This window comes from Zea mays, chromosome 3 (assembly GCF_902167145.1).
Source record: "Zea mays cultivar B73 chromosome 3, Zm-B73-REFERENCE-NAM-5.0, whole genome shotgun sequence".
NCBI lineage: Eukaryota > Viridiplantae > Streptophyta > Magnoliopsida > Poales > Poaceae > Zea > Zea mays.
This window is the reverse complement of record NC_050098.1, coordinates 129,190,601-129,262,508: the sequence shown is the minus strand read 5'-3', so window position 1 is coordinate 129,262,508 and position 71,908 is coordinate 129,190,601. Positions and strand designations below refer to the sequence as shown.

The 71,908-nt window shown below is 46.0% G+C and overlaps 2 protein-coding genes across 3 annotated transcripts; one reads left to right on the top strand and one right to left on the bottom strand.

Moving 5' to 3' along the window:
• Positions 1-23,960: 23,960 nt before the first annotated feature.
• Positions 23,961-26,869, bottom strand: LOC103650541 (uncharacterized). 2 transcript variants are annotated; one of them, XM_035966305.1, is made up of 4 exons: positions 25,732-26,869; positions 25,577-25,649; positions 24,963-25,503; positions 23,961-24,227 (listed from the first exon to the last, which is right to left on the bottom strand). In XM_035966305.1, the coding sequence occupies exons 1-4, from the start codon at positions 25,864-25,866 to the stop codon at positions 24,203-24,205; spliced, it is 774 nt and encodes a 257-aa protein (XP_035822198.1). In that variant the 5' UTR covers positions 25,867-26,869; the 3' UTR covers positions 23,961-24,202. The 2 variants fall into 2 exon arrangements, with proteins under 2 accessions (XP_035822198.1, XP_020406714.1); XM_020551125.3 differs by having other exon boundaries at positions 23,961-24,889; positions 25,732-26,867.
• A 2,531-nt stretch (positions 26,870-29,400) lies between these two features.
• LOC103650540 (nuclear export mediator factor NEMF) lies at positions 29,401-41,894 on the top strand. The gene is made up of 14 exons (XM_008676116.4): positions 29,401-29,791; positions 30,466-30,578; positions 30,679-30,775; positions 30,883-31,007; positions 31,179-31,773; positions 32,131-32,316; positions 32,467-32,760; positions 33,751-33,903; positions 34,523-34,677; positions 39,130-39,235; positions 39,318-40,367; positions 40,460-40,541; positions 40,840-41,196; positions 41,266-41,894. Exons 1-14 carry the CDS (start codon positions 29,687-29,689, stop codon positions 41,457-41,459), a joined length of 3,612 nt encoding a protein of 1,203 aa, XP_008674338.1. The 5' UTR covers positions 29,401-29,686; the 3' UTR covers positions 41,460-41,894.
• Positions 41,895-71,908: the final 30,014 nt, after the last annotated feature.

The following is a 71,908-nucleotide window of genomic DNA, read 5'->3' as shown; positions in this document are numbered from 1 at the left end:
GGCAGCCCCAGTGCTATTTGTGGAGAAGAAAGATGGTACAAAGAGGATGTGCATTGACTATAGATCCTTGAATGAAGTCACTGTCAAGAATAAGTACCCCCTACACAGAATTGAAGACCTGTTCGATCAGTTGAGAGGAGCCAGTGTGTTCTCAAAGATAGATCCGATGTCAGGTTACCATCAGCTTAGGATCTGACCTTCGGATATACCGTAGACAGCATTCATCACCAAGTATGGACTATATGAGTTCACAGTCATGTCATTCGGTTTGACGAATGCGCCAGCTTACTTCATGTACCTGATGAACAGTGTGTTCATGGACTACCTCGACCAGTTCGTAGTGGTGTTCATTGATGATATCCTTGTATATTCCCAGAATGAGCAGAACATGAAGAGCATTTGAGGAAAGTACTGCAGAGGCTACGAGATTGTCAGTTGTATGCCAAGCTTAGCAAGTGCGAGTTCTGGATCAGCGAAGTCTTGTTCTTGGGTCATATCATAAATTGAGATGGACTAGCGGTGGATCCAAAGAAAGTAGCAGCGATTTTGGACTAAAAAGCACCGAAAGACGTCCGAGGAATCAAGAGTTTCATTGGAATGGTCAGTTACTATCGGTGTTTCATTGAAGGTTTCTCTAAGATTGTCAGGCCAATGATAGCCTTGTTGGTAAATAAAGTTAAGTTCAAGTGGACCCCAGCGTGTCCTTTGAGACATTGAAGAAGAAGTTGACAACAGCGCTGGTATTGATTCTGCCAGATGTTCACAAGCCATTCTCAGTATATTGTGATGCTTCGTACACCGGACTGGGATGTGTGTTGATGCAGGAAGGGAAAGTAGTGGCATACTCATCCCGTCAGCTAAAGATTCATGAGAAGAATTATCCCACTCATGATCTGGAGTTAGCAGCAGTGGTTCATGCACTGAAGACCTGGAGGCACTATTTGTATGGGCAGAAGTGTGATATATACATGGACCACAAGAGTCTCAAGTACATATTCACTTAGTTAGAATTGAACATGAGGCATCGAAGATGGCTAGAGCTAATCAAATACTATAAGCTGGAAATACATTATCACCCAGGCAAAACAAACGTGGTTGCACATGCTCTGAGCAGAAAGAGTCAAGTCAATATGTTGGCCGCTCACCCGATGTCGTATGAGCTAGCAAATGAATTCGACAGGCTAAGTCTTAGATTTCTGAACAACACTCAAGGAGTGATAATCGAGCTGGAACCCACCCTAGAGCAAGATATTAGGAAGGGCCAGAAAGATGATGAGAAGATCAATGAGATCCAGCAGCTGATCATAGATGGAAAAGGCAAGGATTTCCATGAAGACGCAGAAGGAGTGGTATGGTTCAAGGATAGACTGTGTGTTCCTGACATCAAATCGATCCGGGAACTAATTCTCAAGGAAGCTCATGAAACAACGTATTCTATACACCCTGGTAGTGAGAAGATGTACCAAGACCTAAAGAAAAGATTCTGGTAGCATGGAATGAAAAAGGGGATAGCAGAGTATGTGGCTGTATGCGACAGTTATCAGAGAATCAAGGCAGAGCATCAGAGGCTCGCTGGTTTGTTGCAGCCATTGCAGATTCCTCAGTGGAAATGGGATGAGATTGGGATGGACTTTATAGTTGGTCTGCCCTGCACTCGTGCTGGTTATGACTCCATCTGTGTAGTAGTGGACCGTTTGACAAAGGCAGTCCATTCATACCAGTCAAGACCACCTACAATAGTGCAGTGTTGGCAGAGCTATATATGTCTCGGATTGTGTGCTTGCATGGCGTCCCAAAGAAGATAGTATCAGACATAGGCACCTAGTTCACTTCTCATTTTTTGCAGCAACTGCATGAAGCTTTGGGCACACACTTGAAGTTCAGTTCAGCTTACCACCTATAGACTGATGGTCAGACAGAGAGAACCAACCAGATTCTTGAAGACATATTGAGGGCTTGTGCTTTGCAAAACAAGTTAGGTTAGGACAAGAGGCTACCATATGCAAAATTCTCCTACAACAACAGCTATCAGGCTAGTCTGAAGATGTCACCATTCCAAACACTCTATGAGAGGAATTGCATAACTCCGTTGCATTGGGACCAACCCGACGAAAGGCAGTTGTTCGTTCTAGATATTCTGCTTGAAGCTGAAGAGAACATCAGAATGGTTTGAGAAAATCTGAAGACAACACAGTCCAGACAGCAAAGCTATGCTGACACCCGAAGAAGAGAACTGAGTTTTGAAGTGGGAGATTATGTCTACTTGAAGGTGTCACCGATCAGAGGAATCAAAAGGTTCGGAGTCAAAGGCAAGCTAGCGCCTCGATACATCAGACCGTACCAGATTCAAGCAAGACATGGAGAAGTGGCATATCAACTCAGCCTACCAGAAAGTCTGTCAGTTGTGCACGATGTGTTCCATGTGTCTCAGCTAAAGAAATGCTTGAGAGAGCCAGAAGAGCAGTTGCCAACAGAGGACCTTAAAGTTCAAGAAGATCTGACATATATTGAGAAGCCAACTCAGATTTTGGAGACAACAGATCGGGTTACTCGGAGAAGCGCCATCAGGATGATCAAAGTCAAATGGGGTCATCACTCAGAAGAAGAAGCAACCTGGGAAAGAGAAGATGATTTGAAAGCCAAGTACCCTGAACTCTTTGCTAGCCAACCCTGAATCTCGAGGGCGAGATTCTTTTTAAGGAGGATAGGTCTGTAACACCCTAAATTTGGAGGTATAAATTTTTTTTCTAATTATCTATCAAATCCAGGTGTTACTCTTGTCTCTCTCTAGTCTCTCTCTCTTTCTTTTAGCTAGAATTGAGTTAATTAGGTGATAGATTAATTATTTATTTCATCAAAACAATATGAGTCATGAAATGTTGCATCATGCTGAGCATAAATATTCTTTGAATTGTTGCACATGTTTGAATCAGTTTGAATTTGAAACTTGGTTTGAATTTGAATTAAAAACCCTAGAGAAAATAAAATAGAAAAGGCATTAGAAATTCCCTGAAAAGGGATAATCCCATTTTGGCCCAAGCTAGCCCATCAGGCCCAGCCCCCCGCGCGCCTGTCGCCCCTGACAGGTGGACCCCACCTATCGGCGCCAGCCCGTCCGCGCGCTCTCCTCTCTCTCTCGCCCGTTGTCAAGTGGGGCCGACTTGTCGGCGCCGACCTCACCCGCGCTCGTGCAACTTCTCTCGCTGTCCCGTGGGTCCCGCTTGCCAGCCCGGCCCCTCGTTCACTCGTTCGGCCTTGCTGACCGGTGGGTCCCGTCTGTCAGACCCTTCCCCTCCGAACCGCCAGCGCACGACCTGCGCGTCGCCGTGGACTCCACGCCCACGACGCACGTTGGGGCCACGCTCGTCCCCACCCCGGCCTTTTTCTAGCTGTCTAGCACTCGCTCGCCCTCCTCTTCCCTCATTCGCGCACTCGCAGCTCTCAGCACTCGCCTCGACACGCACGCATGCCCAGGGAGTTCCGCCACCATTCGTCGTGTCCACGCGCCCGTTCCGCCGCCACTGTTGGGTGCTCGCCGCGCCTGTTGCCTCGGTAAGCTCCGCCTTGTCACCCGCTGCTCGGGACACCCTTCAGTTCGCCCTCTCCCCCTCTGGGTCGCCTGGTCCACGCTTACCGATTCACTGTCACAGCTCCGCAGCCGTCGACCCGTGTCCTCATCGTGCCCCGAACGTCGTTCGTGTTTTCCCGAGACTTCCCTCAAGGTAACCATCCTAGCACCGCCCTTTTTTCCCATGTCTTGCATTTACTCGCCCGCGATTGCTCGCCGGAGTGTTCCCTAGTCCGCCGAGGACTAGCCTCCGTCGTCCAGTCCTCGACATAGTGCTCGCCAAGTTCTCCCCAACCACTCCAGCTATCCAAACCGACCTCTCGCACCCCAGGAGCCCCGGTCTGCCTCGCCTCCGGCGACGGCGCCGCCGTATCCGCGGGGAGCGCCGCCCCTGGCTACCCGGTGAAGGTAAAGTCCCCTGGCGCGCATCCTGTCCATTGACTCTAATCAGACGGTCCGATTTCAATTAAGCCGGACCTAATCCCAGCCGCCCGACCCGGTTCTGACCACTCGGATCCACTCCCTCACCCGCGCCCGGCAGCTGGGCTCGGCCGGTCAGGCCGCCTCGCCTCTCGAGTCGCTGACACTCCAAACCCACATGTCAGCGCTCGCCCGTCCGCGCACGCGCGAGATCGTCGACGGATCTGATCTCAGCCGTTGATTTTAGATCTAATGATTGAGCAGACCTGATACCCCTTCGCATGTAAATTTGTTAAAGAAACCCTCAACTTTGTTGTAATTAACCCGTCGCCTTGAAAACTCGCGCGCAGGCCCCTGAGTTTTTATAAACAGACCCCTGTCCTTTTAAATAATCACAGAATCAGACCCAGTTTTATATTTCAAACTTCAAAACTTGTTTATTTCATATCTTTTTCATATAAACTCCAAATTGAGTGATTCAAGTTGCAAAATGTTCATAGGAATATTTTTTGTTCAAAAAAATTATGTTCATCCACAGTCTGTGCACTCTAATTTTGTGTCTAAACTATAGGTTAGTGTATGTGTTGATTTATTCACTTAATAAAATAAATAAAAAGGAAATGATAGTGGTAAATAGATGTTTAATATTGTGAAGATAAGAATATGTGATATATGAACTTATCCCTGGTTTAAATTTGATGTCTCATTAAAATAAGTGAAATTAGATTATGTAATCATGAAGGTAGACAACACTTAAAGAATAATCAACCACTAGATAAGATTAGTTCACCCTATAATTTAAACTCCCTTTTGAGTTTATACTTCTCCTTTTGAGATATGTTCCATTGTTTATACATGATTGATGTGTTGTTCATTTATCATCTACCAAATGTATTGAATGTATGATCGCTTTATTTAGACAACGAGCAACCTGTGGTTCCTAAGTGTGTTGTCGAAGATCTTCCTGAGCAACAACCTGGTGAATGCAAGTGTCCTCTGACCTATTATGTCCTACATACTTTATAATTCACTGTCCCGCATTACATTATTGAAACCTAAGGATTGACTAGTCTGTATTTACCTTATCCTTGTTTACCTTTTGGGTTAATCATGGTTAGCTTTATGTTATTGCTTCAACTTAATCAACGAACATGATGTGAACATTTATGATACGATGATGTTATCCCGATGATGATCTTGTGATACTTTAGGGGACTCAGGCTATTTTCCTGAGTACCTCTCCGTAAGGACCTGTTCGTTGAGTGACCACCCGGGATAACAATGCAACCATGAGGGTGGAATGGGACACCCTTAGTTGATTAATTAGATGAACCTAGGGTGTAGATGGCTTTGCCTGAGGGTCGTCAATGGGGGTCGGGGCGTAGTGCTCGCTCTGCTATGGGGGGTGCAGAGGTTCATTCGATTTGGTTTTGTTAGTCACCCACCTTGGGGATGTGTACTGCGTTTGTACGACTAGCGAAACCTAATGAGCAACTATGCACCAGGGGAGTCTTTGTAAAGGCTACGTAGTGTATACCTGGCCATTCACCTCGATAGTGAAGATCGGGTCTGTACAACCCAGGCTGGAAAGGGATCACGACTCGTGGGTAAAGTGTGCAACCTCTGCAGAGTGTTAGAAACTGGTATATCAGCCGAGCTCACAGTTAAGAGAGGCCTTGGGATCCTCTTTGAGTAGAAGAACTTTGGTTACTTTTTATGATGATGGTTAATAATGGTTATAATTTTGATCTCTGGTATCCCCTCTTGGAGGGAGTACATTTGGGTAATAACTGGGCTTATTACTAAAACTTGGCTCTACTAATAGTAATAAATACTTGACCAACTAAAAAGCAACTTCTTAACCTTAACTCCACATACAGCTAGTTCACTTTAGCCAAACGAGAGATTTGCTGAGTATGTTGATGTGTACTCACCCTTACTTTACAAACCACTCCCACCCCAGGTTGTCCCCACTGTATTCAGTGCTCAGGAGGAGATGCTGGCAACATGGAGGACTTTGAGGAGTTTCAGGACTATGATGAGTTCTAGTTTTTCTTAGTGGCAAACCCCCAGTCAGCTGCCTGTGTAGGCCTTATCTACCATGTTTCGTATTTCCGCATTTTGATGATATTAATGACTATGCTATGTATTAGACTCTGTGGATGTCTTGAACATCTTATTGTAATAAAAGTACCTTTCCACTATTTACTTTGAGCAATGTGTGATGATGTCCAATTATGTAATCGTTGTATACGTAAGTTTCTGATCCTGGCACATACGTGGTTCGCATCTTGTTTACCTTCCAAAACCGAGTGTGACATTGCTCCCATGGAAGAACACAATAATAGCCAGCTCAATGATGCATAAGTTCGAGTATTGGTTGTACTAATAAATGAATCATTTACTTGAAACTATTCGTCAATATTGATTATGTAGTTTGCAATTAAACAATAACTGAATAGTGATAAGCAAATAATATAAGCATGTTCATCCCTTGAATAAACATGACCGAAGCAAATTGTAGCAAGAATCATTACTACCAACAACTGAAATACTTCGACTTCATGTAAGTAGCAGCATATCACAACTATCCATGTGCATAATAATTCAGTTGCACTCCTCCATAATATGAAGATGCATATGGAGCAAAATGATGCCATTAAGGATAACCAAAAATACCTTGGGACGACATATATGGCATAACTGAAAAATATGGACGATGCAATGACCAATAGCTTTGTTGAGCTGGGGCAAACCTTTCACCCAAATGTCTTATACTTGCTTTCTTCCTTCTGTTTGCCTTTACTCCACTTCTTCCAAAAGCATCATTCTTACCTGGTTCTTGAGAACTCCCATTAGGGGTCCATGTCATGCCTCTCTCCTTCAGCTCTTCTGCACCGAGTTTTTATAGCCTCTTGTGCCATATTGATAATCCGAGTGGGCTTCTCGGTTGTTTGGGCACATTAGGCTTCTTAAGTTCAGATTTAGTACCTGGACTATCGCTAGCTAATTTCTTAATTGTTTGGGTACTGCTAGCCGAAGTATCTAACACTTCCTCCGGCTTTGTAATGCAAGAATTCAGATTTGAACTTTTGGCTTTTCTTTTATCCTTCTTCACTATATAAACTTGCTTGATCATTCGATTCTTATTTTGAGCTCTAGACTGATTCTTAGAAATAAAATGATCTTTGTCATATGATCGTTTCTCAAAATCAGAATCGAATTGAGTTGAATATTCTATGTTATGTGGTCTCAAATATGAAGAAGAATAAGCATTTGAATCATACCAGCCCCAAGATAGATAAAGATGAAAGTACGAAGGAGCTGAACCATATTGCATTGGTATTGGCGGCTCAAAAGGAGGATATGTTGCTGATGCACGAAACTCTTCTCCTCGCCAATCCTGATTTCTAGATTTATGCTTCGGAGGTGATTTTGATGGCTTCAAAGGTGCTCTAGATGGCTTAGCAATGCCAGTTTGATCAACATCCTTTGCCTTAATTTGCTTATGATATTTAGCCAAAAGTTGCTCAAAAGTAACCTTCGGCCTTTTACCCTTTTGTTTATCGCAACCTTTACCTCCAAAACATTTACATTTGGGCATACCTGGTAGACCATGCCCCCTGCCGCCTCCGGTCTTATTAGCCTTTCTTTTGCCCAGAGCCTTCCGAGTAATTACCCCATGTGTTAGATTTGGTGCATGAGGGTCACCAATGATAATATTTTTTCCTTTGCCTTTATCGGCCGAATATGGCTGAACCAAGACTTTTTTGTCCACTGGTCCTAATGTGTCGACAGGGACAAATTGTCTGTCAATCTTCATTTTTTGAAATCTCAATCGGCCTTCACCTACAGCCGATTGTATTTGTCGACGGAAGATATTACAATCATTGGTGTTATGAAGAAAGGAACCATGCCATTTACAATATACACACTTTTTCAATTCCTCTATCGGAGGAATTGTGTGTGACAATTTAATGTTGCCATTCTTAAGTAGTTCATCAAATATTTTATCACACTTAACAACATTAGATGTGAACTTATCTTTCCCTTTTTGTGCCGAATGCAAGGGAGAGCGAGCAGCAGATTTGGCCTTAGCATGCCAAACAAGCTTAGCGACATGTATTTTTTCGGCTTTGCACGGGCCAAAAGGCATTCGGCCTCATGCGCGGGTGATGGCATGTTGTGACTATGGTGCACTGCAGGTGTGGTGGGGCATGAAGATCGTGTCTGATGCAAAGTGTCCTGGTCTGCGTATGCACACCCGGACAGTCCGATCTTGGTGATCGGGTGGTCCACAGAGGGACCGGACGGTCTGGTATTGTATCCGGACCGTTCGGTGGTGCAGGGCTTTGCCTGAGAAACTTGTGACAGGCTCGGTGCGACTCCGGACTATCCGACGTAAGGTGTCGGACGATCCGTTGGAGGGCTGGACGGTTTGTGATCGTGCACGGACTATCCGGCCGTGCCTAGAGCTGATCTACTATGCAGTGAGGATGGTGACAACATTTTCCCCGGACATGAGTTAATCGACATACAATAATATGGTTGGGACTGAGAAGCCCCATTTGTCGCCGATGTTTTTGACGCAGTTATTTTAGTGCCGAATTTATGTGACAAAATCAGGTATATGAGTATTTTCTAATACATGCGTCATATTCTCTATATCCTCCATTATAATTTTAATCCGATTATCAAAAGAAATTTTAACAGATTGAATATCAGCTAATGGTGTGGTGTTACTTACAATGGGGAGCTGATGCAGCAAGACTGATAGTGAATCATACTTTACTTCCCTCTTCTTGACGACCTTCTGGTGGTGATCTACCTTGAAGTACGAGAGATATCACTTTTCCGCCACCTTGCTTATATTAGCCTGTTGTCGTTGGAATTCCTCGTCCAGCCTTTTCATGTGGGCTTCTAATTTCTCATCCTCATCGGCCGGCGAGTTAGTCAGCCCTGTGTTAATGTCTAGGACAACGTTGTTGTGATCTTTGGGATTGGTCATTGCAACTGATCTGATAGGTCTAATTTAATAGATCAGATCTAATGGATCGAAATTGATAGATCCGATTTTTCGTCCCCTACGGAGTCGCCAAAAAGTGTGTTGACGTCTTTTTGGTCACCAAACACTATAATGAACCGACTGTCGGTACTTGTCACCATTAGATGATGTAGGGTCGAATAACGTGGTTATCCTGAAGGTGGGGCAACACCTCTATGATGGTCACCACCTATTTGGGACCAAACAACAACGAACCCTAGGGCCTTCTCGTGATGAGAAATACCTTGGGTTTGGCTCCGCGAGGTGAACAATGGCGGCGGTCTGTGATGGGTCCCCGGGTCGCCTAGCGATGCTCGCTGCGAGGGTGCGGACTGACCGCGGCTCTGGGCCGGACGGTCCACGACTTGGCGGCAGAAGCGACGCCTTTCTTGCGTGTTGTCCGGACAGTCCGTGATGGCGTAGGGTCGTTTTCTTCTCCTTGTAGGATCTATATCTCGCCCCTGACCTTAGGGTGCTCTGGGTCGGCAGGTCACCCGGGGTGTCTCCAGACAACGTAGAGTCGCCTAGAAATTAAGAGATCAATTCGAGAAAGAGATCTTGATTGAAGTAGACGAAGTAGATCTTGCCCCTCAAGAGGGGTAAAGATCATAGGGTCGTCCTGGGGTCGGCAGACCACCCCAAGACGGATCTAGATGATGTAGAGTCGAATAGGGGTGGAGGTGGATATGCGGAAGGCTACAACTAGAACTACGCTACATCTACTCCTATGATAGAAAAGGTAAATAAAGTAGATAGATTCGATTGGAATGTGTTCGGGGTTTTCAATCGGCCATACTCCTTTATATTTATAGGGGAGGAGGTCTAGACCTGTTCCTAAGAGATAGCCAACAACTCCCACGTGATTAGATGCATAACCACGCACGAGATAAGAATAATCATCCGAGTTAATCTAATTGCGGGGCACGCGGACTGTGACGGAACCTCCCAAGTAATTAGGCCCACCTCCAGTTGTCCTTGTCTAACAGACATCAGACACCCTGTAGATGTTCCTAAGTCACTTGACAAGTTCGGTATCTTTCTTACCTTTCCAGGAACGTCTCACCCGTCTTGCAGACATTACAGAACATCGGAGATAAAGAAATGCGGAAGCTTTTACATAAACTTACATTTATTTAGAAAGTAAGATCAAGTTACTTATTACAGACCAGAGCTATAAACGAGTGCTGAGTAATATTATTACATATACCAAGGGAGGCAAAAACTCCTCCCGATAGTTTTAAAACAAAAAGTCCTATATGGAGGACCACGTCCTCCCGCATCTTCACTCTTGTTTTTCTTCATTGACACCACCTTGGAGCAAAAGCAACAAAAGATTTGTCGCTTCCTCACCTAAAAACAACGAAGGGATAAACCCTGAGTATGGAATTACTCAGCAAGTCTTACCCGACTAAGGAAAAGACTCTCAAGGGTATGCTGGATAAATAGGAATCAAGGAGAGGCTTTAGCAAGAATCAACTTAGATACTTTAGCAGAAATAGCTTACTAAAGTGAGTCCTTACTTTCAATATTTTAACGCTAGATTAAATATCAATAGACTATGTTTGCATCTAGTCTAATTTCATTATCTCATCGATACAACATCCTTTTTATTCATAATGTTCACATCCTGACTTAGGTTGCAGGGCAGTGACCAAGTCTTCATAACCGCGAAGGTACGGTGATCCGAATCGATTATACTCAGTTGAGGATCTCCAATCACACGACATATGTAGCACTTAACCCTTGCATATATCAACCCGCCACCAGGGTTCTTAAGACCAGATCAGGTTCACGCAAACCGAGAGCACAGATACACCACCGTCCAGCCTCTTGCCACGGAGGGTACACGCTACTCTCGCCACCGCTCCACGCCCATTTCGTGTTATCTTATTCTGGCCTTAGTCTGCCCGAGGCAAGGCTTACCCATGACGAGGCATGTGACCAGTTAAAGGGTCCTCGATCATCAAGCCTACATACGCATCAATCCTTAATCAACCTGGGTAGAACATCACCTGTTCCTAACCCAAGTTTCAATTTATGTATTCCCATCCTTAGGATTGTTTCTGTTCCTTAGGATGAAAGAGCATCACAGGGAACTTTGCAGTAAGATCCCACCATTGCTCCAAATGAAAATATTCTTGCAGGTAGAAGCCATCCTTTCTCGAGCTAGGCTAAGGACAACCTCTATCCACAAGATCTAAGCAAGGCTAAGCATTTTTTGTAAATCATATTTTGATACTTCACAGAAGTATCTATAAAGGTATGGATATCAAGGAAAGCAATGCATCAAAGGGTTTCAAGCAATTCCTATAAACCTAATGCACATTTCACTAGACTTAAAGTGTGCGAAAATTATTTAAAAAACACAAGGAAGGGGTTGCATGCACCGGGGCTTGTCTTTGTTCGTAGGTGAGTCAGGCTCGGACTCGCATATGTCGAAGTAGAGCCAAGTCCTTGCCTGAGATTCCAAAGGTGGTGGTGTCTTCTCTTCAGTCACTTCACTCTCTTCTTCGTTTTCTAAATATAACCATATAGGTATATATATAAGAATGAATGCCATGTAATGCTCATGAGAGTGCATAGATAATAAAGGTTTATTAACTAAGTCTTGAATACAACTTTCCTTCACGGAACTCCGAGAACTTAGGGTTTCCGGAGTTAGTAAAGGAGTTCATAGAGCACGGGTGGGGATTTTGGGTTCTAGTTATCAAACATGGTCCAAATCAATTCAAACTCTACCCAAGGCTTCTAAATATTGTTTTAAGTTCATATAAAAAGTTTGGGCATTTTTGGACTTATTATCTATTTTCTAAAAATCCAAAACTAAGACTTTAAACTATTTAAAATGCTTTAAAATTCCTTATTTCCTCTAAAAATCACAAAATTATTTTTATTCAATTCTAGGGAAATAAATAAACCTAGGAAAATTGGTTTCACAATTTTAGGATTTTTCTACGATTTCCTAGAATTGTTTTAACTCGGGAGGAAAAAGAAAAAGAAAACCCGTGAATAGTACTCGGCCGAATCCAGTCTAGGTCGGCCCACTACCAGCAGAAGTGCGCGCACCCGCGCCCGCGCTGGCAGACTTGCACAGAGGCCCTCGCCTTCTTGAATATCCCGAAAGAGTCCAAGGCACTATTTAAAACAGTCGCTGACAACTGCAGAAAAGACCCTAGACTTCAATTTCTTCTCCAAAAACACCCCTGGTCACGTCGTGCTGTTCGTTCATCTCGGACGAGGTCTGTACCGGCCATGGCCGGCGATGACTGCTCAAGCTAACTATCTATGAGGCTTCACTGACCTGAGATGGCCCTGGAACACACATTAATTTGATCCGAACGCACAGAGAATGGCCTGTCCACATGCACGGCGGACACCGAGCATGGGAGCACATGTTCCCGCCAAACCATGGTCGATTAGAGCGAACGGATGCCACCATGAGCTTCGCAAGAACACAGAGGCATGGAAACAACACTTTAATTGGATAGGAACTCACCAGAGTGGCCCAGCCACGGGCGGGCCGTTCTTTGCGATGCGGCGGACCAATTTGGGGAAAATCGGCGTTGCGGTGGCTCGGGTTGAAATTGGGGTTGGGGATTGAGGCTACTTGGTCATAAGAAGTTGTGCTTTCACCGTGCGCAAACGATTTGGGAAGAGGTGGAGAAGGTCGTGTGAATTTCTGGTTGTACTCAAACTTGCTTGAAGAACAGCGAGCACCTCGCCGAGGACCCAATGGCTATTTATAGCCGTGGCGGTCCGGCGATCACTTCGCGGCCACGGACAGCATCACTAGCGCATGCCGACCACGTCGGTAGGAGGTACAGTGAGGGAAAACTATGGCATGAGCGCCACCGCGGCGGAATCCACTGAGTCACGGCGGCCGCCGGTGAAGTCTCCGGCTGGACTCAGGGAACGGTGCCACGTATGCGCCGTTTAACTTCGACTCTATCCATTTCCTATCGCGCACGAACCCGGACGGCGGCGGCACGAATTTTGGCGCAAAGAGGTCGCCGGCGGTGAACATTTTGCGCTGGCGGTCTGATCCGCACGAGCACTGTACCATGGCCAACTCCATCAGACAGCCTGACAGAGCATTTTGGAGCTTCATTTTCTCCCAGATTCAAATGGCAACTCTACTAAAGCTCTGCAGCAAAATTGTAGAGCTATAAACCAGCTACAACATTGCTATATTGTACTGCCACAAAAAGTCAATGGAGCCTGCTTGAAATTAAGCTTGAAGTTCTTGTCAGTTCACTGTTAGTCTGAAAATTTAGACCCAGTAACCTAATAGCCCAACTTCAGCCTTATTTATCTCTAGATTCTTCTTAACAACTATGCTTACACTCTTAAGCAAAGTTGTTCTCCTATGATTGAGCTACAACTTTGATGTGGTGCCCTAGGGCAAAAACCCTATATTTTAAAAGTTGCAAGGCTCCAAAGTTGAGCTCACCAATCTGAAATTCAGACTTAGGCTGAAATCACAACTAGGGGCCTTTTTGCAAATGAGTCCAAAACTTAGGGTTTGGCTTGTAAATTCATATATGAGTGACTCAAGTGACTTAAGATACTTTACTAACTTGGTTTTTACACTTTAGTCCAAATGTGCATCAATTTTGCACATAAGCCCCTAGGTTTTAGTTTTAGGGTTTTCCAGGGTTCAAATGGGGATTTTTGGTATCCCAGGGGTACAAAAGTGATTCAAGTTCATTTTTGGGAACATTTTATGACTATTCCCTTAAGGCTTTTAGGTTTTCTCAACTTGGATTAGGTTTTACCCCTTTAATCCCTATTTAGGGTTAAGTTCCCTATCCAGGGTTCTATTTGCAAAACACTAAAACAATACAACTTGTTTGAAATTTTTACCTAGTGAATGCACTCTAGGTGTGTCAAACATATGCAATGCCAATGCTTATGATGCCATGCTCAAGTTTTAGTTACAGTAACACCAGGGGTGTTACATCCTTCCCCCCATAAAAGAATCTCGTCCCGAGATTAAAAGTCCTAGGGTAAGTAATGGAAAAGGAAACGCGACATACTTTTATTTCCTTATTTTTGGTACAAGGCAGGGGTGGTTTGGGAATTTATTCCTTTATTACACAGTTATACAGGCTTTACAATTTTCAAGAGGCTAAAAAGCCTGGGAAATTCTTATCTAAAAAGTCTTGAGTTTCTCATGTAGCCTCATCTTCAGAATGCTGGTTCCACTGTATCTTATAGAATTTGGGAGTTTTTCTTCGGGTAACCCTATCCTTTTGGTCCAAGACTCGAATAGGATGCTCAGAATATGTCAAGTCCGGTTCAAGGACAACATCTGTTACCTCAACGGTTCGATCGGGAATCCGAAGACACTTCTTCAATTGTGACACGTGGAACACATTATGCACGGCAGACAATGTTTCGGGGAATTGGAGTCGATATGCCACTGGTCCACATTGTTCAAGTACCAAGAATGGGTCAATGTACCTAGGTGCAAGCTTTCCCTTAATCCCGAAACGCGATACTCCCTTCATTGGTGAAACTTTCAGGTAGACATAGTACTCTTCATGAAAATACAAGGGCATTCGTCGTTTGTCTGCATAACCCTTCTGACGAGCTTGTGCTTTCTTCATATTATGAATAATTTTCTGAACCTTTTCCTCGGCCTCCTTCACCATATCAGGTCTAAAGAAATACCTTTCTCCAGGTTCAGACCAATTTAGCGGAGTACGACACTGTCGTCCATATAAAGCTTCAAAGGGTGCCATCTTGATACTTTCTTGATAGCTATTATTATACGAAAACTCCGCTAAGGGCAAACATTCATCCCATTTTTGTGAGAAGTCCAGAACACACGCCCGTAGCATATCTTCAAGTATTTGATTTACCCTCTCAGTCTGCCTACTGGTTTGAGGATGATAGGCCGAACTGTGGAGCAGTTTAGTACCCAGGGATTTATGAAGTTCTTCCCAGAATTTGGATACGAATTGAGATCCATGATCCGATACTATGGTCTTCGGAACACCGTGCAGACTAAGAATACGAGCAATGTATAATTGGGCATAGACAGTAACTGGGTGATCTGTCTTGACTGGCAGAAAATGGGAAATTTTCATAAGCCGATCAACAATAACCCAGATAGAGTCATACCCTTTTGTAGTCCTGGGTAATCTCACAATGAAGTCCATACTAATATCTTCCCATTTCCATACTGGGATAGGTAAGGATTGTAATGGACCAACAGTCTTCATGTATATGGCCTTGACGCGTCTGCAAGTGTCACATCTAGCCACATAACGTGCAATTTCAATCTTCATTTTCGTCCACCAATAAAGACGATGTCAGCCAGAATAACACATAAGGTTCCCTATGTGCAATTTGCTTCTTCTGATGACACTATACTATCTGAGTCTGTTGGGTGGGCGGCAATTATGCAACTTTACCCAAATAGAATCAGATGCACCATCTTGGGTAAAACACACAGAAAGAGGTTTACCAACAAGTGGTTACAGTAAGTTCATAGCACACGAGACGGGTGTGAATGTCGAATAACATCACAGTTGACCTATGGCTAAGCAGAAAATCCAAGTCCCTAAAAGGTGATATAGATTCAAGAGAATCACCAGCGAAGGGATCAGTAGATACGGACCTTGCAACCAGTCCATTTTATCCAGCACTAGTCGTAAACCGGCATGATCACCCACGCAAGAAAAACACGCGTGAGGCGGTCGAGGTACGACTAGAGCGATAATTTACTGGTCGACTTAATTTGATTTTGGTAAGCACTTTCTTTAGGGTGGGTTGAACCAAAGTGAGTTTAGACAACTCGATAAAACGATCTCTAAACTCAGCATGCGTTCATTGGGCAGTTACAAGTTTGTCCAAACCAACTTGTGGAACTACTTTTGACATTAAGCAGATCCTCTCAGTATCATTGGTAAACCAAGGGTTGAGAGTTCACATTTGCTAACAAGAAATCCTATACTTGGTTAAAAATCTATTTGGTCATGTTGTTCATCCGTTTTTCTCATGCGAGATGAACTGGCTTGTTTTGGAAATATATGGGTTAAATAAGAGAGTGAATGAACAAACTCCTGCATTTCAGTAGCAGGGGAAACAGATCTCTATTTTGAGAGCTAATCAGTTGTTTTCCAACACTAAAAAGCTCCAAGACTTCACCTTTACACAAAGGATGCAAAGGGAAATTGTGTGAGTAGTCACTACCAAGATCAAAAGAAATAAGACCACACATGAAAGTGGTATGCCCTTTTGATCCAACGTAGATGACAGATGTTGCTTGATCTCTTTCACAAACAACATAGAAATTATTTCAAGGAAAGGTCAATGGAAGATAACACATCAGTGTAATTCCGTAATGGATCATGACTAGAGACCTTGATACCGGCATGCGCCAAGCAGCAAAATCCTGTGTGCGCATTCACAGGAGGCTCTCAGTTTCGCCGCGGTACCATAAGTCCTTAACCATGACACCATTACAAAACTGGCACCGATAATGAATCTCTCGTGGTAAGAATAATTTGTGTAGAGATAACCTATTAATATAATCTCATAATGGATTATGACTGCTAACTGTGATACTAGCGTGTATCGAGCAGCACAACCATGTGTATGCATCCACAGAAGGCCCTCAGTTTTATCGCAGTATCATCAATTTTAGTCATAACACCATTACCAGACATAACCAATAAGAAATCTCGTGTAACCCTAATGGATTAGGTAAGGGTGACAATATACAAAGAGATACTCCACTAGTAAAGGTGGTTACAAGTAGAGCGCCAAATAGATCATGGCCCAAGGCATGGCCATAATCTAAACTTGATGAAGGAAGTACGATGGGAGACTGTTAATTCAGCCCCAGGCATATTTCTATGCCCATCATAGAGATCACAAGGTCAAAGATTAAGTTGGTATGCCTTCGAAGAAACCAAAGGCATCAAATTCAAGAAAATGGTCGGACATGTCTTTCCTAGGTTGGGTTAATAAAGCAACATGGTGATCCGTATGGAATATCCAAAGGAATAGCCACCTTAACTCTTGAATTTTGACAAACTACTATATATATTAAAAGTTGCCTCTGAAACCGGCAGTCGTTTCTTACACCATAGTCATAGAAAAGCTCACATGTTACATGATCCAGGTGAAACAGGAAAACTCTTTCCAACGAAGTTTAACCTGTTTTTATTACCAAGCTGGTCTATCTACACCTACCTTACTACATTGATCTACTACATCTTCTCTAGCTACACCATCTGCCAGATGTTTGTTGCCATTCTTCCAAGGAACCCTTAGTCCGCCGATGCAGGAGTAGGAAAAAAGGCAGCATTGAGCCTATGCACTGCTTGTTGCAGATGGTTGACAAGTCGTTGTGCTACTTGAAATTCCATGGGATGAGCACGATTTAATTCTTTGATCGCCTGATCCTGATGGCTTATGAAGCTCATGGTTTCCTTAAGGTCTTCTCTAATAGCAACAGCATACAGACAAATTTCTTCTTGTTGCTGACTCAAAATTTTTAACTTAGAATGAGCATTAGTTAGCTGATGCTCAAGCTCCTTAATGCGATTCTGATCAGCTTGGTGTTGCATCTGAAGTTCTGTCACCTGATACTCTAGTCCAATAACCTGTTCCGCTTGAACCTTTGTTTCCTCAAGTCGTTCTTGTGCTTGGGTACAAGCACTATTCTTGGCCATTTCCATCATCTTAAATGCTGCATAACTCCCAGTGTACAACTGCTGCCACTTTTGACGACTGTGCCCTCGAGTAAGTTGCAACTCTAGCACGGCCATCAAAACTCGAGCAGATGTCGATTCAACAGAATCCTGCCCAATAGGAATGCTTTCCATTAATCGGGCCTGGTGATGATACACCAATGGGTCACTTAAGGCAACTGCAGGGAACAACCTCATAGATGTGGCTTGTATTTCTTCCCTTTTCTGGTAACAAATGGTTGTTAGCACCTCTAAGGCAGCTACCTGAGCACCCTCCCAAGGAGTCATTCCTTCAGCATGGAACATCCAATATGGCCAAGATGGTTTTCTAGCACCTTCTAGAATACGCACTACTACCTCATACCATGGTTGTCCTCTAAGAACAGTGCGTTACCACTGGTACTTGGGTGCTTCGGTATATCCAACTTCTTGAAGTAGTCGCCACAGGACCACTGGAACACCAAAATCTCGTAGAAACTCTCCAACTCATGTAGGAGCTTCTTGTTGATTCATCTATAGAGAAGGGCAACGGATACACTCTATTCACTAAAGATGTATGAACAAGGTAGATGAATCATATACTAAACTAGCTACACAGGGGGTTTAACTTAAAGTTTGTATGACATGATGCATGTGTAATTACAGAATCAACCTTAGTTGATTCAACCTTCTATACATTGCACTCTTCCTATCTGGTCTTTAAGATAGACTCTTCAGAATACTTAGGTAAGAAAGGAAGAGAGTTTCTAGGTAAGACTTTTAGAAAATCCTTTTGAAGATGCCTCATAATATCTGCAAAGAAGGGCTACGCTCCGATACCAGCTGTGACGGAACCTCCCAAGTAATTAGGCCCACCTACAGTTGTCCTTGTCTAACAGACATCAGACACCTTGTAGATGTTCCTAAGTCACTTGACAAGTTCGGTATCTTTCTTACCTTTCCAGGAACGTCTCACCCGTCTTGCAGACATTACAGAACATCGGAGATAAAGAAATGCGGAAGCTTTTACATAAACTTACATTTATTTAGAAAGTAAGATCAAGTTACTTATTACAGACCAGAGCTATAAACGAGTGCTGAGTAATATTATTACATATACCAAGGGAGGCAAAAACTCCTCCCGATAGTTTTAAAACAAAAAGTCCTATATGGAGGACCACGTCCTCCCGCATCTTCACTCTTGTTTTTCTTCATTGACACCACCTTGGAGCAAAAGCAACAAAAGATTTGTCGCTTCCTCACCTAAAAACAACGAAGGGATAAACCCTGAGTATGGAATTACTCAGCAAGTCTTACCCGACTAAGGAAAAGACTCTCAAGGGTATGCTGGATAAATAGGAATCAAGGAGAGGCTTTAGCAAGAATCAACTTAGATACTTTAGCAGAAATAGCTTACTAAAGTGAGTCCTTACTTTCAATATTTTAACGCCAGATTAAATATCAATAGACTCTGTTTGCATCTAGTCTAATTTCATCATCTCATCGATACAACATCCTTTTTATTCATAATGTTCACATCCTGACTTAGGTTGTAGGGCAGTGACCAAGTCTTCATAACCGCGAAGGTACGGCGATCCGAATCGATTATACTCAGCTGAGGATCTCCAATCACACGACATATGTAGCACTTAACCCTTGCATATGTCAACCCGCCACCGGGGTTCTTAAGACCAGATCAGGTTCACGCAAACCGAGAGCACAGATACACCACCGTCCAGCCTCTTGCCACGGAGGGTACACGCTACTCTCGCCACCGCTCCACGCCCATTTCGTGTTATCTTATTCTGGCCTTAGTCTGCCCGAGGCAAGGCTTACCCATGACGAGGCATGTGACCAGTTAAAGGGTCCTCGATCATCAAGCCTACATACGCATCAATCCTTAATCAACCTGGGTAGAACGTCACCTATTCCTAACCCAAGTTTCAATTTACGTATTCCCATCCTTAGGATTGTTTCTGTTCCTTAGGATGAAAGAGCATCACAGGGAACTTTGCAGTAAGATCCCACCATTGCTCCAAATGAAAATATTCTTGCAGGTAGAAGCCATCCTTTCTCGAGCTAGGCTAAGGACAACCTCTATCCACAAGATCTAAGCAAGGCTAAGCATTTTTTGTAAATCATATTTTGATACTTCACAGAAGTATCTTTAAAGGTATGGATATCAAGGAAAGCAATGCATCAAAGGGTTTCAAGCAATTCCTATAAACCTAATGCACATTTCACTAGACTTAAATTGTGCGAAAATTATTTAAAAAACACAAGGAAGGGGTTGCATGCACCGGGGCTTGCCTTTGTTCGTAGGTGAGTCAGGCTCGGACTCGCAGATGTCGAAGTAGAGCCAAGTCCTTGCCTGAGATTCCAAAGGTGGTGGTGTCTTCTCTTCAGTCACTTCACTCTCTTCTTCGTTTTCTAAATATAACCATATAGGTATATATATAAGAATGAATGCCATGTAATTCTCATGAGAGTGCATAGATAATAAAGGTTTATTAACTAAGTCTTTAATACAACTTTCCTTCACGGAACTCCGAGAACTTAGGGTTTCCGGAGTGAGTAAAGGAGTTCATAGAGCAGGGGTGGGGATTTTGGGTTCTAGTTATCAAACATGGTCCAAATCAATTCAAACTCTACCCAAGGCTTCTAAATAATGTTTAAAGTTCATATAAAAAGTTTGGGCATTTTTGGACTTATTATCTATTTTCTAAAAATCCAGAACTAAGACTTTAAACTATTTAAAATGCTTTAAAATTCCTTATTTCCTCTAAACATCACAAAATTATTTTTATTAAATTCTAGGGAAAATAATAAACCTAGGAAAATTGGTTTCACAATTTTAGGATTTTTCTATGATTTCCTAGAATTGTTTTAACTCGGGAGGAAAAAGAAAAAGAAAACCCGTGAATAGTACTGGGCCGAATCCAGTCTAGGTCGGCCCACTACCAGCAGAAGTGCGCGCACTCGCGCCCGCGCTGGCAGACTTGCACAGAGGCCCTTGCCTTCTTGAATATCCCGAAAGAGTCCAAGGCATTATTTAAAACAGTCGCTGACAACTGCAGAAAAGACCCTAGACTTCAATTTCTTCTCCAAAAACACCCCTGGTCACGGCGTGCTGTTCGTTCATCTCGGACGAGGTCTGTACCGGCCATGGCCGGTGATGACTGCTCAAGCTAACTATCTATGAGGCTTCACTGACCTGAGATGGCCCTGGAACACACATTAATTTGATCCGAACGCACAGAGAATGGCCTGTCCTCATGCACGACGGACACCGAGCATGGGAGCACATGTTCCCGCCAAACCATGGTCGATTAGAGAGAACGGACGCCACCATGAGCTTCGCAAGAACACAGAGGCATGGAAACAACACTTTAATTGGATAGGAACTCACCAGAGTTGCCCAGCCACGGGCGGGCCGTTCTTTGCGATGCGGCGGACCAATTTGGGGAAAATCGGCGTCGTGGTGGCTCGGGTTGAAATTGGGGTTGGGGATTGAGGCTACTTGGTCGTAAGAAGCTGTGCTTTCACCATGCGCAAACGATTTGGGAAGAGGTGGAGAAGGTCGTGTGAATTTCTGGTTGTACTCAAGCTTGCTTGAAGAACAGCGAGCACCTCGCCGAGGACCCAATGGCTATTTATAGCTGTGGCGGTCCGGCGATCACTTCGCGGCCACGGACAGCATCACTAGCGCATGTCGACCACGTCGGTAGGAGGTACAGTGAGGGAAAACTATGGCATGAGCGCCACCGCGGCGGAATCCACTGAGTCACGGCGGCCGCCGGTGAAGTCTCCGGCTGGACTCAGGGAACGGTGCCACGTATGCGTCGTTTAACTTCGACTCTATCCATTTCCTATCGCGCACGAACCCGGACGGCGGCGGCACGAATTTTGGCGCAAAGAGGTCGCCGGCGGTGAACATTTTGCGCTGGCGGTCTGATCCGCACGAGCACTGTACCATGGCCAACTCCATCAGACAGCCTGACAGAGCATTTTGGAGCTTCATTTTCTCCCAGATTCAAATGGCAACTCTACTAAAGCTCTGCAGCAAAATTGTAGAGCTATAAACCAGCTACAACATTGCTATATTGTACTGCCACAAAAAGTCAATGGAGCCTGCTTGAAATTAAGCTTGAAGTTCTTGTCAGTTCACTGTTAGTCTGAAAATGCAGACCCAGTAACCTAACAGCCCAACTTCAGCCTTATTTATCTCTAGATTCTTCTTAACAACTATGCTTACACTCTTAAGCAAAGTTGTTCTCCTATGATTGAGCTACAACTTTGATGTGGTGCCCTAGGGTAAAAACCCTATATTTTTAAAAGTTGCAAGGCTCCAAAGTTGAGCTCACCAATCTGAAATTCAGACTTAGGCTGAAATCACAACTAGGGGCCTTTTTGCAAATGAGTCCAAAACTTAGGGTTTGGCTTGTAAATTCATATATGAGTGACTCAAGTGACTTAAGATACTTTACTAACTTGGTTTTTACACTTTAGTCCAAATGTGCATCAATTTTGCACATAAGCCCCTAGGTTTTAGTTTTAGGGTTTTCCAGGGTTCAAATGGGGATTTTTGGTATCCTAGGGGTACAAAAGTGATTCAAGTTCATTTTTGGGAACATTTTATGAATATTCCCCTAAGGCTTTTAGGTTTTCTCAACTTGGATTAGGTTTTACCCCTTTAATCCCTATTTAGGGTTAAGTTCCCTATCCAGGGTTCTATTTGCAAAACACTAAAACAATACAACTTGTTTGAAATTTTTACCTAGTGAATGCACTCTAGGTGTGTCAAACATATGCAATGCCAATGCTTATGATGCCATGCTCAAGTTTTAGTTACAGTAACACCAGGGGTGTTACACGGACTGTCCGGGCCCAAGGGCCGGACCGTCCGCGCACTTTTGGTGCTCAACAACTTGCAATCTTATTGTTCTTAGAACATGTCATTCCTTGTGTGCTTGTAATCTTGCCTTGAGAGTCTCCAAATTTGTAGATGACCCTAAGAATGTTTTGTATCACCAGTTCTTTGCGGGCAAAATTGAGTAAGGGATCGCCTTGACCTGTATGGTCGGCATTGAGGAACGAGGTTGAGAAAGACCCGGTCCTTTGTGGGCACCTCAACGAGGAGTAGGACACCTTGGTAGTGTGGCCGAACCTTGGTAAAAATCATGTGGGTGTGCTTCATTGTGATTCATAGTTATTGAATGAATGCATATTTACTCAAACGAATTCTATTTTGAAGGGATTATACATCATCTAAATCTTATGTGTTCGAAATGGCGAAGCATTCCTCTCCCAGTTCCAAAACAAGGAAGGATTCGTGTGCCGCCCTAAAAAGAAAGAAAACTAATGCAACTCAGTTTTCTGAACCAAGTTCGTAAAAAAATCTAGAATCTGAATTAAATGGATATAATAACATAATAGATTTTTAAAAATCTAAAGATTCTTTTAGTTCAATTTATAGTTACTTTTACCCTAAAACTTTCAGAATCTTATCGTCAATATTACCAAACTATCATACTTTTAAGAATCCACGGTTGTTATTTCAACTAAATATATTTTAGATTTTTGACACTATTAACTTGCAATAGAATTTTTATAGTTCATAGCTAAAATCAGATTTTTTTTGTGAAAGCTTCTCGACTTAGGGTCTGTTTGGTTGGGCTGTGGCTGTGAAAAAAGTTGTTGTATGCTGTGAGCTGTGAAAAAAAACTGTTATAATCTATGAGTTGTTAAAAAGCTAAAAACCATTTGGTGGAAACCAATAAAAACCGTTAAAAGTTTTTCGATATATGTTTTCACAGTTCCATCCGAAAGCCACTAAAAATAGGTCTAAGAGTGCTTTCAGTTTTACACTGCCAGAAAATCAGCTTTTATAAAAAACTGCTTTCTGGATCCAATCCTTTGACTTAATTTTTAGATTTTAGGGAGCAAAAGCTAAAGATAAAAGCCAAACCTAACATACGCTTAGGACTAGTTTGGCAGCGAAGAGAAAAAAATTCCCTTGGAAACCAACCTAGGAGGGGATTTTAGATGACACCTTATTTCCCAGAGAGAATCTCCCCTCTCCGGTGTACTTTCCTGGCGTTATTTGGAAAGTAAGGGGCTAAATACCCCTCTTGAGCAAAAATACATCAAAAATTCAGAAAAAATCAAACAAAAATAAGGAATATTTAGAAAACTCATAAACAATAAAACATCACTAAAAATCCAAAAATATGAAGCATATATCAACACTGCAATGTCCGCTTAATATCACCATCACATAATATCATGTAATATTCAACGAAGCTAATCCATCCATCATCACATCACATAATATCATTATCTCCATCCACACGTACAGATAGACAATATAATATAAAAATGGAGTATTAGAAAGTTTGGCAGTAGAATAAGACATTTAAAACATGCACGCCACATGTCAACTTAATGCATTTTAGTTTTATGCCATCTTCCTTCTCCATGTCCGCTTCATGTGTTGCTTCCACTTAACACACTGCAAGTAACACCAATTGATACACATTTTAGTTTGTATGGTTACACAATTATATAGTTCAATGCTAGTAACATAGCATAGCAGTGTGGTTAAACAATATATAGCAGTAGGAGTTAGTAGCTGAAATGAATCAATTTATTCTAGTTCCACTAAATAAATTCTCTAAAACCAGAACATATGTGTTGCTTCCACTAAAACCAAAACATATTTGTTGCTTCCACTGAAAAAACTAGAATACCATATGTGTTGCTTCCACTAAATAAATTCACTGAATAAATTCTATATAAAAAACTTGTGTTAATGCACTAAAATCAGAAAAATAGCAAAGGCTCCTCCTTTTATTCTAGTTCCACTGATGAAACCTGAAACAGAAATATTGTATCCTTACTAGTAATGTTAAACCTTACTGTATTTAACAAAAAACTGAATAATTTACTGACAAGTGGCAATGCCAGATATATGAAACAGTTTTAAGTTTGGGTAGCATTTTAGTTCATGGATACTTTCCAAATGTTTGATCCTTGTCATCATCAGCTAGCAGTTACCATCAGCAGCTACTAGCAGTTGTTAAAAACAGTTGTTAAGAAAAATACCTGTAAGCCTATCTCTTCATCGCCACATTCACCTCACATCACATGATAGTAGTGAGCGCTCTACAAGCACTGTGGAGAAAAATAATCAGCAAAATCATATAAACAACCTTCAATTGCATACAAACTAAGAATTAGAACTTACCTAATTTTCCTCTTCAACCAAAGTAATCTAGCATTGTGGTTTTTTGACTTCATAAACACCTCTCGGTTTATCGCAGATTCAAAGACCTCCATTGCATATGATCTATCCTCATCTGTGAACCCATCAATTCTATCCAACTTGTCTAGACACTTTTCCATAGACACTTCTTCAATACCTTCGAGCGTTTTGGATGTGGCACTCCTCTTAAAATCCACAAAACTTTCAATGGCTGCTCCAATTTGGCTTTGCTTGCGCTTTCTCCCATTTCCACCTTCTACATGTCTTGATTGAGCTTCATTTGATATTTCTTGGAAATCCATGGAGAATGGGTTTGTGTGGGGGTGCAAGGGAGAGTGGCTTTGTTCAGAGGTACTCCTGTTCGAATGAGCAGTAGCAGAAGCGAAAGCTGTAGCAAGAGGTCCACTAGGAGGGGCAGCAAGTGGGCCACCAGGAGGGGCAGTAAGAGGACGAACAGGAATGAAAGAAGGAGGTGGCATTTGCTGAGTGGATGTGAAATTCAAATCTCCAGTAGCCACACTACCTAAAAAGAGAGAAGATGAGTAAAAATACATTCTGATAAGTAGTAAAAAGATAGAAGTTATGAGTTAAAATACCTTCGTGCAGGGCTTCCAAAGAGTAGTACAATGGAAATGGCTTCTTTTGGTACTTCGCTACCTTTGGGTGAGCCTATATGTGCAAGATGAAATCACAAATGAGCTTACATGTGCAATATTAAGAAAACATATTAAATATTGAGGAAATGACTTACAAGGATGAGCTTTTCCCAAAGTTCTGGCTCGGCCACTATCATACATAGGGAATCATTCCAACCCACCCCACTTTCTTTCCTTGAATCTCTTACTGCCTTGTAATGAGATTTAAGCTCCTTATCTTTGTCTTGCATTTGTTGTTTGGAGTAATGGGCAAGAGGATACCTCTCATTGAACTTGTTTGTGATACTGTTTCATCCCTCAGCAGTCCAACCATTTTGACTTTTGAACTTTGGGTTGTCCTTATGTTCAAGGAGCACATCAACCAGACCTTTCTCATACACTGTGTTCCAAGCTGCCCTAGAAACATTCTTTGCCATGGCTATATTTCCCAACAAAACATAGTAAACATAAGGCTTTACTACTACATAATAAAACATAAGACTTTACTACTACATAATAAAACATAAGTCTTTATTACTGTATAATAAATATAAGAGAACCTAAACTAACTATTGTAGGTAGCCCACATTTGGAGAGCAATCTGATCTCTCAGGTTGCTTCCATCACTTGAGTCCATATCATTGGGGTAGTTGTTGTCTCCCTCTGGGACTTCAACATACTGGCTTGGAGATATATGATCTGCTTGGTGGTCAAGCCAACCTTCATCACCATTTTGCCCTCTAATTATGTTGTGAAAATCAACAGCTGCTGCTGCTATCTTAATTTGATTTTGGATAGGATGAAATGTGCCTACTTTGAGAATTGGAAACCTTTTCTTCAAAACACCAATGGCTCTTTCGATGTGGTTGCGAAGAATAGCATGACGATGGTTGAATAGCTCTTTGTAGTTCACATAACTAGCTTGTGAAGAACGACGCCTTCTAAACTCGCTGAGGTGATACCTAACTCCTCGGTATGGGGCAATAAAGGATGATGTATTTGCATACCCACCATCCACAAGATAAAATTTTCCTTCTGGCACAGTAAACCCTTTACTGATAGCGGATCGAAGGACCCCTGCATCTGAGGCCGAGCCTTCCCACCCACATGAAATAAATATAAAATTCAGATCGAAGTCACATGCCAACATCACATTTTGTGAAAGTGACCCTTTCCTATTTCGGTAAGGAGGAGCCTTATCTTCTGCAATGGTGATAGGTACATGGGTTCCGTCAATTGCTCCAATGCAATTCTGTATAAAAAGGAGAGGAAGTTTAGGGCATGTTAAAGGGAAAAACTAAGGAAATCATGTTTACTATTGATAGGTCACCTGAAAAAGGGCATGAACCTAGAATCTGTTATAATTTTTGGATGTGTCTGAATAGAATTGGGAAGCTTCACGAACCGCTGAGTTAGAGTGGGAACTATATCGAAAACTTCTGATATTTTTCGACGGATAGTCTCTCCACTATGTTGGAAAGCCTTTTGAAGCATTTGGTTACTGGTATTGTGGGAGATCATATACATGAACATCCCAAGCTGCTCTTCGACTTTAACTCCTCGTGTGTCACGTAACAAACCCTCTCTTCTAAGGAAATCTGATGTGGCTCTAAATATTTCTGGTTCCATTCGAAACTCGGACTTGCACCAACTCTCATGCCCTTCAAGAATCTCCTTAACCTTCTGGGCACCAGAGAGAGAGGAGGTATGGATAGACCTTTTCTCTTCAAAGAGGAATGGAAGTATAGCAGGGAGAAGAATAAAGAAAAACTCCTCATCGTCTTCTTCTTCCTCCAACAAAAACTGTCTAGCTAGCTCTTCCCAAGAACCCATATCTGAAGATTATTTGAACATGAGTCACATGACACTATGCAAGTTTCAGTACACCAATGACAACACATAAGCAACACATAAGAATCTTTTAATAACCACAACAAAAAATAAGAAGACACTTATTTGTGACGAAAAACAAAAATATCTTCGAACGAAGAACCACACAAACATTGTTTTTCCTTAGATTTATAGTTTTAGTTAATGCCTCTTTGTTATTAAAATCAAAATTACATATTATATTTATATAATTCAGAATGAACCAAAGCTACAATTATCACTTGAAAATATATAATTATCAAAATCAAAAGTACTAGCATCAGCACAAAAACAAACAAATCAAATGAAGATATTCCATAGTTCTATATGCTCAGGGACAGCAACAACAACAAAGATAGCCTAGGACGCTTTCCCACTGGTTTGCAGTCAAAGAACATGAGAAATAATCAATTAAATTCAAGAGTGAAGGAACAGTTGGTTACCTTAGGTAGCTTATCTATTCAAGGATGATAATTCAGTTATCCTGGACCAACAACCTGTCACATAACATGAAAGGAACTTAGAAAATACCAGAAAAGCAATTCAGTTCAGTTAAACTGCATTGGAGTGTCACATAACAGGAAATCAGTTCAGTTCAGTTAATCTATTAGCTCCGGATACGTTATTATGAACCACACTTAATAATGAAATTACAAGCGCACAGAACTGAGAAACTATGATCATCTCTTATCTCTTAGATAAAAAATATGTAAAGAAACTGAGGTAAACATGAGCTGCCTGTAAAAGTTGTTTTTTACTGGTGGTTCTATTAGCCACTACAAACTTAATTTACCACACTATTCCAATGAAGACCAGAAACACATATATGGCCGGAAGGTACATGAAGACCATTTAAATCTGGGATCATTCGAACACACAATGGGTACAGATGAAAGGATTACGCGGTCGTCTCCTAGGAAAAAATACAAGGGAGAAAAATAAAGCTGGCCAGATTATAATCCATATAGAACATGTGGAAAATGTATATCCTATCTATCCCGTGTCTTGGCTCACACACAATCAAATTCAGAGTATCAAACCATATAATTATTTGCGCCCATTTCAGCTTTCACATCAAAGCATAAAGAATCAACAAAATAAATTCAGATTGCATACATACAAGAATAAAGCATAGTTAAGGAGGAAAACAAGAAATAACCGATCTAACTTATCTGTGCCGCCTCACTGCTAGTACTAAACCTATTGATCTTGGCATGTGACTTTTTATTACAAAATATCTCTAGATTAATTTTACCGTGGATTGTATGTATTAACTCGGCCACAACACTGCTATTAAAAATTGCTGGATCGTAGCAGGAATTTATAATAATCTTGGCATGTGACGCTAGTAGAGGGAAGCATAGTTAATATCCCTGGATTGGAGGAGGCAGATCTTGGAGGAGGCTGATTATAATACCTCACTGCTAGTACCGAGCGGAACTTGAAAGAGAGCAGAGGAGATGACAGAGCATGTGTGAGTAGAGGAAGAACGTAGGGAGAACGCAGATGAGAGCACAAACCCTAGACCACGTCGTCTGTGGAGGAGGGAGCAGTCGAGACCGCGTCGAGGGAGGGAGGACTGGGGATGACTGCGGCGGCGTTGTGGACGACGACAGAGTGGACGGAGGCAGCAGAGGAAGTCCGACTCGCGTCACCGTGCCAGCGTCGCTCGCGCCGCCTCCCCCTCGTATGCGGGGAAAGCTGTCCGGCCTCGCGGCTGGTGGAAAGCTGCCCCGGGTATTTTGGTCGGGTCGAGGGAGAACGGGCCCGACAGATTGGCTTCCAAATAGGCCGGAAATTTTCCCTGGGCGCTATTTTCACGCGTGCTTCGCTCCCCCGGAAAAGGCCGGGTTCCCTTCCGGAAATCTGACTGCCAAACTAGTCCTTAATGACACAGTTAAAACGAGGAATATAACGGATACGCGACCTGCGGCCCACCTCAGTAACAAAACGGGCCGAAGATAATGATCCACGGACCACGGACCGGCCCATCTCGTCCTAGCGGCGGCGGCGGCGGCGTCCTTCACCGCTCCAGGTCCAGGTGGGCGGCCGCGACCAGAGTCGTGCCCGAGCCCGACTCGAGCCGACGAGGAGAGAGCTCAGGAGGCGGCGGAGAGAAGGGAGAAAATCCCCGGTAGGGAGGGGGGAAGGAAGCCAAAGGCCCAAAGGTCTCGGCGCTGCCGTAGTACCGGCTGAGGCAAGATGGTGAAGGCACGAATGACGACGACGGACGTGGCGGCGGAGGTGAAGTGCCTCCGCCGCCTCATCGGCATGCGCCTAGCCAACGTCTACGACATCACCCCCAAGGTTAATCGGGTCCCCGTCCCCTGCCTTCCCTGCCCCGCCTGCCGCGAACCCTAGTCACTGCCCCGCTTGGGCGCAGGTTGGATGGGAAGGGGCCACTCCTTGACACCCCCGCGCCGCCGCCCGCGATCGGTAGAGGCGTGGCGCACGAAGCGAATCTGTAATTCTGTACTGGATTTCGGTCTGCTCGACCAGTGGTGCTGCCACCTAGCAGACTTTATCGTGAGCCCAGGGCATAGAGAACTTCGTAGTTTAATGTCCCGTATGCTATGGGATTTTGCTTGTGTTGTTTTTCAGTAGCTGATGTAGCCTGTGCTTACATGTAAAATTCGACATAATCAATAGATAACGCTATGAACTGGCTCGCTGAGGCTGTCGATGCACATTTTAGGTGCAGTTTTGTGGGATACAAGATCCTTGTGTTTCGCTTCAATAGTATGTTGTCAGGATCAACCAGGTGGTTCTTGCCTTTTGATCTGTTCTGAGTTCTGAGTAAAGCATAGCTGCCTGAATTCTTTGGGTCATTAATAAAAAGTATTGTATTACCAGTACATCATACAAACAGATCATGTTGTTCTTGGCAGTCTTATATCGTATTTGTGTTTTACTATATACATGACGATACTTGTACAGAACTACAGATGTAATTTTAGTAGCATCTTTCTGCATTTGGACAGACATACCTTTTCAAGCTGATGAACAGCAGTGGGATTACTGAATCAGGGGAAAGCGAGAAGGTCTTGTTGCTCATGGAGAGTGGTGTCAGGTTCCACACCACCCAATACGTTCGGTGAGCTTCAGATTCTACTCACTGCCCTGATTGATGTTTGCTTCATCACCCTGTTCTGTAACATTAATGTCTAGACCCTTGTGTGTATGCATTTCTGCAGTGACAAGAGTACCACCCCTTCAGGTTTCACTCTGAAACTACGAAAGCACATTCGTAACAAGAGACTTGAAGATGTCCGTATGCTCGGATATGACAGGGTATTGTTCCAGTTTTGCTTTCTCTCAGATAAGCATTTCATGTCAGCAGCTTTGTATTGTTGTTCGTTGGCCATTTAATTGTTCCCATTTTTTGTTTGTTTGTGCAGATTATCCTTTTCCAATTTGGGCTTGGTAGTAATGCACATTTCATAATTTTAGAGCTATATGCACAAGGAAACATTCTTCTCACGGATTCAGAATACACAGTATTGACACTACTCCGTTCTCACAGGTTGTTGCCTGATTGATAAATTTTCTTAGCATGTACTACCATTGCTGCAGCAGTATTGACTAATAAGGACAAGAAAATATCAGAGTTAACATGCAATGCAAGGATGCTCTTTACTTCTCTTTCATATATACTGTGTTTGTTGTGTTTATTTTCTATTTTGTGGATCTACAGAGATGACAACAAAGGATTGGCCATCATGTCACGTCATCGCTATCCAGTAGAAGCTTGCCGTGTTTTTGGCAGGACTGACTTTGCAAAGTTAAAGGACATGTTGACAAAGCCTGATAAGGCTGATGATAAAGAGGAAATTACGTCTGGATCAACCGATGCTCAGGAAACTTCTCAATCCACCAATGATGAAGTGTTGGTAACTGAAATATCTGAAAAATCACTGAGTAAAAAAGAAAAGAAGGCTGCTGCAAAAGCTAAGCAGTTTGGTTCAAATGCAAAAGTAAACAATGGTGCTCAATCCAATAAAGCTACTCTGAAGACAATTCTTGGTGAGGCACTGGCTTATGGCCCTGCACTAGCAGAGCATATCATATTGGATGCTGGTTTGGTTCCAAGTACAAAGGTTGGGAAAGACCCAGAGAGCACTATCAATGACAGCACTGTTCAGTCTCTAATGGAATCTATTACAAGGTTTGAGGACTGGCTTGTAGATATTATATCCGGCCAAAGGATTCCTGAGGGTTATATTCTCATGCAAAATAAGATGACCGCAAAGAACATCACACCCTTGGAAGAGGCTTCGATTAATCATAAGGTCTGAATGATTTGTGCCTTGCTTGGTTTATTACTGTTGAGAAATTGAGTGATCATATATACATTTTTGTTTTATGCACAAGTAATGTTTGTTACCCACAATATCATATTTGAAGGGCAGGCCTGGTGCAGTGGTGATGGTTGTCTCACTGAGTCACCAGGTCGTGGGTTCAAAACAGCTTCTCTGCATTTGTGGGGGAAGGCTTGCCTCGTTTTATCAGTGGAAGTCTCCGACACTGGGTCTGCCCTGCCCACAATATCATATATGCTTGTTTATTGTTGGACACTGGCACTTGCATATTACCATCTGATTGATTTAATGTCTTGATAGTTAACTGTTTTGAGTTCCTGTATGCAGATATATGATGAATATTGCCCTGTTCTGTTGAATCAATTCAAGTCAAGGGAATATAATGAATTTGCGACATTTGATGCTGCATTAGACGAGTTCTACAGCAAAATAGAAAGTCAAAAGGTGAATCAACAGCAGAAAGCAAAAGAGGAATCTGCAGCTCAGAGGCTGAACAAAATAAAATTGGATCAGGTATCTCACCTCACTTTTAATGCACATATGCAATTCAGCTATTGCATTCCTCATTATTTCTTTTCCCATTGGAAGTTATTATTACTTGTTTGGTGCAACGGTGCATATATTCGGAGATGTGATAGTCCATTCCTCTGTTCTGCCATGCAGGAGAATCGTGTGCATACATTGAGGAAGGAAGTGGACCATTGTGTCAAAATGGCAGAATTAATTGAATACAATTTAGAGGATGTAGATGCAGCAATTTTGGCTGTGCGTGTTTCTCTTGCAAATGAAATGAGTTGGGAAGCTCTTACTCGCATGATTAAAGAGGAAAGAAAGGCTGGAAACCCAGTAGCAGGACTTATCGACAAACTAAATTTTGAAAGAAATTGTATCACTCTACTCTTGAGCAATAATCTTGATGACATGGATGAGGATGAAAAAACTGCACCTGTGGAGAAGGTATGTTACACAGATGCATAGGTTTCTTCCATGGTCTAGCATGGAAACCTATTCTATTTGTCAACCATATGGAATTGTGTTGGCACTTTCTAGTTTATGGTTTTTTGGATCTGATGTTCCTGGGAAGAGATTTAGTCATGTGTTATGCATACTGTGTGTAACTATTTGTGTTTATTTCCCTTATTACATTCTGCTTTGGCGAGTCAGAACTTATTTTTTTACATTTTTATTTTAAAGACAGGCATGCAAAGTACTTGATCAAGCCCACCCCTACCGTGGGATGTTATATGTTGCATATGCAACTGGAACTCATCTTATTGTGCACCTATGCCGAGATCCTAACATTTTTCTTCTGCTGTTGCTGGAACATTTTTTTTGTGGAACAATTTTTTCTTTGATGGAACACAAGGATAAAAGTTATTCCAGTTGGGGAAAAAATTTATTCCACCGAGAAGGGAAAAGGAAATGTTGCATTATTAGAAGAAGAAATGTTATATTTGGGTAGGGAAAATGTTTGACAAAGAAGGGAAATATGTTTAACAATCCAGTGCCAAAGGGTCCCACATGAGTGGGGTCTGGAGAAGGGATAAACCGAGGCAAGCTCCCCCCTCACGAACTCGTGACCTGGTTGAAAAGAAGTGTTTCGACCAGATTTTTTTGGATCTCACATATGCGTCAAACAATTTTCCATGGTCCTAGACAATTAAACCCATGTTCAATAAGATAACTATGACTTCTAGTTACATATGCCGATATGCGTCATATAATATTTCCTGGTACATCCACATGCCACATGGCCACATCTCCATGGTCCTAGACTAGAGTACTTCACTACTTTTAATGATTTTATTTATGCTGACCCATAAACTCATGATACATTTTTTTGTCTTTTTACATGTACATACTATATTTCAATAGTTAACTTACAATGCAATATCATTATTGTCACATTCTTCTTCTATCAACTTGAACCTTTTTTAATTCCTGTAGGTAGAGGTTGATATAGCACTTTCTGCACATGCAAATGCAAGACGGTGGTATGAAATGAAGAAGAAACAGGAAAGTAAACAAGAGAAGACTATCACAGCTCATGATAAGGCGTTTAAAGCAGCTGAGAAGAAGACACGCCTTCAGCTTGCTCAGGTACTTTTTTTATAACATAGTTTTTTATAACATAGAAGTACACTTGTGTTGCAACACAAAAATTGATTGTTGATATTTGGTTCCTGTTAAGTTTCAGACTTTTATGGGCCTTGCACAAAAAACCTTACCCTATACTCTCTCCGTCCCAGTATATAAGGCGTATTGGCGTAACCATCTCTGATTTAAAGATCAAAAAAATTATTTAATTCTCTCTATCAACACTAGTACTACTGTATCAATGTACGTGTGTCTAGAGAAAGCACACATTATATTATGAGACAAGAACAAAAAGTGGTTGCGCCTTATATTATCGGACGGAGGGAGTATGTTAGACTGTCTTCGATGGTGGATCGTGTAAAATAAGGGACGTGGAATTGTAGATGACACTGTTTGCAGATTGTAGTTTGAAATAGGGGATGAGATAGGGGATCTGCTGTAGATGGCCTTATTGTTGGAAAAACCCTAGAATATTCAGTTGGTTTTCATCCCAGATAGCAGACACATAGTTCATAAGAATGGTTGATAATTAAATGAAAGTCATACCTGCCTTTGGAAGCAATTATTTTGTCTTTTGGTTTGTTTGGATGGTGACATAACTTCTATACCTGGACACCTGTAGGAAAAAACAGTAGCCGCAATCACTCATATGCGCAAAGTTCACTGGTTTGAGAAATTCAATTGGTTCATCAGCAGTGAAAACTACTTGATAATCAGTGGCCGAGATGCTCAACAAAACGAGTTGATTGTGAAGCGCTATATGTCCAAAGGAGATCTGTAAGTACCCTTATTCCTGTTTAGAATGCATCCAGTTTATTTTCAATCTTAATATGTGAACGTACATACAAATACTTATATATTTGCAAATTAAAACTATGCCGGTATGTCCTTCAATGTTATTGACAAGATGTGCTAACATATATTATAAGCATGAAGTCAAGAGTATAATATTAAAAAATGACTTTTAACTTTGACCATTACAACAAGTCTCTTAGTTCTAAGTAAGTTGGGTTAGGCTAGAATTGAAACCTAATAAAAAGGCACATGGATAGTTATTTCCATGCACTCATTCAAGGCTAAATCTTTGGGTTTATTCCATCCTTTCAAGTCTCCTTCCCGGCTTCCCTGCCTCTTTCCACGTCAACTTTGACGTTCCCATGTCTCTCTTCCCATTGCTATCACGCCTTAGGATCATACTATGCATTGGTGCCTCTAGAGGTCTCCGTTGGACATGTCCAAACCATCACAACCGGTGTTGGACAAACTTTTTTTCTGATTGATGCTACCCCTAGCTTATCACGTACATCATCGTTTTGGACTTGATCGCTTCTTGTATGGCTGCAAATCTAACGCAATATACACATTTTCGCGGCTGAATGTCTTTGTAGGCCAACATTCTGCACCATACAACATAGCAGGTCTAATTGTCGTCCTATAAAATTTGGCTTTTAGCTTATGTGGTACATTGTTATCAAGGTGTCGCCTAGGCGCGCCATGGCCTTGCGCCTCACCTAATTGAAGCTAGGCGGCCACCTGCCACTCTAGGCGTCTAGGCGTGGACGCCTAGGCGAGCGCCTAGGGTTAGAACTGTGCTACTATATAATCAGGCGTTGAATCCAGTCGCCTATTCCTCGCCTGCTCAACTCTGCTTGATCGTCGGATGCCACGCTGAAGTGCCAGTAACCCATCTCTCTCCCATCCTTACTCCCCTTCCTGCGTTGCGTGTCGTCGCACGTCGCCGTTGTGTTGGCCCGTCGCGCTTTGTCCACGCGTTGCTGCTGCTCTGCTGGTCGCCGCTATGCTGCGTGCCACGTGCTCTGTACATTTATTCCTGAACTAGCTGGTCGCCTAACTATCGCCTAGGCGAGCACCAAGACGTCCAGGCACCCGAAGGCGCCTCACCGAGGCGTCGTGATAATCATGATGTGGTACCATTTGATCACATAGAACGCCAGATGTTTGATGCCACTTCATCCACCCTGCTTCGGTTATATGGCTAACATCTTTATCAGTATCCCCGTCTCTATAAGCATTGATCACAAATATCGAAAGGTATCCTTCTTAGGTACTACTTGACTTCCAAACTAACATCTCCATAGTCCTTCCTCATGTGTAGTAGTGCCGAAGTCACATCTCATATATTTGGTTTTAGTTCTATTGGGTCTAAAATCTTTGGACTCGAGTCTTCTGTCACAACTCTAGTTTTCTATTTACTTGTGCTCGATTTTCATCAACTAGCATTGCATCGTCTGCAAAAAGCATACATGTGATATCTCCTTGTATGTCCCCTATGATCCCATCCATCACCATTGCAAAAAGTTAAGAGATCAAAGTTGACCCTTGATGTAGTCCTATTTTTAATCGGGAATACATTTGTGCCTCAATCACTTGTTCGAACACCTGTATATGTCCTTAATGAGTCCAATGTACTTCGTTGGAACTTTATGTTATGCCAAAACCTATCATATATCATTCCTTGGTATTGTCTAAGTCTTCTCCAAATCAATGAAAACCATATTTAGGTCCTTCTGCTCTCTATACTGCTCCACTTGTCTTATTAAGAAAATAGTTTTCATGGTTGACCTTTCGAGCATGAAACTAAATTGGTTCATAGAGATCCTTGTTATTTCTCTTAGATGATGCTTGATAACTCTCTCCTATAGCTCCATAGTATGGCTCATCAACTTAATTCCCCGGTAATTACTACAACTTTGAATATCTCTCTTTCTCTTGTAGATCTGTACTAATATACTTTTCACTCATTAGGCATCTCGTTCGATTGGAAGATATTGTCGAACAACTTGGTTAGCCATACTATAGCTGTCCTGAGTAGTGAGGCATCTCCATGCCTGAATTGGGATACCATCAGGGGCCCATCGTCTTACTCCTTTCACCCTTTTCAATGTCTCTCTAACCTTAGATTCTTGGATTCTATGCACAAAGTGCCTATTGGTGTCATCAAAAGAGTCATCTAATTGAAAGGTTGTGTCTCTATTATCCCCATTGAACAATTTGTCCAAATACCGTCGCCATCTATGCCTGGTCTCATTCTCCTTCATCAAGAGGTGTTCCGTTTCATCCTTAATGTCCGATGGATAGTTTTATTTATGCTTGTTGCTGGCCACCATAGTGTGGTTTTTTGTACTGGTCCTCTTGGACCTTAATTTCCTCTTCTTATTAATACAATGATGCGCAGCTCTCCTGCGTTTTTCGAGAAAAAAAAAACTTGGTTGAAGTCCCTTATCTTCCTCTCACGGACCTTAGCCATCCTACATATGTCCTTCTCTTCTTCCTTCGTACTCAAACATCGGTAAAGATCCTCGTATGCCCTTTCCTTTGCCACACTTATAGCCCACTTTGCGGCTTTCTTTGCTACCTCGTACTTTTCTATGTTGTCCACACTCCTGTCATGATACAAACGACTATATCATTCTTTCTTCTTAATAGCCATTTGAACGTCCTCTTTTCGCCACCAAGTATCTTTAGCTTCAATTGCACTCCCTTTGGTTGCTCTACGCACCTTTGAGGCCACCTTTAGAATGCAGGCTGCCATCTTCTCTCATATGTTGTTTGCGCCATCTTCCTTTCAAGTGCCCGCCTCCTTTAAGGGTTGTGACATCTCGCCTTTCAATTTCTACCGCTTTATTCTCGCAATCTTGCTTATTTATCCCTACGGGCGCGCACTTGAGAATGAAAGACCATCATCACAAGCTTATGTTGATAGACCACTCTCCATGTATCACCCTGCAATCCAAGCATGCTCGCTTATCCTCCCTTCCTGTGAGGTGTAAGACAATTTTACTACTTACTAGAGTGTTGGCACTACTATAGGTCATTAAATGAGATTCTCTCTTCCTAAATAAAGTGTTGGTTATCAATAGGTCAAAAGCTACGTCAAAGTCCCAAGACTTCCTCTCCCTTCTGATTCCTACTACCATACTCAAAACCTCCACGAACCGCCTCGAAACCTGCATTTTTTGTACTTACATTGGCTACATGCCCATTGAGATCTCCTATGAAGAGCTTCTCACTAATAAGTATAGCTCTAACCATGCCATGGAGTTCGTTAGCACTCCCATCGTGGTCTACTTGGGGCAGTACACTGTAATTTTGTTCAAGACCAAGTCACCCATGACAAGCTTGATAAAGATAATTCTAATTCCTTGCTTTCTCACATCCACCACACCGTTCTTGAGGCTTTTATCAATCAAAACTTGTACTCTATTTCTATTTGTAGCTGCCCCTATGTGCCATGCTTGAAGCCAGAGTTGTTCACCTCGTTCGCTTTCTAACCAAGTCTTCTACTCTATTTCCATTTAGTCTCTTGGATGCATAAGATATTTGCATGCCTCCTAGTTGTTTGTTGTCTCAACAAACAACCTTAATTTACCTGTAAGCGACCCTACACTCCAACTATCTAAATAGATCCTAGTTGGTTCGATTAGCTCCCTTACCCTTCACACCCATCGATGATGTAAAGATCCTTGCACATTTTCACTGCATTCGGGCGCCGCTGTAGCGCGCTACTAAGGAAGTAACGACCTGATCCTTGCTCACTTGACATTGTGTCTAGATCGTGACATGTGCTTCACTAAGGGGGTGTTGATCAGGCCCTTGCCCATTTAATACCATACTCGGGTTCTGATATGACGCGTCACTAAGAGGGTTATGTGTTCCCCAACCGATTCCTTTTGGGGTTTCATCTTCATTGGAATCTAGGTTTAACATTGGCTTGCCACGACTGTCACAACCCTCTTCCTTTATCAGGGCTTGGGACCTGCTATGTTGAGACAACATAGGCAGAATTTTAACTTTGGCCGTTCATTAAGAAAGAAAATATTTGGATTCATCATATAGAGTACTATCTCTGGATTCATTGTAAAGTCTTCCGACGGCGGCGGAAGGAAAGGCCGCGGGCCGCGACGGCGGCTAGAATGTTTGAGAAACCCTAATCGTAACCTCCTCTGTTACCATGTTACTAATCTTGGGATTAACAATAGATAATAAGTCCCTAAGGACTATATGATATATATAGGCAGTATGCCTGGGCCTAATGGGCCTTAACAGATGTTAATGCATTTGTTTTTCACAATCTGTCATTTTACTATTGATCATAAAAAAATATAACTTCCACTGTAATGCCTCATAAGTTTTGTGTTGCTGTGATATGTTCATTCTGTTCCATGAATTTGTCATAGAAGCAACTGATTGATTTCGAATCTTGAATAGGTATGTGCATGCCGAGTTGCATGGAGCTTCCAGTACTATAATCAAGAATCACAAACCTGACACTCCTATTCCACCATTAACATTAAACCAAGCAGGATGCTTCACTGTGAGTTAAAGATTTTTCTAAACATTTAGGATAATACCTTTAAAAAGTCAGTGCTCATATGATCATGGCCTTCGTGCTTCAGGTTTGCCACAGCAAAGCATGGGATTCAAAAATTGTTACAAGTGCTTGGTGGGTGTATCCACATCAAGTTAGCAAGACAGCTCCTACTGGCGAGTACCTTACTGTTGGTAGTTTTATGATCCGTGGCAAGAAAAATTTTCTTCCACCTCACCCCCTTGTTATGGGCTTTGGTATACTCTTCCGTTTGGACGAGAGCTCCCTAGCATCTCATTTGAATGAAAGGAGGGTTAGGGGTGAAGATGAGGCCCTCCATGAAATGGAAGCAGAGTCTCGCAAGAAGCAAAGTAACCCTGAATCTGATGAAGATATTGGTAGTGAAGGTGCAAATAAGGAAACTCATGAAGATGAATCAAACGGGCAAACTACAAACATTCAACAAAACAATGATCTTGAGCTTCCTGATCTGTCTAGCAACATTGGTACTGCCAACTCATCTGAACTCCTTCCTGAAATCCAAGCTGAGGAAACCTTGGACAATGGAAGTTCCATTCTTAAGGAAGAAACAATCGAAGCTTCTGTTTCATCTCAACTTGATGATCTGCTAGATAAGACTCTTTGCCTTGGCCCTGCAAAGGTGTCAGGTAAAAGCTCTCTGCTTACCAGCATCCCTTCAAGTTTAGCAGAAGATGATGATGATCTTGAAGTGAAAAGGCCAACTATAAGAGACAAACCATACATATCGAAAGCAGAGAGAAGAAAATTGAAGAAGGGCCAAGTTAATGATGAAACTGCTACTGATTCTCAAAATGGTGAAGCTGTAGAAACACCAGGTACATCAAAGCAAGAAAAGGGAAAGGCAGAGACAAAGGCTACTGATTCTAAAGCAAGTCAGCCAGATACTTCACAGCAAGAAAAAGGAAAGGCAAACACAAAGGCTACTGGTTCTAAATTAAGCCAGCCAGGTAATTCACAACAAGAAAAAGGCAAGGGAAGCACTCACGCTGGTAACGCTAAAGTAAGCCGTGGACAGAAAGGGAAGCTTAAGAAGATTAAAGAGAAATATGCAGAGCAGGATGAAGAAGAAAGAGAGATCCGTATGGCATTGCTCGCGGTAATAACATCATTTGTCTTCTTTCCTATTTTATTGTCCTTTCCCTTTTGTGCTGCAAGTTTTAACATTTTCCATGGTACCTGTCATGCTAGTCATCTGGGAAAGCATTGCGGAAGGATAAACCTTCACAAGATGTAGAAGAAACCTCTGTTAAAGAATCAAAACCATCAGCTGGTACTTTGACATTTTCCTCTCATTTTCAGGCTTTTATTTGTGATATGTGGTAGCTCCTTGCGTGGATAGTTGATTACTGCCTCTTTTTTTTTCTTCCTGTTCTGTACAATAGCAATTTTGCCAGAATGTTCTGATGATCAGTCTTTTGGTAGTTGACTTAATTTTATTAGAAATAGTAATAATGTTAGTTTGCTGAATATTACCCTCCCATATTGAACTGGAAAATGGAAGTTTTAGTGTGAAGTACATTTTTTTCATGTTTGACAGTTTGAAACATTTACACCCTGTACTCTTCCAGGTGAAGATGATTCGTCAAAAATATGTTATAAATGCAAAAAGGCTGGACATCTTTCTCGCGATTGCCCAGAAAGCACATCTGAGGTGGACCGAAATGATGGCAGTATTAGTAGAAGCAGAGACGATACGGGTACCAATACTGCTCCTGCTGGTGGCAACAGTCCTATGGACGAAGACGATGTTCAAGAAATTGGTGATGAAGAGAAAGAAAAGTTGATTGACTTGGACTACTTAACTGGAAACCCACTACCAAATGATATTTTGCTATATGCTGTACCTGTGTGTGCCCCTTACAACGCATTGCAGACATACAAATATCGTGTAAAGATTACCCCAGGCACTGCAAAGAAAGGGAAAGGTATGTTTCTTTTATCATTTTCTCCCTTGGTATAACATTTGTCCTGATGCTCAAGTATGTTGGTTTCAGCTGCAAAAACCGCGATGAGCTTGTTCCTGCACACACCTGATGCTACCAACCGTGAGAAGGAGCTCATGAAGGCATGCACAGACCCTGAGCTGGTGGCTGCAATCGTCGGGAATGCCAAGATCACAGCGCCTGGCCTCACTCAACTGAAGCAGAAACAGAAGCAGAAGGGGAAGAAGTCTGCAAAACAGAACTAGTGTGAAACTGGTGGGTCCAAAGAACTGATCCATCCCCGATTCGCAGGAAGTGAAGCTTTGCCTTTGCAGAAAGTCTGTGGATGTTGTGGTTTGTCAGTTGTCGCTCGAGGCGCATTTGGGGGTATATGCAGCCTGTCAGGGAGTACACCCCTTTGGCGTCACACTGGTGAGGCCAGAGCGACAGGCACGCAGTAGGGGACCCAAGCTGCACGTCTATGATGCAATTGCGATATACAGCTCATAATAAAAGAAGTATTGATTTCATATGCAACTGATTGGTTCTTTATTTTATTTGTGATACCCTGAAATGAATTCCGCACATACATTTCATGTGCAATTCCCACTAGGCATGAATGAGTCGTCGATTGTGACTCGATGGTACATGCAGAAGCATGTCAGAACACAAGAAAATTATATAGGTTCGGGTTGCCTGAATGAGTAGTACCATACATTTTATTTGGTGCTAAGTATTGAGTTTGCTGGTGGTGCACATATTACAAATGAGTTGCAGGTGGTGATGGATGAGATCTTACGTCAGTCTAATGGTAGTGAGAGGGATGTCGAGAGGGTTTTGTAGGGTTACCCCTTCAGCCTTATATAACCAGCTGGTGAGATATCCTTTTACAGATCGTGAGAGTTTATCTAGATTATCTACTCTCGCTATTATTGCACGCCGACTCTTTGAATCTTTCGGTGGTTATTCCCTTCGAGCTTGACGCTAAGTAATCTGCGATATATGTGCATAAATAACGCTTTGATGCCGTTCTCTTCGGATTCCTTCTAGATGAGCGTGTTATTCTCCCGGTAGCACCTGTTTCTTCTGAGAGTCGATTCAATAGCACAACTTGGCGTTGACTTATTGGGGGTCTGTTCAAGTGGCCCATGGGACGTGTCCATGTGATGATGACCCATAATATCTATCTCCGAGACCACCTCATCTAGAATAGATTGATTCCTTAAACCAAACACACTCTTAGCTACGCCGTCTTGATGACCCTGAAGGAGTCCATGAGTCGGGGTACTGCTTGAGAACCATCTCCGCAGCCTAGAGCCTCCTCTGGACGCTCGTGTACATGCACGACGAAGGTGACAATATCTCGACCGACATGGACATGTTCGTGTCTTGGACAAAGGTGTCTATGAAGAATACATCCGCGCTAGTTTCCATACCTAGATCCAAATACGTACCATAAGTACCTGGATCCAAAGGGGTCTCTGAAGAATATGCCGCGCGCACCCATCGGAAAACAAACATGTCCTATCTCTCAAAAAGCGGCACGCTCGCGGGCGAGCAGCAGAGCCTCCAAACAAGTACCAAAAGTACTTCATTGGAAGGCTCGGCGGCTACTGTCGGGGGCACTAATTAGGGACACCCGAATTACCCCCTAACAAACGCATCCAGAGAGATAAGGACAAACTCCCGAGGGGGTGATAGCTGGGCCACCTATAAAAAATCGAGACATCTCCCCAAGAGTCTCCCACATCGAGCAGGGCTCCGCCTCGCCCGAGGTCAACGCCTCTCACTCCGTCTGGCCCGAGGTCGCCTCAGCTCAGTCCGTCTCGCCCGATCCAGCCTTAGGCAGATAGGACAAGGGCACCCTAAAACAGGCAGGGAACAGGCGCATTTAATGCGTATGCCAGCCCACGCTGTGGCAGCGGAGCACAGTAACGGACAAGGCAGCGATCACGTCTGACGCAGCGGCATGATTACGTCTGCATAACAGTGCGCGCACGCCGCCTAACGCCCTACGATGGGACGCCTAATACGATAAGCCGAGCGGACAGGCCTTCGGGCGCAATCTCTTTGCCTCGCTTGACCCCGGATCCAGCCCGCAGGCACAACCTCTCCGCCTCGCCCGACCCCGGGTCCAGCCTTCGGGCAATTTCTCCTCCTCGCCCGACGACAAGCTCAGCTCTCGAGCGAATTCTCTGGCTCGCTCGAGCTCTGCCTCAGCCACCAACTACGTCGCGAATCTCGCAGACAGCCACTCCGCCCGACTGTAGCGCACGTCGAGGGACAGCTCGGCCAACGCCTCGGGAAGACTTCCGCATCACCAGGGGCTCTGATCTCGATGAGTGTAGCAGGGAATCTCGACGTCATCACGCGCTAGGACGATGACGCACCCCGTAAGTAGCCTTTGGCCCATACCCCAGCGCTGTTACAACCACTACGGTATGGGCGACCTCTCCTTCGGGAGCTCGGGCGTACGGACGATCCCTCGGTCTCGGCCTCAGCCACCAACTACGTCGCGAATCTCGCAGACAGCCACTCCGCCCGACTGTAGCGCACGTCGAGGGACAGCTCGGCCAACGCCTCGGGAAGACTTCCGCATCAACCAGGGGCTTTGATCTCGATGAGTGTAGCAGGGAATCTCGACATCATCACGCGCCAGGACGATGACGCACCCCGTAAGTAGCCTTTGGCCCATACCCCGACGCTGTTACAACCACTACGGTATGGGCGGCCTCTCCCTCTGGAGCTCGGGCGTACAGACGATCCCTCGGTCTCGGCCTCGGCTCTCTACGGGAAGTCAGCAGGCACAAATCTACTACACAGTTCGCCGTCATGTCAGACGCCAGGGCATCTCTCCTTCGAATACAAGACTCAGCTTCACTGCGGACGCTCCGCTTGGTTTATAAATAGGGCAGTGGTCCCTCCATGGACGATGGATCAACACACGTAGACGAACGCTCACTCCTCCACTCTGTCTTAGATATTGGCATTTGCCTCAATCATCTCTAGGGACTTGGGGACTTTCCTTCTCCTGCTGTGCTTGGCACCACGATACGAGTAATATAAGCCTCATCCTATCTGTTGGAAGTAGGGCCTTGTGTTGCCCGAACTAGGATAATCACTTGTGTCTTCTCGCACACTATCTAGAGTCGACCACACGGCACATTTACTGGTTGGTTAAGGACCAGCGGTCCAAACACCGACAATGTGGCTCGCGAGCCAACTTCGAACCGAGCTAAGCTTCATCCTTGAGGTCGTTGCAGTGGGCAAGTCGAGCCGAGCTCGATCACCCATCGAGCCGCACTTAGCCGAGCTCTCGCCTCGTCTCCAGCCTATACGAAGGTGCGGTGTAGCCATCAAATGCGGCCATGTACTCCATGAATAATGCACCGCCCGTTGTTGTTGTAATGGGGTAAGGTGACCCGAGAGCAGGATCTTCTAAGTGGAGAAGGGAAATGCAGCAGAAATCTTAGGTCATGTTTGGTTCGGTGAAATGTAACTTACACTTTATCGTGTTTGCTTAAGCCACGACGTAATCTGTTATTGTAATCGATTACGGACTTCTAGAAAATGGAGCGTTTTCTTGTGTAAAAACAAGTAATACCAAGCAATGGTAGGGCTTCCAGAATTTTTTCTCTATGGAATTGTGATAAAATTTGTACAGAAACTGTTGGATAACTAAATCCTGCTCTTTGGTAGTGATGCACTGATGCACCAAACAGACAAACGGTGTCTACATTTTTTTGGGACCAGTGCAGGGCATCCTGACTTGTGAATGATCCACAGAACAGGTGTGATCCACAGTCTGTCAACATGGAAGGCTTGACTGGCCACACAGTTATTTGCGCTACACGTGTCAGCAAGAACTCCTTGTTTCATAGGCCAGGACAAATGATATATCAGTTTTTTCTAAGTCCTTGTACCCTATCAAAAATAAATAAATAAATAAATAAGCTACAGTATTTTTCCTTTTCTTTTACAACCACGACACGATGAGAAAATTTATCGAACGAGTTGGTTGCAATCGTCACTTTTTTTTTTCTAACTGCATCAACGTTTCAAATCAATCCTTTCAGTGTACCTTGTCTGGACTATAGAGTAGAGCGCGCGTATACTGGCCTACTGGGTCAACAATCCAAAACAATTTTCTCTTGAAGTTGCCGACATTACAACTGTTTTCGGAAATCTGACGTGATGCCTGAAGAAGAACCAACCGTAGTACTGACTGCACTGCAAGTCCGGTCAATAGTCAAGTGAGGTTGCTGTTCAGACTTTTCAGAGCGCATCCTTTTCTGCTGATATTCCACTCATCCACACACTATAAACCCTAAACCCTAAATTTAGGAGCAGGTACTCTTGTCTCCAAATCTAGAGTATTCTCTCTCCCTCTAAAACTTCTTATATTCTAACTATGAATGAAACACATAATTAAATATGTATTTACCATTTTAGACTACGACAAATACATATGTACAAAAAATAATAATCTAATTTTAAATGGTACTTCTCTTATCTCATTCTCTATTACACATCTCTACTTAAAACTCTACTCTGCAAACAACATTATCTATATGGCAAATCGCCAGCAACTCTTCTATCGCATTCTCTATCACGTCTTCAAACCCTACTATACATGCAAATAAAACAGTGTTTTACATGATTTGTTGAAGACGCCTTCGATGACCAACCTCACATTCTCATCCTTCTGCACGTCCCACCAATTTCAACAAGGACCTGCGGATCATGTAAATCCACCATGCCTTGAAATGGCACCATCACCACCACTCGTCGATGGATACGTAAATCCAGCATGAATCCCGTGCTTTCGGAAGAAACATCCTCACTACAAAATTGAGACCAGAAACTTGCGCACAAAATATCCCATCAACCAATATTTCTTTTAGAAATCCGACGTAAGTGAGCTTGCTTTTCAGACTTCGAGAGCGCCAGGTCTTTTCTTTTTCCTGCTATATTCCACACGTTGACTGCTGGAACTCGTAGAGTGAATTTTTTTTTTTGTGAGGCAAGCTTTGACAATATGCGCTTGCAACCAAAACCAGGCTCTTGTCACGATATCACACAATATCTAGGGTCTAAAAGAATAATCACAAAAGAATAATTACAGGAATTTGTCGGTGTTTCGTATACTTCGTCAAGGAGGGAGAAGATGGCGCGTGGGACTTTTATCCGTGTTATTGATAAGCAAGATATATCATTACATAAAGAAATAGTTTTAAGGCAAATAGCAATTAAAGAGAAAAAACCAATATGCTGTAAAATATAATAAGTTCAGGTGTGGAAGAGTAGTGAAAGGCGTATAACAATAGAGACAAGATCTTCAGAAGTAGAATTATACCTTCGGAAGCTCTCGGCCGACTAGAGATGACGTCAGTAAAAAACCACGAATGGTTGACCCCTTCGACGCTCACATATGTGTATCTATTTATAGGAGTCGAGCTCCTATGCAACCATATGTGTAATTACAAAAGAATAATGTTAGGACCGTCTCTAAGCATAAGAAGAACGCCCTAGGAGCTGACACACGCAAGAGAAAATTTTAATTACTTACTGATGATATGGAGGCCATCCCTCTGCTTGCTAGTTTTATATGGGCAAATAATTGAAAGGGAAATGGTCTTTACCATTTTCTCTGAATTGATTTCGATGATTGATGACCATCACAACCTAATGGACTAACTAGTTTGCCTAGTTGATTAATTCTTAGGTGCATAAGTCCAACCATCTCAATTCTAAGTCGATTGTTTGGAATAACATAGATTATTCTGGGCAGGAGAAGCTTTTTGGAGAATTCCCTTATGCACGGACCATCCGAGCCCTTCCGGCGGACCGTCCGCGACACCTCGGTAAGCCTCAGACAAGAACTATGCCAAAACTCACATTTCTAATATGGACTGTCCGAAGGAGAGAAGAACACCATCTAGGACCAAGCTCGGACCGTCCGGCCTTAGGCGCGGACTGTCCGGTCGTTCGAAACCAGAGAAACCTGAAGGTGCCAGGTTCAGTAAAAAGGAATTATAGTGTCCTCGTGGCCTGTCCGGGGTGCACATCCAGACCGTTTGCGACTACTTTATCTAATATTTGATGACACATTTAATGCACTTATAGCCGTTGATATAGCCGTTACTGCTGACTGTTGCGATTTCAGCCATTGATGTGCAGGGGCGGACCGTCCGGGCCAGGAGCGCGGACCGTCCGCGGTTGGCAGTGAGAGCACCTAGAGGGGGGGGGGGGGGTGAATAGGTGATCCTGTAAAAGCTTGAAACTTAATCCACAAAACTTGATTAGGAGTTAGCATAATTAAGCCAAGTGGCTAGAGAGGAGAGCTTGCACAACACGATAACCACAAAGAGATCAACACAGAGATGACACAATGGTTTATCCCGTGGTTCGGCCAAGTCCAACACTTGCCTACTCCACGTTGTGGCGTCCCAATGGACGAGGGTTGCAATCAACCCCTTTCAAGCGGTCCAAAGACCCACTTGAATACCACGGTGTTTTGCTTTCACTTTACTATATCCCACTTGCGAGGAATCTCCACAACTTGGAGCCTCTCGCCCTTACACTTTGATGTTCACAAAGAAGCACAGAGTAAGGGAGGGATGAGCAACGCACACAAGACACGAAATCAGAGTACCAACACGCACACAAGTCACAACAAGAGCTCACAACACAACCCGACGAGTTCACAACTCAAATGGAGCTCTAGTTGCTATCACAAAGAATCAAATGCGCGGAATCGAAGTCTTGGTGCTTAGGAATGCTCAGAGAATGCTTGGTGTACTCCTCCATGCGCCTAGGGGTCCCTTTTATAGCCCCAAGGCAGCTAGGAGCCGTTGAGAGCATTTGAAGAAGGCAATTCTTGCCTTCTGTCGCCTGGCGCACCAGACAGTCCGGTGCACCACCAGACACTGTGCGATGCGGATTTCTTTCCTTCTTTGGCGAAGCCGACCGTTGGCGCTTTGGAGCCATTGGCGCACTGGACACTGTCCGGTGCACACCGGACAGTTCGGTGCCCCCTTCTAGCCATTGGCTCGGCCACGCGTCGCGCACGGATTACGCGGCCGACCGTTGACCCGGCCGACCGTTGGCTCACCGGACAGTCCGGTGCACACCGGACAGTCCGGTGAATTATAGCCGTACGTCGCCGACGATTTCCCGAGAGCAGCAAGTTCGCCTGAGTCAGCCTGGCGCACCGGACACTGTCCGGTGCACCACCGAACAGTCCGGTGCACCCAGACTGAGCTGACTTTGGCTGAACAAAGCCATCTTTAATTCCAACTTGATTTTTCCTTTATACTTGATTTGTACTTTGTCCACCTTTTAACACTTGGGCACTTGTGTTGGACACTAAATCACCAAAATACTTAGAAATGGCCCAAGGGCACATTTCCCTTTCAATCTCCCCCTTTTTGGTGATTTATGCCAACACAACACAAAGCAAGTAGAACAAGTGCAAAATCAATTCAAATAAGAACTCAAGATTGTTCTGATTCAAATTTGGCATATATGGATCATTCTTTGCCACCACTTGGTTTGTTTTTGCAAATCAAATTCAATTTCCTATCTCTAAGTCAAACACACTTGTTGAGACATAAAGAGAGTTGTTCCAAGAGAAATTGATCAAAGATTTCAAAAAAAAACTCCCCCTTTTTCTCATAATCAACCATTCTCGCCACAAGAGGCCAACTTTTGACAAAAGAGACAATAAGAGATTTTTGACAAACCAAAAGCTCTATTCTACTATTTTCAAAATTCTCAAGTGGTAGCTGATCCATTAGTTGCTTTGGCCTTATTTTCTCCCCCTTTGGCATCAAGCACCAAAACGGGATCAATCTTGGCCCTTAAACCCCATTGCCTCACCAAAATCTTCAACTAAGAGTAAATAGGCAATAAGAGGACAAAGATGAACTTGGAATCAGTTACTCTTTCATCGGAGTGCAGTGGAAGTCTTGCATGGTCCAAGTCCACCTTTTCCCTTTCAAACCTCCTTTGGGACTAAATTAAGCAAACTCAAACACACAGTTAGTCTCAAAGGGTCAAGTTGTAGCACATCTCCCCCTAAATATGTGCATCACTTGCAAATGGACTTGTGAGGTCCGGGGAGTGCTTGTACAACTTGAGCACCATAAATAGGCAACAAAATGCATTAAGGAACATGATCAAGGCATAAAACACATGTATGCTATAAATCAATCCAGGTTCCGCGAATCTAAGACATTTAGCTCACTACGCAGCTTGCAAAAGGTCGACTCATCTAGAGGCTTGGTAAAGATATCGGCTAGCTGGTTCTCGGTGCTAACACGAAACACTTCGATATCTCCCTTTTGCTGGTGGTCTCTCAAAAAGTGATGCCGGATGTCAATGTGCTTTGTGCGGCTGTGTTCAACAGGATTATCCGCCATGCGGATAGCACTCTCATTATCACATAGGAGTGGGACTTTGCTCAGATTGTAGCCAAAGTCTCGGAGGGTTTGCCTCATCCAGAGTAGTTGCGCGCAACACTGTCCTGCGGCAACATACTCGGCCTCAGCGGTGGATTAGGCAACGGAAGTTTGTTTCTTAGAGCTCCATGACACCAGGGACCTTCCTAAGAATTGGCACGTCCCCGATGTACTCTTCCTATCGACCTTACATCCAGCATAGTCGGAGTCTGAATATCCAATCAAGTCAAAGGTAGACCCCTTTGGATACCAGATCCCGAAACAAGGCGTAGCGACTAAATATCTAAGAATTCGCTTCACAGCCACTAAGTGACATTCCCTTGGATCGGATTGAAATCTAGCACACATGCATACGCTAAGCATAATATCCGGTCTACTAGCACATAAATAAAGTAAAGACCCTATCATAGATCGGTATGCCTTTTGATCAACGGACTTACCTCCTTTGTTGAGGTCGGTGTGTCCGTCGGTTCCCATTGGAGTCTTTGCGAGCTTGGCGTCCTTCATCCCAAACCGCTTGATCAAGTCTTGCGTGTACTTTGTTTGGGAGATGAAGGTCCCATCCTTGAGTTGCTTCACTTGGAACCCAAGAAAATAGCTTAGCTCGCCCATCATCGACATCTCAAACTTTTGAGTCATCACCCTACTAAACTCTTCACAAGACTTTTGGTTAGTAGAACCGAAGATTATGTCATCGACATAAATTTAGCACACAAAAAGATCACCATCACAAGTCTTAGTAAAAAGAGTTGGATTGGCTTTCCCAACCTTAAAAGCATTAGCAATTAAAAGTCTCTAAGGCATTCATACCATGCTCTTGGGGCTTACTTAAGTCCATAGAGCGCCTTAGAGAGCTTACACACGTGGTTGGGGTACCGTTCATCCTCAAAGCCAGGGGGTTGCTCCACGTACACCTCCTCCTTGATTGGCCCGTTGAGGAAAGCGCTCTTCACATCCATTTGGAACAACCTGAAGGAATGGTGAGTAGCATAGGCTAACAATATGCGAATTGACTCTAGCCTAGCCACAGGAGCAAAAGTCTCCTCAAAGTCCAAACCTGCGACTTGGGCATAACCTTTTGCCACAAGTCGTGCCTTGTTCCTTGTCACCACCCCGTGCTCGTCTTGTTTGTTGCGGAACACCCACTTGGTTCCCACAACATTTTGCTTGGGACAAGGCACCAGTGTCCAAACTTCATTTCTTTTGAAGTTGTTGAGCTCCTCTTGCATGGCCAACACCCAGTCCGGATCTCGCAAGGCCTCTTCTACCCTGAAAGGCTCAATAGAAGAGACAAAAGAGTAATGCTCACAAGAATTAACTAATCTAGAATGAGTAGTTACTCCCTTGCTTATGTCACCCAATATTTGGTCGATGGGATGATTCCTTTGAATCGTTGCTCGAACTTGGGTTGGAGGTGCCGGTTGTGCTTCTTCCTCTATCACATGAACATCTTGTGCTCCCCCTTGATCACACGCCTCTTCTTGATGAACCTGTTCATCGTCTTGAGTTGGGGGATGCACCATTGTTGAGGAAGAGGGTTGATCTTGCTCCTTTTGTTCCAGTGGCCTCACATCTCCAGTAGCCATGGTGCGCATTGCGGCCGTTGGAACGTCTTCTTCATCTATATCATCAAGATCAACAACTTGCTCTCTTGGAGAGCCATTAGTCTCATCAAATACAATGTCGCTAGAGACTTCAACCAAACCCGATGATTTGTTGAAGACCCTATACGCCTTTGTATTTGAGTCATAATCTAACAAAAACCCTTCTATAGCCTTGGGAGCAAACTTAGAATTCCTACCTTTCTTCACTAGAATGTAACATTTGCTCCCAAATACACGAAAGTAAGACACATTGGGTTTGTTACCGGTTAGAAGCTCATATGAAGTCTTCTTGAGGAGGCGATGAAGGTAGACTCGGTTTATGGCGTGGCAAGCCATGTTCACGGCTTCCGACCATAACCGCTCGGGTGTCTTGAATTCTCCAAGCATTGTCCTCGCCATATCTATGAGCGTCCTGTTCTTCCTCTCTACCACACCATTTTGTTGTGGTGTGTAGGGAGCGGAGAACTCGTGCTTGATTCCTTCCTCCTCAAGATACTCCTCCACTTGAAGGTTCTTGAACTCGGACCCATTGTCGCTCCTTATCTTCTTCACCTTGAGCTCAAACTCATTTTGAGCTCTCCTTAGGAAGCGCTTGAGGGTCCCTTGGGTTTCAGATTTATCCTGCACAAAGAATACCCAAGTGAAGCGGGAAAAATCATCAACTATAACAAGACCATACTTACTTCCTCCTATACTTAGATAGGCGACGGGTCCGAAGAGGTCCATATGAAGTAACTCTAGGGGTCTTGAAGTTGTCATCACATTTTTGGCATGATGAGAGCTTCCCACCTGTTTCCCTGCTTGACAAGCTGCACAAGGTCTATCTTTTTCGAAAGTAACATTTGTTAGACCTATTACGTGTTCTCCCTTTAGAAGCTTGTGAAGGTTCTTCATCCCCACATGTGCTAAACGGCGATGCCACAGCCAGCCCATGCTAGTCTTAGCAATTAAGCATGCATCTAGACCGGCCTCCTCTTTTGCAAAATCAACTAAATAAAATTTTCCGTTTAGTACACCCTTAAAAGCTAATGAACCATCACTTCTTCTAAAGACAGACACATCTACATTTGTGAATAAACAGTTATATCCCATATTACAAAGTTGACTCACAGATAACAAGTTATATCCAAGCGACTCAACTAAGAACACATTAGAAATAGAGTGCTCGGATGAAATAGCAATTTTTCCTAACCCTTTCACCTTGCCTTGGTTCCCATCACCGAATATGATTGAATCTTGGGGATCCTTGTTCTTGACGTAGGAAGAGAACATCCTCTTTTCCCCCGTCATGTGGTTTGTGCATCCGCTATCGATAATCCAGCTTGAGCCCCCGGATGCATAAACCTGTAAGGCAAATTTAGGCTTGGGTCTTAGGTACCCAACTCATGTTGGGTCCTACAAGGTTAGTTACAATAGTCTTAGGGACCCAAATGCAAGTCTTGTCTCCCTTACATTTGGCCTCTAATTTCCTAGCAATTACCTTCTTATCCTTTCTACAAATAGCAAAGGAAGCATTGCAAGCGTCATAAATTGTAGAAGGTTCATTTATTACTTTCCTAGGAGCATGAACAATATTTCTTCTAGGCATATGATGAACAACATTTTTCCTAGTCAAATTTCTATCATGCATAATAGAAGAACTGGAAGCAATCATGGCATGAGAGTTAAAAGCATCATAACTTCTATAAACATTCCTAGAATGTCTCCTATCATGATACATTAAAGCATGGTTCTTTTGAGCCCTTCTAGCCATAGGGGCCTTCCCTTTCTCCTTGGCAGAGATGGAAGCCTTATGGCTTGTTAAGTTCTTGACTTCCCTTTTGAAGCCAAGACCATCCTTAATTGAGGGGTGTCTACCAATCATGTAGGCATCCCTTGCAAATTTTAGCTTGTCAAATTCACTTTTGCTAGTCTTGAGTTGGGCATTAAGACTAGCCACTTCATCATTCAATTTAGAAATTGAAACTAGGTGTTCACTACAAGCATCAACATTAAGACCTTTACACCTATTGCAAATTTCAACATGTTCTACACAAGATGTTGATTTATTAGCTATTTCTAACTTAGTATTCAAATCATCATTTATGCTCTTTAAGCTAGAAATAGAGTCATGGCATGTAGACAGTTCACAAGAAAGCATTTCATTCCTTTTTAATTTCTAATGCAAGAGATTTTTGTGCCTCTACAAATTTATCATGCTCTTCATACAAAAGATCCTCTTGCTTTTCTAACAATCTATTCTTATCATTCAAGGCATCAATTAATTCATTAATCTTATCAACCTTAGTTCTATCTAGGCCCTTGAATAAACATGAATAGTCTATTTCATCATCATCACTAGACTCATCCTCACTTGAAGAAGCATAAGTAGTATTGTTTCGAGTACATACCTTCTTCTCCTTTGCCATGAGGCATGTGTGATGCTCGTTTGGGAAGAGGAATGATTTGTTGAAGGCGGTTACGGCGAGTCCTTCATTGTCGGAGTCGGACGAGGAGCAATCTGAATCCCACTCCTTTCCAAGATGTGCCTCGCCCTTTGCCTTCTTATAGTTCTTCTTTTCCCACTTTCCACTCTTCTTTTCCTGGTCACTATCATTATCGGGGCAATTAGCGATAAAATGACCAATCTTACCACATTTGAAGCAGGAGCGTTTCCCCTTCGTCTTGTTCTTGTTGGGGTGCTCCTTGCGACCCTTTAGCGCCGTCTTGAACCGCTTGATAATGAGGGCCATTTCTTCCTCATTAAGCCCGGCCGCCTCAACTTGCGCCACCTTACTAGGTAGCGCTTCCTTGCTCCTTGTTGCTTTGAGAGCAACGGTTTGAGGCTCGTGGATTGGGCCATTCAACGCATCATCCACGTATCTCGCCTCCTTGATCATCATCCGCCCGCTTACAAATTTCCCAAGAATTTCTTCGGGCGACATCTTGGTGTACCTAGGATTCTCACGAATATTGTTTACAAGATGTGGATCAAGGACAGTAAAGGACCTTAGCATTAGGCGGACGACATCGTGGTCCGTCCATCGCGTGCTTCCATAGTTCCTTATCTTATTGACGAGGGTCTTGAGCCTGTTGTACGTTTGGCTTGGCTCCTCCCCCCTGATCATCGCGAATCTCCCGAGTTCGCCCTCCACCAACTCCATCTTGGTGAGCATGGTAACGTCGTTCCCCTCATGTGAGATCTTGAGGGTGTCCCAAATCTGCTTGGCGTTATCCAAGCCGCTCACCTTATGGTATTCATCCCTGCACAATGATGCTAGAAGAACAGTAGTAGCTTGTGCATTTTTGTGAATTTTCTCATTAATAAATATAGGACTATCAGTACTATCAAATTTCATTCCACTCTCGACTATCTCCCATATGCTTAGATGGAGAGAGAACAAGTGACTACGCATTTTGTGACTCCAAAATCCGTAGTCCTCTCCATCAAAATGAGGAGGTTTACCAAGTGGAATGGAGAGTAAATGAGCATTGGTACTTTGAGGAATACGAGAGTAATCAAAAGAGAAGTTAGAATTAACCGTCTTCTTTTTCTCATAGTCGTTGTCGTCATCCTTTTGGGAGGAGGAAGATTCGTCGCTGTCGTAGTAGACTATCTCCTTGATGCACCTTGTTTTCTTCTTCCTCCCGTCTTTTCTTTTGTGGCCCGAGCCTGAGTCAGTAGGCTTGTCATCCTTTGGATCATTGACGAAGGACTCCTTCTCCTTATCATTGACCACCATCCCCTTGCCCTTAGGATCCATCTCTTCGGGCAATTAGTCCCTTTCTTGAAGAGAACAGCTCCGATACCAATTGAGAGCACCTAGAGGGGGGGTGAATAGGTGATCCTGTAAAAACTTGAAACTTAATCCACAAAACTTGATTAGGAGTTAGCACAATTAAGCCAAGTGGCTAGAGAGGAGAGCTTGCACAACACGACAACCACAAAGAGATCAACACAGAGATGGCACAGTGGTTTATCTCGTGGTTCGGCCAAGTCCAACACTTGCCTACTCCATGTTGTGGCGTCCCAATGGACGAGGGTTGCAATCAACCCCTTTCAAGCAGTCCAAAGACCCACTTGAATACCACGGTGTTTTGCTTTCACTTTACTATATCCCACTTGCGAGGAATCTCCACAACTTGGAGCCTCTCGCCCTTACACTTTGATGTTCACAAAGAAGCACGGAGTAAGGGAGGGATGAGCAACGCACACAAGACACGAAATCAGAGTACCAACATGCACACAAGTCACAACAAAGCTCACAACACAACCCGACGAGTTCACAACTCAAATGGAGCTCTAGTTGCTATCACAAAGAATCAAATGCGCGGAATCGAAGTCTTGGTGCTTAGGAATGCTCAGAGAATGCTTGGTGTACTCCTCCATGCGCCTAGGGGTCCCTTTTATAGCCCCAAGGTAGCTAGGAGCCGTTGAGAGCATTTGAAGAAGGCAATTCTTGCCTTCTGTCGCCTGGCGCACCGGACAGTCCGGTGCACCACCAGACACTGTGCAGTGCGGATTTCTTTCCTTCTTTGGCGAAGTCGACCGTTGGCGCTTTGGAGCCGTTGGCGCACTGGACACTGTCCGGTGCACACCGGACAGTCCGGTGCCCCCTTCTAGCCGTTGGCTCGGCCACGTGTCGCGCACGGATTACGCGGCCGACCGTTGGCTCACCGGACAGTCCGGTGCACACCGGACAGTCCGGTGCACACCAGACAGTCCGGTGAATTATAGCCGTACGTCGCCGACGATTTCCCGAGAGCAGCAAGTTCGCCTGAGTCAGCCTGGCGCATCGGACACTGTCTGGTGCACCACCGGACAGTCCGGTGCACCCAGACTGAGCTGACTTTGGCTGAACAAAGCCATCTTTAATTCCAACTTGATTTTTCCTTTATACTTGATTTGTACTTTGTCCACCTTTTAACACTTGGGCACTTGTGTTGGACACTAAATCACCAAAATACTTAGAAATGGCCCAAGGGCACATTTCCCTTTCAGGCAGAAAGTGTGCAACTGCTAGGAAGGGGTTGGTGGCTATAAATACATCCCCAACCACCTCCATTCACTTTATCCAAGCATTCCATTTATCCTCATTCAATAGAAGAGCAAGCATTTCATCCCACGACACATTCAAAGCTTCCAAGTGCCATAATTGTGACTAGTGATCATTAGTGATTACTTCCCTAGAGAGTCTAGAGAGAGTTTGATCTTGTGTTTTTGTTGTTGCTCTTGTTGCTTGGCTTTCTTAATCGTGCTTTCTTCATCTCCTTCTAAACTCTCAAGTGACTTGTAAAGCTAGCAAGAGACACCTAATCGTGTGGTGATCCTTGTGAGGTCTAAGTGACCCTCAAGATTAAGAAGAAGCACTCAACCGGTCTAAGTGACCGTTTAAGAGAGGGAAAGGGTTGAAAGAGACATGACCTATGTGGCCTCCTCAATGGGGAGTAGGTTCTTTGGAACCAAACCTTGGGAAACAAATCGGCCGTGTTTTTGTGCTAATCTTGTATTGCGATTAGATTCTTCCTCTCCTCTCTCTCTAAAGTTCTCTTGCTTGAAATCTCTTTGAGTTAGCTCCCAAAGTTATCCACATTAATTGAACAACTCATAGCAAGAAGAACTCTCTTCCGCACTCCGATTTCATTATTACTCATTCTAACTCTAACCTCAGGCAAAGTTCTTGTTCAAAGTTTATAATTTTAAGGTTTTGCCTATCCACCCCCTTTAGGCAACTTTCATTAATATTGACATTGAAAATAGTAGCAACACTATGTTTTTGCCATTTTGTTGGTGTGGCATACCACAACACCATGCCACCGTGGATACTAGCCTATTTCAAATAGAGACATGTGAAACATCAGTTTTACCATTGCCCCTATTTCTTTACTAATCACTAACAATGAGACCTATCTATCTGCACCTTCCTCCTCCCTCCTCTAGGGCACAAACATGAACGATCGGGTGGTGTTGGCAGGTGCCATGGACATACTTGCCTCCACCATATCAAAGCTCGAGATAGAAAAGGTTTCACCTCATTTATAACATCAATATCAGTCCCAAAAATTAATATGTCATCAACATATAAGGATATAATCACTTCTCTGCCTCCACCATATAGGTAGTACACACATTAATTTGCCAGCTTTTTATTAACAACAAAGCATGTCCATCTTAGAGTATTATGAAATTTCTCATGACACTGCTTTGGTTCTTGCTTCAACCCATACAAAGGTTTTAATAACTTACACACCTTGCTCTCTTGTCTAGGTATTGCAAATCCTTTAAGACGATCCACATAGATTTCTTCATCTAATTTTCCATTGAGGAAAGCTGCATTCACATCCAATTAATATATTAGAAGATCATATGAGGTAACCAAAATAAAAGTTCCTACGTTATAGTCATTTTAGCAACACATGAGTAAGTATCAATGTAGTCCTGGCCTTCTTTCTGTTATACTCTTTAGCCACAAGCCTAGCGTTGTACTTCTCAATGGTACCATTAGACCTAAGCTTCTTGTACACCCACTTGCATTCAATTGTTTTACAACCATATGGATGGTCGATGGTTTTTTCAAGTTGCATTAATCACGATGGAATTCATCTCACTACTAATAACATCTTTTAAAATGTCTACATCAGGTGATGCATATGCTTTTGGAATTAGCTTAGGTGCACTATCTACAAGTTATATAGTGAAATCATCATCGCAGGACCTTGGAACCCTTTGTCTCTTGCTCTTTCTTAAAGCTATTTTACTATACTCATCCTCTTGTTATTGTTCAATACTTTCAGATGGAACAAATTCCTCAAAAGTTGACTCGATTTCCTGATTAGAAGTATAATGTGTATCTTTGATATGAAATATATTTTCAAAGCTATAACATCTCTAGATTCAATTACTGTAATTAGCAAATATATCAGGTCATTTGGATCTAACAACTATAAATCTATAGGCAGTGCTATGACAAGCCTAACCCCGAAAACATCATTAAAATTTTTTGATCCAAGTTTGCATTTTTTTTAATTATTGATCTACTGACTTTTACAAAACAACTCCACGTACACAAATATGAAAGATATGTTTTAATCTTCTACACTTCATATGTTTATTCAATACATGATTCATTGCTATAACAACATCCCCCATCATGCCTTAGACAAACCCACAATATCCAACATAGCATTAGCAAGATGGGGAATAATGTAGTTCTTCCTTTCTACAACTCCGTTTGATTTGGGAGAATAGGATGACACAAATTGGAGATAAGTTATTTGAGAAATACTCCTTACCTTGATCTAACCTTAATATTTTTTCTTTAATTGATTTTTACGTTACTCTTAAATATTTTAAACTAATATAATACCTCATCTTTTATTTTTGTTAAGTACACATGACAATATCTAGTTCCATCATCAATGAAAGTCATCATGTGCTTATTTCCCTTTTTAGTCAACACATCATTTATTTTATAAAGATTAGAATGTACGAGTTCTAAAAGTGTTGAACCCCTTTCATTTACATCAAAGTGAGATTTTCTTAGTTGCTTAGGTCGCACACAAGATTGATACTTCAAACTTTTGACCACTAACAATTTAGAAATTAAAACCAATGTAGAAAGACTAGAGACACTTTAAAAATTGACATGGCATAAATGAAAGTGCCACACATGGATCCCATCACCATTATGCAAATGCTTAACATGGTTCACAACTGAATTATTAAAATCTAAAAGGAAAAAGCGAAATAAACCCTGCTATCATAGTCTTTACCAATAAATAGCCTAAAGTGAGTCTCGACTACTTTATTGGACTAAAAAATCAACCTAAAACCATCTTGCTATAGCAAGGAACCTTTAAACATATTTGTCGGCGTTTCGAGACCGGGGGGTCCCTTGGGCCGACGAGTGAGTGTCGCCACGTGCCCCAGCCCAGATGGGTCGAGCGCGAGGGCGAGCGCGAAGGGGGGAGAGCGAGGCGGCCGGAGACCGGCGTGAGAGAGGTGGGAATCCCGCGGCCTTCGTGTTCGTTCCGCGCCCAGGTCGGGTGCGCTTGCAGTAGGGGGTTACAAGCGTCCACGCGGGAGAGGGAGCGAGCGGCCCCAAGCGAGCGCCTGTCTTGTCCTCGTCCCCGCGTGGCCAACCCTCTCTAAGAGGGCCCTGGTCCTTCCTTTTATAGGCGTAAGGAGAGGATCCAGGTGTACAATGGGGGGTGTAGCAGAGTGCTACGTGTCTAGCGGAGGAGAGCTAGCGCCCTAAGTACATGCCGTCGTGGCAGCCAGAGAGATTTTGGCACCCAGTTGGTGTGATGTCGTGGCCGTCGGAGGAGCGATGGAGCCTGGCGGAGGGACAGCTGTCGGAGCGGTTGGGTCCTTGCTTACGTCCTCTTGCTTCCGTAAGGGGGCTGAGAGCCACCGTCGTCACAGAGCATGCGGGGCGCCATCATTGCCTATCTGGCGGAGCTAGCCAGATGGGACGCCGGTCTTGTTCCCTGCGGCCCGAGTCAGCTCGGGGTAGGGTGATGATGGCGCCTCCTGTTGACGTGGCTGGCCTGCGCCCTAGGTTGGGCGATGTGGAGGCTCCTCCGAAGCCAAGGTCGAGTCTGTCTTCCGTGGCCGAGGCCGAGTCCGAGCCCCTGGGTCGGGCGAGGCGGAGGCCGTCGGCTGAGGCCAGGGCGGAGTCCGAGCCCTGGAGTTGGGCGAAGCGGAGTTCGTCGTCTTCTGGGGCTGAGCCCGAGTCCGAGCCCTGGGTCGGGCGGAGCGGAGTTCGCCGTCTTCCGGGACTTAGCCCGAGTCCGAGCCCTGGGTCGGGCGGAGCGGAGTTCGCCGTCTTCCGGGGCTTAGCCCAAGTCCGAGCCTTGGGTCGGGCGGAGCGGAGTTCGCCGTCTTCCGGGGCTTAGCCCGAGTCCGAGCCCTGGGTCGGGCGAAGCGGAGTTCGCCGTCTTTCGGGACTTAGCCCGAGTCCGAGCCCTGGGTCGGGCGGAGCGGAGTTCGCCGTCTTCCGGGACTTAGCCCGAGTCCGAGCCCTGGGTCGGGCGGAGCGGAGTTCGCCGTCTTCCGGGACTTAGCCCGAGTCCGAGCCCTGGGTCGGGCGGAGCGGAGTTCGCCGTCTTCTGTGATTTAGCCCGAGTCCGAGCCCTGGGTCGGGCGAGGCGGAGCTTCCTATGATGCCTTCGGCAGGGCCTGACTGCCTGTCAGTTTCACTTTGTCAAGTGGCACCGCAGTCGGAGTGGCGCAGGCGGCGCTGTCCTTCTGTCAGGCCGGTCAGTGGAGCGGCGAAGTGACGGCGGTCACTTCGGCTCTACCGGGGGGCGCGTGTCAGGATAAAGGTGTCAGGCCACCTTTGCATTAAATGCTCCTGCGATTTGGTCGGTCGGTGCAGCGATTTAGTCAGGGTTGCTTCTTAGTGAAGGCAGGGCCTCGGGCGAGCCGGAAATATGTTCGCCGTTGGAGGGGGGCCTCGGGCGACACGGAAATCCTCCGGGGTCGGCTGCCCTTGTCCGAGGCTAGGCTCGGGCGAGGCGTGATCGAGTCGCTCGAACGAACTGATCCCTGACTTAATCGCACCCATCAGGCCTTAGTAGCTTTATGCTGATGGGGGTTACCAGCTGAGAATTAGGAGTCTTGAGGGTACCCCTAATTATGGTCCCCGACAGTAGCCCCCGAGCCTCGAAGGGAGTGTTAGGACTCGCTTGGAGGCTTTCGTCGCACTTTTTTGCAAGGGGACCAGCCTTTCTCGGTTGCATTTTGTTCCGTGGGTGCGTGCAAGCGCACCCGCCGGGTGTAGCCCTCGAGGCCTTGGAGGAGTGGTTTCACTCCTTTGAGGTCTTAATGCCTCGCGTAAAACTTCGGCTGGTCTGGTTGTTCCCTCATGCGAGCTGGCTGTAGCCCGGGTGTACGGTCGGGGTCCCAAGTTCTCGGGCTGGTATGTTGACGCTGTCAACGGTTCGGCCGGAGCCGGGTTTGCGAGAGCAGCCCCCGAGCCTCCGCACAGGGCGAGAGGGCGATCAGGGACAGACTCAGCTTTTTTACATACGCCCCTGCGTCGCCTTTCCGCAAGGAGGAGGGGGCGAAAGCGCCATGTTGCCCTCGATGGGCGCCGAACATGGTGTCTCCGGTGAGGTGCAAGCGGGTAATCCGAGTGGACGTCCGTGCCCCGTTCGTTAGGGGTCGGCTAGGGGCCCAGAGGCACGCCCAAAAGTACCTGCGGGTGATCTGCCGGACCCGGTCCCCTGGCGACGGGGTCCGAGGGCTCGATGCCTCCCTCTGATGGGATTCCGTTACAAGATCGCTCCCGCTGGTCTCGGAAATGTCCTAGGGTACCTCGGGAGCGTAGTCCGAGCCTTGGTTATGTATCGAACGTACCCATGGTCATCCCTCGCTCGGCGTCTGAGGCGGCTGTGAACCCTTCGGGGGCCAGCCTTCGAACCCCTGATCAGTAATGGGCGCGGAGCCCGAGTAGCCTGAGGCGGCCGTGGAACCCTTCGGGGGGCCGGCCTTCGAACCTCTGACTAGTAGTGGGTGTAGGGCCCACGCGATCTGAGGCGGCTGTCGAACCCTTCGGGGGGCCAGCCTTCGAACCTCTGATCAGTAGGGAGGCTCGGAGCCTGGTTCCTTCACGGGGAAGGATCCTTTTCGGGGTATCCCCCTTTCCCGGTCCCTGTTGCAAGAGAGAGAGAAAGAGGAAAAAAGGAAAAGGATACGAAATCGAACGACGCGGCGTACCTTTACTGACGCGGTCATTATGGCGAAGGCGAAGCGTCGCCCGCTTCTCCTGCCAGAGGCGCCGCCTGTCCCGCCGTGGAGTTAATGCGACGGGGCGAGTGGTTGGCGGGGCGGTCGTTGCGCGTGCGCGAGCCGTTCGAGGAACGGAACACGGGCGCGTTGTCTTCACGCCGTGAGAGAGGGTTCTCTCGCTGCCCCTGGATGGGATGTGAGCTTGGCTGACGACGTGACTGCTGCTCCTGCCCGCCTGCCACCGTCATTACTGCCGGCCCATTTTTGGCCGCACTGACCGCCGCGCCAGGCTGGCGCTGCTGGGTCGTGCGCTGGGTCGCCTCGAGTCGCGGTATTGGTTCCGCAGTCGAGGAGGCGCGGTGGTGGCGCAAGTGGCGGTGCAGTTGCATGCACGAAGCAGTCGGCGCGCCGGTTGCATGACGCGTGGGCCTGGGCCTCCAGGCTGGGCGTGTTGGGAGTCGGAGAAGCGCGCCCACTTGGCGCGGTTGCATGCCGCCTGCATGGCTGCCCTCCTCTTTTGCCCGTTGGTCTGGGCAAAAGTGGAGGGTCACTTGTAACCGCTGGGCGGTCGTGCGCGTCGCGCGCGGCGGTTTGGCTTCTTCTGCTCTGAGTCGGTTTGCATGACGTGTGGGACCCAGCCCCCGCGCCGCAGGGGGGACCTTGGAGTGTGTTGGAGAAGACTCAGCCCGCGACGGTTGGGGGCGCAAGTAGGGAGAGTTGCCTTTAAAAGGAGGGTGACCCCCTTCGGAAGGCGACCATGTCTTCGCGCTCCCTTATGCATCGTGTCTTTCCACCTTCCAAGCCCCCGGATGGGGGATACCTGCCGTCTTTTCGCCTCATCGATGGAGGAACGCAACTCCGCGGGAGTTGGTACCTTTCAGCCATCGTTCGGCTTCAAGGATTTTCATCATGCAGCTCGGCTGCACCCCTCCGCCGGCGGTCACCCAAGATGGTGACCTCCAGCTTGATGGTGGGGGAAAGCGAGCCGGGCTGCGACCTCTGCCCCTCCCTCAGCCTCAAGGATTTTCATCACCAGGGCTGGGGAGGAGAGTGTGCCGAGTTGGGGTCGGCCCCTGCGTGGGCGGTGGCCCGCTCCTTCACTCAATGATCGGAGGGAAGGGCGGTCGTCGTCCGTGGCGCCGGCAGCTGCACCGTGCCTGGCTCTTGGACGCGAGTGGCTTTGGAGCCGCTCGCTGCGCCGGCGTCTGCCACGACAGCTGGAAGAGGTTATTCCGCCGACGAGATAGCCAGGGCCGGCCACGGACCGACCTCCAACTCTATGGCCTTCTGCCCGTCCTTGCCTCACGAGTTTGGGCATGGGCGGGGGCCTCTTGGCAGCAGCATCCGCCCTGAGGTCAGTGCTGCCGCTGTTCGGCCCCCCGGAGCAGAAGTCGTCGTCGTCGCTGCTGCTGGAGCGGGCGACGGCGCGCCGTTCGTCGGTCTTCTGTTTCTCCGCAGGCCCTCCCCCATCGAGTGGGGTTGTTCGTACCTGCGGAGGTGGAACCGGAGTTCCGTTTGTAACAGCACTTTGAATGCCAGTGTTGTTGTTCATTGTGGCTGTCGAGGCCTGAACATGTATGTAATCTTGGCATGGAGCCATGTTTTTTCCTCATTTCCGAGCACTAAGACTCGCCTGTTGGTTGTCTGAACCGCTTCACCAAGCGTGAGTCGCCCCGTGTCAAGGTGACGAGTGAGGTATTCGTATCCCGGAGGCGTAGGAGTCCCTCGGCTCGGTCGGCCTTGTTGTCTGAGGCTTCTCTAGCTTAGTTAAAGGGACCCCTTGGCCGCTCTTCGATGAACCGAGGCCAGGGGTAGCGATATCAGCGTGAACAGGGGCAGAGTCGGCTCGAAAAGGAGGCCTGGTTGGGCGGAGCCTAACCAGGTCGTCCGTTAGCGGGACCGACGCCGGAGTTGACCAGCCGAGGCCTCGGGTCGGGCTGTCGTCCTTGGAGGACGGTTGGCCGAGGCCCCGAAATGACCGGCCGAGCCGCCTGCTCGGGCCGGGTTCCCGGAGAAGACCCTGGCAGCGATTGCCCGGGCGTGGCGATGACATCGTCCTTCAGAGTGGAGATCCTCGGACCGCGTCGCCGTCCGAGGCTAGGTCGGACCTCACCGAAGGTGTCGTCGATGCCGAGGGTGCTGCTGCCCCCTTCCAGCGTCAAGACCCGAGCCTGCAGGATCGGATTGTCTTGTAGCGCGTGTTTCCTGCGGCCGCCGAGGCCAAAACACACCCTCGCTGTGTTGTGAAGCTGCGTCTCTTTTCCTCTTGTTCCGAGCATCTGGACCTTTTTGTCGGTAACAGGGATGTTTGTGCGAGCAAGAGTTGCTTCTCGCGGAAGGTGATGAGTGAGGTATCCGTATCCCGGAGGCGTAGGAGTCCCTCGGCTCGGTCGGCCTTGCCGCTTACGCGCACTTTTACCCGTCCATGAGGCTCTGTCACCGACTCAGTCCAGAAGGCTCGAAGGATCGCTTTGGCAGAAGAACTTCCGAACGTGAAGACTTGTTCGGTCCGCGGAATCACTTATCCGAACGTGAGTTACTTATCGCAGAAGGTGATGAGTGAGGTATCCGTATCCCGGAGGCGTAGGAGTCCCTCGGCTCGTTCAGCCTTGGCTGCTTACGTGTACTCCGTCGTTTTCAGGATCCACTTTTCGAAGTAGTCAAAAAGCACGAAAGACATTCTGGCAGAAAAGATCTTTTTTCGAGGAAAAAATTCGACGCAGAGGGGGTTCCCCCCCTTTTAGCCCCCGAGGGAGGGTCGGGCTTTGCCGAGGCGAGGCCGACCCTTCCTTGATGACTAAACTTTGCGTGGGTGCGAGGTATATGAACAACTTGAAAACATCTTAAGGGTAGAAGCGACGTAGCTGTTGGATGTTCCAAGCGTTGCCGTAGACCTCGCCTTGACTGTTGGCCAGCTTGTATGTTCCGGGCTTCAGAACCTTGGCGATGACGAACGGCCTTTCCCGGGGGTGCGTGTAGCCCCCGGGTGCCCCCAACAAGGGCTTGGGGTGCTGTGCGATGGTCGCGATCTTCTCCGGGTTGGCTTCGATGCCCCGCTTGGAGACGATGAACCCCAAGACCATGCCCCGGGGCACCCCAAAGACCCACCTTTCGGGGTTGAGCTTGACGCTTTTCGCCTCTTTGATGGACTTTGCCGCCATTAGCTTGTGGATCTCCTCGCCTATCGCTCTGCGCTTCTCCTTGTCGAATCGACGCAGAGGCTGCTTGACGGGTCGGGCTCCGGCCCGAATGTCCAGCGAGTGCTCGGCAACATCCCTCGGTATGCCGGGCATGTCCGAGGGACTCCACGCGAAGACATCGGCGTTTGCGCGGAGGAAGTCGACGAGCACTGCTTCCTATTTGGGATCGGGCCCGGAGCCGATCCGGATCTGCTTGGAGGCGTCGCCGCTGGGGTCGAGGGGGACGGCCTTAACCGTCTCCACTGGCTCGAAGTTGCCGGCATGACGCTTCACGTCTGGCACCTCTTTAGAGAGGCTTTCCAGGTCGGCGATGAGGGCCTCGGACTCGGCGAGGGCCTCGGCGTACTCCACGCACTCCACGTCGCATTCGAACGCGTGCTTGTACGTGGGGCTGACGGTGATGACCCCGTTGGGGCCCGGCATCTTGAGCTTCAGGTAGGTGTAGTTGGGGACGGCCATGAACTTCGCGTAGCATGGCCTTCCCAGTACCGCGTGGTAGGTTCCTCGGAACCCGACCACCTCGAACGTCAGAGTCTCCCTTCGGAAGTTGGAGGGCGTTCCGAAGCAGACGGGAAGGTCGAGTTGTCCGAGGGGCTGGACGCGCTTCCCGGGAATGATCCCATGGAAGGGCGCAGCGCCTGCTCGGACGGAGGACAGATCAACACGCAGGAGCCTGAGGGTCTCGGCGTAGATGATGTTGAGGCTGCTGCCCCCGTCCATAAGGACCTTGGTGAGCCTGACGTCGCCGATGACGGGGTCGACGACGAGCGGGTATTTCCCCGGGATCGGCACGTGGTCGGGGTGGTCGGCTTGGTCGAAGGTGACGGGCTTGTCGGACCAGTCTAGGTAGACTGGCGCCGCCACCTTCACCGAGCAGACCTCCCGGCGCTCTTGCTTGCGGTGCCGAGCCGAGGCATTCGCCGCTTGTCCACCGTAGATCATGAAGCAGTCACGGACCTCGGGGAACTCTCCTGCTTGGTGATCTTCCTTCTTGTCATCGTCGCGGGCCCTGCCACCCTCCGCGGGTGGCCCGGCCCTGTGGAAGTGGTGCCGAAGCATGACGCACTCCTCAAGGGTGTGCTTGACGGGCCCCTGGTGATAGGGGCACGGCTCCGTGAGCATCTTGTCAAAGAGGTTGGCACCTCCGGGGGGTTTCCGAGGGTTCTTGTACTCGGCGGCGGCGACAAGGTCCGCGTCGGCGGCGTCGCGTTTCGCTTGCGACTTCTTCTTGCCTTTCTTCTTGGCGCCGCGTTGAGTTGACGCCTCGGGAGCATCTTCCGATGGGCGGCCCTGGGGCTGCTTGTCCTTTCGGAAGATAGCCTCGACCGCCTCCTGGCCGGAGGCGAACTTGGTGGCGATGTCCATCAGCTCACTCGCCCTGGTGGGGTCTTGCGACCCAACTTGCTCACCAGGTCGCGACAGGTGGTGCCGGCAAGGAACACGCCGATGACATCCGAGTTGGTGATGTTGGGCAGCTCGGTGCGCTGCTTCGAGAATCGCCGGATGTAGTCCCGGAGGGACTCTCCCGGCTGCTGCCGGCAGCTCCGGAGGTCCCAGGAATTCCCGAGGCGCACGTACGTGCCCTGGAAATTGCCGGCGAAAGCTTGGACCAGGTCGTCCCAGTTGGAGATCTGCCCGGGAGGCAGGTGCTCCAACCAGGCGCGAGCGGTGTCGGAGAGGAACATGGGGAGGTTGCGGATGATGAGGATGTCATCGTCCGTTCCACCCAGTTGGCAGGCCAGACGGTAGTCCGCGAGCCACAGTTCCGGTCTCGTCTCCCCCGAGTACTTTGTGATAGTAGTCGGGGGTCGGAACCGGGTCGGGAACGGTGCCCGTCGGATGGCCCGGCTGAAGGCCTGCGGACCGGGCGGTTCGGGCGAGGGGCTCCGATCCTCCCCGCTGTTCTAGCGTCCCCCACGCCTGGGGTGGTAGCCTCGGCGCACCCTCTCGTCGAGGTGGGCCCGACGGTCGCGGTGATGGTGCTCGTTGCCGAGGCGGCCCGGGGCCGCAGGCGCGGTGTTGCGCGTGCGCCCGGTGTAGACCGAGGCTTCCCGCATGAATCAGGAAGTCGCAGCATGAGGTTCCGAGGGGTATCCCTGCCTTCGGGAGGCAGAGCTCTCGGCCCGTCGGACCGTGGCGCCTTCCAGGAGATTCTTGAGCTCCCCCTGGATTCGCCGGCCCTCGGTGGTTGATGGCTTCGGCATCGCGCGGAGAAGCATCGCTGCAGCAGCCAGGTTCTGGCCGACGCCACTAGATGCGGGTGGCGGCCTGACCCTAACGTCGTCGGCGACGCGGTGCTAGAAGCCCTGGGGCAGATGACGTATTTCTCCGGCCGGGGGTTGGCCCGCCCATGCCTGCCCGACGTCCCGGCGGATCGGCTCAAGCGCTCCTGCTCCCTCGTCGAGCCTGGCCTGCACCCCGCGGATTTGCTCGAGCTGTGGGTCATGGCCCCCCGCCTGAACGGGGACCACAGCTAGCTCCCGTGGGATGTCAACGCGGGGCACCGGCCTAGGGAGATCACCGTCCTCCGGCATGCCGAGATGATTGCCTTCGGAGGGACCCCCTAGATCGACGTGGAAACATTCGCGGCTTGGGCCGCAGTCCTCGTCGCCGAGGCTGCGGCTACCGTCGGAACAGTCGGAGAGGCAGTAGTCACATGCGGTCATGAAGTCCCGCATGGCACTGGGGTTGCCAAGTCCAGAGAAATCCCAACAGATGCTGGGCTCGTCGTCTTCCTCGGACCCAGAGGGCCCGTAGGTCGAGACGTCCGTCAGCCGGTCCCAAGGCGACCGTATGAGAAACCCCAGAGGGTTTGGACTCGCCTCTACGAGAGCGTCCGCCAAAGCGAGGTCGCTAGGCGGGTTGAGGCTGAATCCAAATGACGTAGGATGGGAATCGGTCGGTACCTTTTGGTCGACGAGCGGTGATGAAGTCACGTCGGGGACTGACTGCACCGTCGTCTCAGGTACGAGGGCGACGTCCTGCAAGCTTTTCGCAAGCGCGCTGGCGTCGTCCACTTGCTCGGGATTGGTGCATCACGGGGAGACGACGCTCGTCTTCGTCTCAAGCGCGAAGTCGATACCCGGTGCGCCCCCTGTTGGGGTGCCGGCACCGTCGACTCGCTCGACAGCCGACGAGGCGCTGCCTCCTGCTTGGCCTTGGTTGCCCTGCCTTCCCCTCCGTCGGCGGGGAAGAAAGCGGGACGAGCTCGAAGGTTGTTCTTCCACCACGCGGGGAAGACGTCGTCGATTCTGCCGCCGGCGGGCGGGCTGTCGGCCGCCATTGTCATTGTCGCGCGGCGGTGGAAGGAGTATCATGTCGTAGCTGCCGTCGAGGGACATGAACTCAAGACTCCCGAAACGGAGCACCGTCCCGGGTTGGAGAGGTTGCTGGAGACTGCCCATTTGGAGCTTGACGGGATGCTGTTCGTCAACACGCAGCAGGCCCCTACCTGGCGCGCCAACTGTCGGCGTTTCGAGACCGGGGGGTCCCTTGGGCCGACGAGTGAGTGTCGCCGCGTGCCCCAGCCCAGATGGGTCGAGCGCGAGGGCGAGCGCGAAGGGGGGAGAGCGAGGCGGCCGGAGACCGGCGTGAGAGAGGTGGGAATCCCGCGGCCTTCGTGTTCGTCCCGCGCCCAGGTCGGGTTCGCTTGCAGTAGGGGGTTACAAGCGTCCACGCGGGAGAGGGAGCGAGCGGCCCCAAGTGAGCGCCTGTCTCGTCCTCGTCCCCGCGCGGCCAACCCTCTCTAAGAGGGCTGATAGTCGCCTAGAGGGGGGGGGTGAATAGGGCAAAACTGAAATTTACAAATATAAACACAACTACAAGCCGGTGTTAGCGTTAGTAATAAGAAACGAGTCCGCAAGAGAGGGCGCAAAACAAATCCCAAGCGAATAAGCAAGTGAGACACGGAGATTTGTTTTACCGAGGTTCGGTTCTTGCAAACCTACTCCCCGTTGAGGAGGCCACAAAGGCCGGGTCTCTTTCAACCCTTCCCTCTCTCAAACGATCCACGGATCGAGTGAGCTTTCTCTTCTCAATCACTTGGAACACAAAGTTCCCACAAGGACCACCACAAGATTGGTGTCTCTTGCCTCAATTACAAGTGAGTTTGGTTGCAAAAGAAGGATCAAGAAAGAAGAAAGCAATCCAAGCGCAAGAGCTCGAAAGAACACAAGCAAATCACTCTCTCTAGTCACTATGGCGTTGTGTGGGATTTGGAGAGGATTTGATCTCTTTGGTGTGTCTAGAATTGAATGCTAGAGCTCTTGTAGTAGTTGAGAAGTGGAAAACTTGGATGCAATGAATGGTGGGGTGGTTGGGGTATTTATAGCCCCAACCACCAAAAGTGGCCGTTGGAAGGCTGTCTGTTCGATGGCGCACCGGACAGTCCGGTGCACACCGGACAGTCCGGTGCACACCGGACAGTCCGGTGCCCCCTGCCACGTCATCACTGCCGTTGGATTCTGACCGTTGGAGCTTCTGACTTGTGGGCCCGCCTGGGTGTCCGGTGCACACCGGACAGGTACTGTTTAATGTCCGGTGTGCCAGCATGGGCGATTCTGACTCCTGCGCGCGCAGAGCGCGCATTAAATGCGTGGCAGAGAGCCGTTGGCGCGGAGAAGACCGTTGCTCCGGAGGCGCACCGGACAGTCCGGTGCACACCGGACAGTCTGGTGATTTTTAGCGGACTAGCCGTTGGCGTTTCCCGAAGCTGGCGAGTTCCTGAGGCCGACCTCCCTTGGCGCACCGGACACTGTCCGGTGTACACCGGACAGTCCGGTGAATTATAGCCGAGTCGCCTCTGAGAATTCCCGAAGGTGGCGAGTTTGAGTCTGAGTCCCCCTGGTGCACCGGACACTGTCCGGTGGCACACCGGACAGTCCGGTGCGCCAAACCAGAGGTGCCTTCGGTTGCCCCTTTGCTCCTTTGTTGAATCCATAACTTGGTCTTTTTATTGGCTGAGTGTGAACCTTTTACACCTGTATAATCTATACACTTGGGCAAACTAGTTAGTCCAAAGATTTGTGTTGGGCAATTCAACCACCAAAATTATTTAGGAACTAGGTGTAAGCCTAATTCCCTTTCAATCTCCCCCTTTTTGGTGATTGATGCCAACACAAACCAAAGCAAATATAGAAGTGCATAATTGAACTAGTTTGCATAATGTAAGTTTAAAGGTTGCTTGGAATTGAGCCAATATAACTACTTACAAGATATGCAAGGAATGTTTCTTTCTTATTTAACATTTTGGACCACGCTTGCACCACATGTTTTGTTTTTGCAAATTCTTTTTGTAAATCCATTTCAAAGATCTTTTGCAAATAGTCAAAGGTAAATGAATAAGAGTTTGCAAAGCATTTTCAAGATTTGAGATTTTCTCCCCCTGTTTCAAATGCTTTTGCTTTGACTAAACAAAACTCCCCCTAAATTAAATCCTCCTCTTAGTGTTCAAGAGGGTTTTGATATACCATTTTGAAATACTACTTTCTCCCCCTTTTGAACACAACATGATCCCAATTGATAAATACTTCTTGGAAAACACTAAGTTTTGAAATTGGTGGTGGTGCGGTCCTTTTGCTTTGGGCTCATACTTTCTCCCCCTTTGGCATGAATCGCCAAAAATGGAATCATTAGAGCCCATCAAAGTCCTATCTTCCCCTTTGGTCATAAGTAAATGAGTTAAGATTATACCAAAGACGAAGTCCGGTCCTTTTTCTTTTGGGCTTTTTACTTTCTCCCCCAAAGACAAGGTCCTTTCTTGGAGCGATGGCGAAGGATGAGTTACGGAGTGGAAGCCTTTGTCTTCGCCGAAGACTCCAATTTCCTTTCAATATACCTATGACTTGGTTTGAAATAGACTTGAAAACACATTTAGTCATAGCATATAAAAGAGATATGATCAAAGGTATTCAAATGAGCTATGTGTGCAAGCTAGCAAAAGAAATTTCTAGAATCAAGAATATTGAGCTCATGCCTAAGTCTGGTAAAAGATTGTTCATCAAGAGGCTTGGTAAAGATATCGGCTAATTGATCTTTAGTGTTAATGTAAGAAATTTCGATATCTCCCTTTTGTTGGTGATCCCTAAGAAAATGATACCGAATGGCTATGTGCTTAGTGCGGCTATGCTCGACGGGATTGTCGGCCATTTTGATTGCACTCTCATTATCACATAGCAAAGGGACTTTGGTTAATTTGTAACCATAGTCCCGCAGGGTTTGCCTCATCCAAAGCAATTGCGCGCAACAATGACCTGCGGCAATGTACTCGGCTTCGGCGGTGGAAAGAGCGACCGAATTTTGCTTCTTTGAAGCCCAAGACACCAAGGATCTTCCCAAGAACTGGCAAGTCCCCGATGTGCTCTTTCTATTAATTTTGCACCCCGCCCAATCGGCATCCGAATAACCAATCAAATCAAATGTGGATCCTCGAGGGTACCAAAGCCCAAACTTAGGAGTATAAGCCAAATATCTCAAGATTCGTTTTACGGCCGTAAGGTGGGATTCCTTAGGGTCAGATTGGAATCTTGCACACATGCATACGGAAAGCATAATGTCCGGTCGAGATGCACATAAATAAAGCAATGAACCAATCATCGACCAGTATACCTTTTGATCTACGGACTTACCTCCCGTGTCGAGGTCGAGATGCCCATTAGTTCCCATGGGTGTCTTGATGGGTTTGGCATCCTTCATCCCAAACTTAGCAAGAATGTCTTGAGTGTACTTCGTTTGGCT

Coding starts and splice junctions, on each gene's coding strand:
- LOC103650540 (XM_008676116.4), top strand. CDS start 29,687: ATGGTGAAGGCACGAATGACGACGACGGACGTGGCGGCGGAGGTGAAG. Junction 30,579..30,678: donor CACACCACCCAATACGTTCG/GTGAGCTTCAGA, acceptor GCATTTCTGCAG/TGACAAGAGTACCACCCCTT. Junction 39,236..39,317: donor ACCAAGCAGGATGCTTCACT/GTGAGTTAAAGA, acceptor TTCGTGCTTCAG/GTTTGCCACAGCAAAGCATG.
- LOC103650541 (XM_020551125.3), bottom strand. CDS start 25,866: ATGCAAGACAAAGATAAGGAGCTTAAATCTCATTACAAGGCAGTAAGA. Junction 25,650..25,731: donor TTTGGGAAAAGCTCATCCTT/GTAAGTCATTTC, acceptor TTGCACATATAG/GCTCACCCAAAGGTAGCGAA. Junction 25,504..25,576: donor TTTGGAAGCCCTGCACGAAG/GTATTTTAACTC, acceptor CTCTCTTTTTAG/GTAGTGTGGCTACTGGAGAT.